Here is a 56,411-nt window from a genome sequence, read left to right as displayed (position 1 = left end):
ATAAAATCAATTGTAGAATATCTTCTTCCATGGTCAAATTAAATTAAAAATATATGCTTTATCACAACTTTGTAAATAGATATTGAATATGTTAAAACGTTAAAAGTATCTTTATTAATAATCTTTATATTAATTATATATTCATTTTATATTTTTCTATAAATTGTTAATATTAAGTCATCTGCAAAGTGAAATAATAATTAATGAAATAATAAATTAAATGAATTAATTTAAAATAATTAAAATTAAAAAATTCATTACATCAATGACACTGCATCTTATTATTTAAAATTCATTGTAATACTAACACATTTATAGCATATTCGAGTCGAGTTCAAACACATGGAATATGTTGCAATGTAAAATATTAGTATTTAACTCGAAATTATTAATAGAATATTGAAATTTTATCAATAAAACTACTATTTTTGAAAAATTAATTACTTATTTATTTTAGGAATGAAAAAGGAAGAAAAAACGTAAAAAATGACCGCTGTTTAGAGGTGGTCGTTATTGAAAATGGCCGATATTAGATGTACTGTACGTCTATATTTTTCAAAATGATTACTTACTATCAATAAAAGGATGTTAAACGAATACAAAGTATGCAAAGCATATGTTAATTTTGTAATTATTTATGGGAAATGGTCATTAAGTCATAGACCACCTTGGGTGCAACGAATTAAACACGATATGTAATTTACTCAGTACAACAACTTATTGTTACATTTTACTGCATAACATTATAAAAATTATATTTATTATCTGCGAATGTATACTCCGGTGAAAACTTTTGTTATAATCTTCAAAAGATATAAGCAAATCGAAAAATCATTAGCATAATTTCCATATTATGTATGCTCACGTGAGACAAATTTAACATTATTATCATTAACAAAAGACTTTTCTCAAGAGCGTATTGTGAATACGTAAAATTTCTGTTTACGACGAGGTCAAAAATATGAAGTATCGTGCTTCATATCTCATCGTAGAGGGAAGGTTATTGCTATTTGAGAGTAAAATATATCTTTAAACATTACTAAAGTAAAATAGAAGCAATCGGAATCAAATATATAAAATGAATAATTTTACAACTTTTTTTTGCATGCTTTATCTTTTAAATAATAAATCTAATTTTGCCTGTAGGACTATCCATAAGTTACGTAACGCAGATATGGGTGGGTGGGTATGCAGGTAATCGTTACGATGCGTTACAAAGGGGTTGGGGGTGTTTACAAAATAGTTACGTAATGCTAGGGTTACAACCCTTGGAAAACAGAATCAATCATTTTTTGTTTCCGAAGGGTTGCATAGCGAACTGTACTGTTTGTTTAACTACTTTGTACAGTACGTTATACACGTAATTAATAAAATAATGTAACGTTCTGTACCTCGTGCTGTTTATTATTCTTTAATATAATTAAGAGATCGATCAGGGCATGCATTACGTAATTTTGGAGGGGTATGTGCGACAACGTTATGAAGTAGATGGTGGAATGATAGTTTAAAAAGTATAAAAACAGCGTTATGTAATTTATGGATCCTATTTGCTTGAGGAAAAGTGTCATAAAGTTCCTTATGCTACATAAAACACTTGAAATCAAATGTAACACCTTACAAACTTATGTACCATATTTGCCGGCGTTTGAGACGCATCCCATTTTTAAATAGTATTTTTCGGAAAATAATGCCCGAAAATGCCAACAAATACGGTTATTTGTTGAAAATCTGTAGACTTATACATTACCACTGTCGCCGTCTGTCCGTCCGTCTCTCTATCCTTAATCTCGAGAACGGTGTTAATTCAAGACAAGATATGAAAAGCTTGAGGGCATAATGCCCCGATTAACTATATATGAAATTCCGATGCAAATAAGAAATTACGTTATTTCAATTCAAAACTTTTCCCCTGAAAGCAGTTAATAGATGACCGGCACGACTCCATTGTTAAAGGAAAAGGATGATATACAGGACAAGCCTCTACTAATTTGAGGTGGAGAGCATACTCGTATGTTTTAAACTAAATAAATTAAAATATGATTAAAAATTGCAGCTCGGCATTGTGACGTTGTCACAATAAATAATTGCTCGTTGCATTTAAATTAGTATTTCTTCCTCTGATGTTTACGTTAAGCACGAAAGTAACATTTTTACTGCATAAATTTCAAATGCTGTATTCTATTCAAAAGAAAGAAAACTGAAATAAACTGAATATTAATAAGTTTTTATTGGAAAGTAATTAAAATAGTATAGATACTTGTTTATCAAATTCAATTTCATTTAAAATAATGAGTATTCAAAGACACATCGCATTTATCAAACATATTCGTGAAATATTTAGTCATTAGTTTTCTACAAACAGCAATTATAAAGTTAATTTTTTATTGTTTGAATATGTGTAATATAAAATAATAATCATGTTTTGTATCCTATAATAAAATTAAATATTTTTAACTTGATGTATAAAATTTTATTACAATTTTTCATCAAAAATAATTTAAAATTTTGAAATTTTGGATTTATTATCTAATAAACTTTGTTTTTATAAAATAATTAGCTATATTCGTGACCAATAATGACCTAATATAGCTTAGGTTTGAATTAAAAATCTAGTTTTAAGCAACATCATAACATCTTTAAAAAATGCCTGCAGACATCTATTATTTTTCGTGTAAATTTTAAAATTTTAAATGATTTTTATCGAAGTAGGCGTTATCAAAAAAATCAATTTAGGACAAACAAAACAACGATGACCAATTAAGGAGTCAATGTACCGCTCTGGGAATCCGGGTTCGAATCCGGACAGTCAAGAAAACCTTAGGAATACGTCGGATCTTAGCCCTCACCACCCAATCGCGCCTGGTAGAACCCGCAAAGAGTGTGGGAAAAATGTCCTTTTTGATGACCACAGAGCAGAAAGAGTTTTAAAAAACATGCCGTTAGTTTATATTCAAACAAATTTTACAATAATTCCTTTCTTTTTATTTAAATTTATAATTTTAAATTATAAAAGAAATATAAATTGAAAACTTTTTAAAATAAAAAAAAAATGTTTAATATAATTTTAATTCTTGTTCTAAGCATTATCATGTTATACAATTTTAATAAAAAACGAAACATTTTAAACAATCGAGAATTGTTATTTCTTTTTTAATAAAACATTTATTAGAAAAAAAGTAAAAATATTTACTACAATTTAATGAGACTTTTATATAAGAAATACAAATGTCATTCCAAACAACTTTGTGAAGTAAATTTATTTAGGATTAATTTGTTAAATACGAAAAAGTTACAGAGAAACTAAACAATAATCATGTTTTTTTAAAGTTTTTAATTAATTACACTCTTGTAAAATTAAAAATTAAATTTTATTTTTAATGATAATAATAGATATTGTTTAAACGTCATTAACTGTGTCACTTGTCACTGTATCACATTGTAAAAATAGCATAACATTAAATAGGTATATTAGTTTTAAGTATAAATACCAAAAATATCTTTAAATAATCTTAAACAATCCATACATATATAGGATCTACAGATTTATCTTAGATGTAGATCAAAGAATTTCTCTAACGTTTCAGAAATCTTGATGTAAAAACAAAAAAAAAAAATCGATACAATTGCAGGATACTTTATGCTATTATAGAATATTTTATGATCGTGGAAAACACTCAAACTTCTGAACAGCAGACACTGTCGGAAGTATAAAAGATGGCCATTGTTTAAAGGTTGTTTTGTATGCATTTTCGTTTAAAAAAAGAAAAATATATATTCCTGAAAAAATGAAGTCTGTTTAGATATGACCGCTTTTGGGAGGAGACCGTTATTATTACAATATTTCATAAAATATTCGTATACTTTATATGTAATTACATTGCTGAGAAAAGAAGATGGGTGTTAATGGAAAGCCGAGTGAACTCATTTAATATTTCAATAGTGAACACAATCGCCAACAGATGGCGACACGATAAATTTTAAATTTACAGATTTACATATACAGTATACTTTTTCCTCCACGATAAAATTCTTAGTTATTTAAAATAAATAAAATGTTTTTATGTTTTTACATTTATTATTGAAATTTTTAAAATAATTTAATTTTATTTATAAAAATATATTACATAGCTATGTTCTTTTTATAAAGAGATAAAATAAAACATTAAAATATAAAAATATATTTTATATTTATTAATACTGAGAATATAAAAATATAGAAATATATTTTTATATTCTATATAAAAATATAGAAGCATATTTTTATATTTTATTCTTTTAGCAATTTTTAATAAATTTTATGACAAATAATAAAAAAATACGACACAATTCATAAGTTCTGTGTCTTTGAGGTAGTAATTTTATAGTAAGAAATTAACTTTAAAAATAAGTAAATTAATAAATAAATTTTAAATTGGATCTATTAAACAAAAAATTCGGCTTGGATAATTAAAATTGATTTGTTAAATAAAAATAAGTGATTGAATAATATATAAGAATTGCAATTTTTGATGGTCTTATGCTGAAATTTTTCGCAAAAATTTTATAATTAAGTGAAATTTGTGATGCATATCGGATGTAAAACATTTTGTTGTGACCTTATAATTTAAGAAATATTTAAAAAAAATTATAGCCTAATTGTAGTACAAAAATTTCTTCAATGTAAATATCATGCTTGAAAAATCATGAAATATTGACCATGACAAATATTTTATTTGCTATAATAATTGCAGTAAATCTTTAAATTATGTTTATTTCGTATTTTTAAAAAGCTGTAATAATTATTTAATTAAAAAAAAACCAAAATAATACTTCATCAGTTAAAGTATCTTTTTTTTAGTTTTTGTATCCGAAAATTAGTCATCAGATTTCTTTCTTTTTGAAACAAAATAGCGGTTATTTATACAATTATGTGACTTATGGCAATGTTACGTTTCTATTAACACGTAAAATATATTGTGTTAATATGAAAATAGCGTATTCCTAGAGTGTAATTTCATATAAGTATTTTTATATCATAATGTTGTTAATATATTATTTTTAAACTAAAGGAGATGTGAAACATTTCTAATATCTGATTAAATATACTTCAAGAACATGTTTATATTAGGGCCCTCCATTAATCATATGTACAATTTAAAGTAGAAGAGTGGCGAAAAGTACGGTACATCATTGTACACGATGGGTGGATTGGGTCAAGGCATTGTCTACGTGAATGTTTTAGTAGTATAAATTATCTGTGAGAGAAAATATTTGAAGAACTTTTTATTTAAAGTCAGGGGATCCATGAACTATTATACACGTAATTAAAGAGGGAGAAGATTTGCCAAAAGTACATCATTGTACAAAACAGGAAGGGAGTTTTGTGGCTCAAAATTGTACACGTAATTAATGGACATCGTCTTAGAAAATATTATATATATATATTATACGTTAAAATTAAAATTATATATACTCTGATGTTAAATTATATACATCAATAATTATAATAGTTCTAAGAATACGTTCAAAATTATGATTTCTTCAGAAACAACCGCGATGCAAAATGTAATATAAAATTATTTTCTTACTAAAAATTTAAAAAACATGTATGTAATAAATATATATCATCTGTGATTTAAAGTAAGCTATGTATAATCTTATAATGATTTTTAAAATTTAAATTAGAGGCCGCATTTGAGTGATTATACTAAGAAGACTATTTGAAATAGCTAAATTCAAATAACAAAAAATTAGAAATTGTGTAAAAACAAAACGGAATATATTTTTATATTAAGCTTAATTATATATTAAAAAATATACCGTGCCTAACATATGTAATACCGGCCTAAAACTCTCTTTTCCGTAGCGAGTTTTAGACATGACATAAATGTTCAAATGGAATTTGCTAACAAAGAATAACTTATTTATAAAATATAACCAAGTAAGTCATAATTGAATATGCATTATCATAAAAGTGGACCCATTATAGAGAAAGAAGGATATTAAGCAATCTTGATAAGAGATATTTATAAGGAGCAATTGTTTTAGAAACAACTAGAGAAAGATTGAAGAACAATTTGGATGTAATATCTATTAATGAGAATGAAGTATCGCTTCTTTTGAATGAATAGTAGCTTGTTTGTATAACATTCTATTGTAATATTTTTCATTATCGTACGTGAACCAGAATAAGAAAGAATCCTGTTTATTTAAGAATCGTATAAACTTTTATGAAAATTTAAGTATTATAAATGTTATCAAAGAGCTTAAAGCTAAGTTTGTATCGTTCGTACAATATTCTATATCATTACAAATTCCTATTTTGAGATATACGTTTTTTAAATTATTAAAAAAAGCATTTTCTTGATAATTAAGCTAAATCAAAATAAATGTAGAGTATATGTTTCTAATCTTTATGTAAACTTATACATTTTATTTTTATTGTTATTTTTATAGATTTGAATCGGATGCTTTTATTGTTAATATGAGGGTCTTATTTTGTTCATTGGGTATTGTCATGTATCTTTTGTATAAAGAATAACCAAAAATTCAAAAACAAAGATTTAAAATTCACTGTATATTTAGAACGGCTTAAAATAAGTTAAAACAATGTAACATATATTTTATAAATTCTCTAAAGTAACCAATTTTAAATTAAAAAATATATATCACACTCCATTAATTTTGGTTCACAATACCGGATTTTGTTCATTATTTTATATAAATAATCTATTTTCTCTATACAATACCTTTATATGTTGAATCCCGCAATAAAAAGTATTAGATAATAAGGAAATCACTTTAAGTAATTTTAAGTTACTTAATTAATGTTAATAAAAGTAGATCATTAACTCAACTACAAGTAAATCCACAAATTAATAACTGAATAAAAGAAATAACGGCGTTGATTACATCAGAAAAATAAACTATAATCATTTTTCTCCTGCATCGTATGGACTATGATCACTCTTCTCAGCATGCTAATGAGTTTCGTGTTACTAAATATAGATTGAAAGGTTTTCCCCCCTCTTGTATGAAATATTTAAATTAGAGTTAAATTAAGATTTTAAATTAAATTTTTAATGAAATTTTATTATTTTCAGAATGAACAAAGCCGCAATATTTGATAAAGTTAACTAATAAGCATTTTGCAATATAAAATACGACTAAATAACAGAAATATAAATAACTTGCGGTAATCTCCATTGATTATATTATGTGTCGAATGCTAAATACATTTTAAAAATTTTAAATAAATATAATTATTTTATCTTTTAATCAGTGAAACAATATTTAATTCGTTATATTTTATCTTCAAAATGTTGTTAAACAATCTTTTGTTTAACAGAATTTGTACGAGAAATGTCTATTATATAACTTAATTCTGTTAATTATTATTTTATGTGTTTAAAGTACATTAATAAGTCTTTTATTTTAAAATTCCATGATTAAATGATATAACGTGATAATAACTATTTATTTTTTATTTTATGCTGCTTGAATTAGATGCTTCAAATATACATATATACGCATAAATTATAGAAATTTTTTAATTTTTTTTAAACAATTAAATCATCAACTGTTTGTTATTGCAACATGTATACAACAATTGACAAGATCTGAAACAAGTGAGACTCGATTTAACTATGCTAATTTTTGAAAGACGAACTCGCTTGACTTAAATCATTGATAAACGGAATGTTGCTATTTTATGTTGAGAAATAAATGGGAAATCGGGCCGAAACAATAATCGACCTTGTTATCAATTCAAAACAGAATATTTAAATATTGTTCCATTTACCGCATTCGATGTACTTTTTAACAGGTTCTTATCTCATCAATCACCACGTCATCGATTTCAATCAAAGATGAGTTTAATAAAGTCATGCGTAGGACCCCAATTATTGATATTATAAACCTTTCCTATTTTTTCTTTTTATACAGAGATGTGCATTATGTTAATTAAAACATTAATAAAAATTGTTTTCATTGTTCCAAAAAATCGTACATTGTTATAAACATTTCATTTAGAAAATGCGACTTTCTAAAATAAATTTGTAGGTCGAAATGCAGAAAAAAACTAATAATAAATCGATAATTACTTAATAATTTTCAGTTTTATATCTTTAATAAAAATTCATTTTTTAATGGATATCTATAAATTTATTTCTAGAAGATTATTCAATATTTTTTGTGTTTTAATCCTAAATTTAAAATATAAAAATTCAAATTATAAAAAGAATTTTGTACATAAAATAAATTAGCTTGAATGTAGAATATTTTTTTGAAAATATCCCTACATCATCATTTCAATTTAAAGAAAGTTGTCCATATATCTTTAATGACAATTTTTAAAATTTTAATTTTAAATCTATTTTCCTTTAATAACGTATTAAAAATCTTTAGCACAATTTATATTTCAAATTAGAAAAGTCTAAAGTCTAACAAAGCTATAATATGTTTTGTTTTTTTTTTAATGTGTAATATAATATTGTTTTGTCAGATAAAATATCAATGATATTACCAAATTATTACCGACAATTTCTTATCTTCATGTGTAAACACTTCAAATTGAGTTTTACAATAATAAATATCATGCAATCTCTTTGTAAGAATCTAACTGATTATGTTCTTCTTACAATATATACATTATTATTTTTTATCTATTTGATTTGTTCGGCAAACACACCGATATTGTTTTTAAGCAATGCTTACTTCTGAATTTTTAGAAATTTTAGTTTTAAAATAAATAAAACCCCTGGAAGACAAACAATACCTTGATAATTTATCGTATAAATTACACTGAAAAGTGATATTGCGAGATATTGCAATGTGGAATTTTTAAATAATCATTTCTTTTTTTAATGCGAATATGAATTTTGAAAACACGAGCATTTTTTTTAAAAATATTAATATTCATTTTCAAGAAATGAGAAATATTTAAATTAATAACAAAAAATTTTAGGTGGCGCTGTGAACACGCCTGACTCATTACGTACGTTTGCAGCGCTACCTGAAATCTCTAAAGACTAAAAATTGGGCATCTCATCGCATTGAGCATTTCTCCCGATCTAGGTTAAATAATAATACGTATAATATAACACGATAGCTAGACGTACAATTTATAATTATAGATTAAATAACAAGTTACGGTATAAAAAAGTTATAGATCTATAACTAATATGGCAATATATACAATTCCAAGAATTATTCTTATAAGACATATTTTAATACTAAGTGTTAAAATATTTATATAGAACATTTTACACCCTTTAGGCTTTGTTTAATTATTATATTTTATATATCCTATTTCATACATTTTTCAGTTATTAATACAACTATAAAATTACAATCCTAATAAGCGGAATTTTTTTCTCTCGGGTTCATTTTATTTTAATTTTAAATAGATAATAAAATTTTAAATCTCGCAAAAACACTACTACAATTATAATTCAAGAGAAATCGAAAGTTGGAACGAAAATATCGGGATGAGTAATAAATTAAACAAAATGTAATCTTCTTCTTCCCTTCTGGGAACGTGAAATGTACCTTTTGGTTGCAGGATCTTTTATGCAGGATTCTTAGAAAACTTACCGGATCAGAAATGCGCAAGCGTCCGAGCTGACGTCATTATAACTTCTTTTATAAGACAAGCTTGACTGGTAGTGTAGGTCACAAAAGTTGTACAGTTAAGATTGAATAGTGTGGGACAAAACCAGCTGTTCTTGTCTCCTTGAGATTTTAAACCATCCACCGAGTGGACAACCTTCGTTGAGGGTTTGTTTCTCCACATATACATATGACTGATGACAATGTTATTTTATTTATTACCATATACTGTCCGTTTGGTGTTCATTATATATGTGATTCCGCTAGTCTTCGGTGCTAAAGGTAATATTACTTAAATAATTGTTATGTATTTCAGTATATTTTACCCGATTTTTACGGTGTTAACGATCTTCTGGGTCACCTGATCACCTACGTGATTGTTTTTGTCACGTCTGTACTTGAAGAACTGTATTTTTCGAGGATAACTGTTCGTTTTCCGTTGCTTATTCTAATGAAATTTTCTTTTTTTGTGTGTATGTATCACGTCTGTATTGTTTATTTATAGATTAATTTTTACTCTATTAGCTTCGTTACAGTTAATTACGTTGAGTTTAATGTCTACATTCTGTATATTTAAATACTAAAACAAAATTGATACTCTGGTTTTGTGAAATTTATTCTAAGATCAATGTTGTGATAAGTAACTTGAAATTTTATTTAACTTAAATTTTAATGAGATAATTGGAATACTTTAATAATTAATTTGATTTAAAAATATGTGTTAAGTGCAGTTATCAAGTATATTTATTGTCAAAGTAAACAATAGCTTTAAATGTAAGAGTCATTCAAACCAATCAGCGCTTCTAATACTTATCACGAAATCGTGAAAATTATACGTTTTTAATGAATGCCGGCTTTATAACTAGAATATTTTATGTTTCTTATTCTGCGGCTTTTAAAAGAACTTTAATCGGTTTCTATTTTCGTTATGTAAAGGAGGTTGTCATGATTTTTATATATTTTCTCTAAATATGAGCAAAATTTGGCTAGAACTGGTGCAGTTTTCCTTTGTATGATTCAGGCTACTTCTCATGATTCTTATCTACTTTTTATAACGTTTTCATTTAATAAATTATATAGAAATTTATAGCACTTTAATATATGTATTTTCATAACTTATACACGTATAAAACATGAATTTTTAACTTTTCTTGTATACAAACTTGGGTGTGTCGATATTAATTAGTTATGCAACTGTTATTAATGACGAGTTAATTTAATTGCACAATTTGTAGTCTGCACCTGTCTGAAACGGTTGATTCGATCTAGCATTTAGCAAAAGAATATCGAGCATGTTTTCGAACCTGGTATCACCAGCAAACATGAATCTCTTTTATTGCTTTTAACATTTTCTATTTAAGCGTTATACCGTTTTACACATGCATATAAGTTATAAGACTATCGGTTATGTAATATATTAATAACCTAGATTGCCGTAAGCTATAATTTATTACAAAATAACCGATAATTGATTTGCTAAATTTAGCATTTCAAATAAATTGTCGTTTCAAAATTTTATAACACTTTGGCCGCTTCGTTTTTTAATACTTTTTTATTTAAATTTGTTCAGAAATTTATTGTTTTTCTCTTCGATTGTCTCAGAAATTTTCTTCAAAATTTCACTATCTGTCAATTGTTATCGCATGAACTATATTTATATATATATATAAATTACACTTAGACAAATATACTGATTATCAAGTTGTGACAAATAAATTGTCACACGAATTGCCATTCGTGAAGGCATTGTATGTTTCCGTATGAACGATCATGTAGGACAGCATACCGAATTTAAAACTGATAGCACATCCGCATTGAACAGTTACGTAGGGACATTGCACAAAACTATTAGTGACAGAATGTAAGACAGGTCCAACGATGAGAAAATGTAATGATCATTTTTTATGGTACATGTTGAATTATGTGTAATTTTGTATCATTCTATTCTTTTGTCCATTAAATTTCTCTTGAAAAATTGGTGGATATGTCTATTTATATAGTGTATAATTCTATATGTAAATGGTGATACATATAATATTATGTATACATATATTCAAGAGCATTAAAATAGAGTTATATTTAGAAAGAGAGAAAGAGAGGGGAGGAAAATGAAGAGCTATACATTTAAATAAGAACAGCTTAACGTGTAATGCCGAATATATGTTCAGTATTAACGCTGTTTTGCATTAATATGAGGCTATGTCTATGAGCTATGCATATTCTATGTTAACAAACATATAACAACATAACCATAAATTATCATTAACACAATTAACATAAAACAAAATTTAACACGACATTACTACATAACACGTTTTAAAATCTTCTTACAATTTTTCTTTATATTTTATATGCTTTTTTTTTATTTATCCTATATTTTATATACATAAAATTTAGTCGATTTGTGCAATATTTTACTTTGCATAATGTTACGTAATTGCTCGATCATCGAACAAAATCAATAGTTATTAACTTTAAAATTATATGAAAAATTAAATAAGTGCTTTAGGAAAATGTTTTCGATTTACATGTATGCTCAGTTCGTAAATAGCATTAAAGTGACGCTCGAATGACTTTAATGAAATTAATATTAGCAAAGGGATAAAACTGTTTTGCTGAAGACATTCTCGATATAGGACAAATGGAGGTTAGTGACCCAGAGAAAGTTTTGCCGGAATGCTTACGTCACAGTAAGAAATTATGTTCTAGGTATATCTAGGTAATTACTCAAGTTTATGTCTACAATTTACAGAGTTTTTCTGTCAAAAAATTTTAAACATTCGTTGAAATACAAATTATTTAAAGTTGTCTTTGTATAATTTACTTTTCGACCAGTTTTATTTTAACAAAATATTTCTTTAATTCCTGTTTGTTTTTTATTATATCAGTCGAATTTTAATGAAGTTGTTTGGAATTTTAGTTTTGAACATTTCAAACTGTTAAAATTTCGAATGGAATTTATTTAAATACATGGAAATAAAAGTTAAAAGATAAAATTTCAATTTAAAGTTAAATTTTTTAAATATAATTTCTACACTAAGTATAAAATAAACGTCAAATCAAAGATTTTCAGCTTCAATTTCATTACATTTGAGTTTCCTTTTTCTTTTCTTCTTCGAAATGAAAGTGAAACCGAATTGTAAGTAAAATCTATAAGAATTTACTTACTTTTTATTTTAATTATTTATTTATTGTTTTGTAATTTCACTTTCGTGGAACTTTTAAAATATTAAAAAGTAATGAAGATAAAAATAATTATGTCAACTCAGAGTTTTGTTGCATGCTGATTAGTAAGCATTTTATGTAATTCATATTTTTACAATAATATAAAGTCATATTATATTGAATTAAAAATCCTTATATAAAAAACAATAAAAATTAAAAATTAAAACTAATTTAATTCATATTTTTTATTTAATAAAAAGTAAATATTTAGATAATCTCACTTTTGTTTAGAAAACATCCTCCCTTTTTTGAAGTAAATTTGTGCTTATATAATTAATGTCACAGAAATAATTGTTCTTGGATCTATGGCATAATCATGTCCTGAAATTTGATAATTCTTTCTTTCATTGATAAAAGTGAAATAAAAAGTAAATAAATGAATAAAAAAATCATCTCTTTCTCGAATTGCTAGAAAGACAATTAGCCTTGAGTTTGAAACAATTGAATTTTCTTTTCACGATTTTCTCTTCTTTCATTCTTCTATAATACTTAAAACGTGTTTCGTCATTTTAAAATCATCTTTAGAATCTTTCTCTTAATAATATATACATTATATTTTTTAAGCTTCTCTATAAACTTATTTAATAAATTTAAATTTTAATAGATTTTTATAGTAGATGCATAGTTTCTTTTCTCACTAGCAATGCAGCATAACGGGGACAGGAGTGAAATTAAAGCAAATAACAGCGTATTAACTGAAGAATAAGGCAATTGTGGATAGTAGAGTAGAGAGATTCGGGCCAAGATATATTGTTTCTATTGTTTTTTGTACGTATCCAGTCGACCGAAAGTGCGAAATCTGCCAGGATCTAGGCCTAATGCCAATCCCCCTTTTTTACTAGACAGTTCTTTCCTAAGACGCCTACTCTAATTATCTAGGATTTTCTTAGAAAAATAATTAGCAAAATGCATATATCCAGTACAGTATGACAGATAAAATAATATTAAGTTTTAAGCTTTTATGTTCAACATTCTATATTTCAACTTTTAAAACATTGACCCTGAATTTAATCTCACAAACAGTTTTAGAATTATAAATATTTTATATTTTTATATCTAGTTATTTTAAGTTTTTACAGGTCCTATAGCTGTATATTACCTGTTAAAATTTTATATTTAACATCTCTTCACTTTAGGTCCTACAGTTTTATGGCCCAATTTTGAATATATGCTAATTATGCTCTATGTAAGTCCTATTTTTTAAGGCTTTATGCAAAATTCTCTATTTTTATATCCTTGTGCATATATATATGCATGACTATTTACTACTATCACTTTGTTTTTAATTTATAAGAAAGTTACTTTATATTCCTTTATTTATTAAATATTATATAGCCTATATAAATTACAGGGCATAATATAAAATATTATAATTTAAAATATAATATATTCAATTCAGTTGCCCTTTAACATTACCAAGCAAATATTTGGAGAAAGCTATCTAAATTACCTATCCAATCAAAACCCCTAGGGCAAAGATGGTCTACATCTGGACACGGGTTACTGGAACACTAAAAATGGGCCAAATGACGTTCTGCATGTTTAATATCACCTATGTCTTATAATAAATTTTTTCCTCCTGTAAAAAAAAATATATCCGCGCTCTCATTGTTCTAATGTTTTAAATATAGAAATCAACCTAACTAGTGTATCACTTATCTCTAATTCCGGATTATTAATAATCAATATAAAATTCGGCTATTGTTCAATTAACTGGTTGTGCTGCTAGAAAGAAACTTGAATCATAAAATATTTGAATCATTTTAAAAATCCGGTAGTGTTAATAATGAGAAAAAACCTTGAAATCTTTTTTATCTTTTATTTTTATAAGCTTGAACAAAAGCTTATATGAAAGAACTGATGTCACCTACTTCTGTGTATGTCATATGAAATTCACATGACAGTTGTTAGACTTATTAGGTTACGTTCATGCTTTATTAAAGAATATAATTGTGTAAACAAACCGGTAACGTTGATGCTACTTAGTATATTAACAGTTAGTTACCGTCTTGTTGATGATATTTATGAATTCATACCTGTATGGATGGTTGGTAAACGTCAGTTATCAATAGGTTAAGTTTAAAATTTGCATTTTAAAGTCTAATACAAGGTAAACTATCGTTTCAGTTGCTGAAGCTGCTTAATTGGACGAAAACTTACTTCATAACACAACTTAGATAATGTGGATTCGAATAATAGATATATTTAAACTATATCAATACATCATCAGTACGGTAATCGTCACGATCATAAATTATTTGAAATTGCTTTTGATGATTATTCCGTTGCCAACAGCCCAAATTTTTCTGTTTTTACTTCATTTTCTCACCTTCATCGTGATTTTTCCTTTCATTTTTCGACCTAAAAGATTATTTATGGCTATGATATTCTCGATTGTATTCAAGATGGAGATAAGGATTCCATTAAAACTAGACCGCATACAATTAGTTCATGAGAACCAAAATAGTCTCATAATCATCATCTCTATCGAAAACTAGGCTAATAAGATAAATACAGGAAAATATTTTCTATTTTGTTCGGAAAATTCACCACTAAATTAGCATTTTACATTTAATTTAACTTACAATCTTTAATTTTGTTAACATTATCTAATCTCTTTGGAAAAAAACCCTGAATTTAATAATATAATTAATATCATAAAGTTTAAAATTTCGAAAATTATGATTAATTGACAATTGAAGAAATTTTCGAATAACTTAAGTATTTTGACCTTCTATATTAATAGCGAAGTCATTTACATTATTGACGTTGCTAACTGTACAGAGAAAGATAGAGAAAAGTTGTTTGACCATGAATGTTTGTCAATATTCTAAATTAGTTACAGTTAACACTTTAGCAAACATCTAGAAATTATTCCAGTCCATGTCTATTTTTATAAGTATTGCTTATTAAAAGCTTAAATACGTTAAAATTCTCCATAAAACGAATCCTTTCTGTTTTCTCTGTTAACTTGAGTCACTATTCAATATTTTAAAGAGTTTAAAATATAATTATATATTCTTATTTGTTCGTCAGTCGAACCTCCAATAACGTCCACCTGCAAATGGTGGCCATTTTTTTTCAGGAAATTGTTTGTTTTTAACAAAGATACATTAAAAAATAACCTCCAAACAACGGACATTTTTAATGTACTCCTCAATGGCCGTTTTTTACTTGTTTGGCTCGACTGTATTTGAATAAATTAAAAATTAGTTTTAAAATAAAATAATTAATTATTATTTATATTCCGTATAAAACGAGAATTTCTTTTATTTTCATTTCAATTTTTATATTTTCTGACATTAAAAAAATGTTAATGAAAATAGATTAAAGTATCTTAATGTATAAAAACTGTTTGTGAAAGTTTATAATCTGTAAATACTGATAATTTTTGTAGTTCAAATACGAGAATTAAAAAAAAACTAGTAGACGTTTTTACATATATTTAAATTGAATAAAACGAGTTTATCAAGGTTCACAACTCGAGAGTCGTGAACATAACTCTGTATATTAGCATTCTTGATTTATTGAATTCTAACATAAAACGATAGAAATTTTTAACTTTATTTAATATATATTTATGTTTTTTATTTATTTCAATTATTCTTTATCGATGCGTTTCAAAAGAATATCACTTAACAGTTACATGATCATTACTTACACTTGCGAGACACGTCTTCCTTTCTCTTACCTCAAGGTCAGTTCTGCTTTAATGATATAAGTTTCGTTCGTTGTAGACGTTTATAATTATAAATTTTCGATCTATATCAATAAAAAAAGAGTTCGAATTTTTCGAATTTTACATATTGTATGAATATTGATCATTTCATTTTTTCGCCATTAAATTTCATTGTGAAGTATATTTTATATTGTCTTTCTCGTTTCGGTTATTCGTGAGTTAAATATCATAAAATGTTTCATACAGAATTATGCGAGAAATTTTCACTACGTTATTTTAAAATGTGTGTGTGTGTGTAAAATTAATTATAAAATATTTTTTATTTATATAAATTTATAACTTATATGTATGTGTATGTAAAATATATAAAAATGTATTGTATGTAATTGAATTTATATTTTATAAAATATTTTTAGTTTTTCAGTTTTTTTTCTTTCTTATTAAAAATTATAAAACTTTCTTCGATTTTATTTATCAATTTTTTTTTAGTTTAGTGTAAAATATTCTTTATTTCTAATTTATTTTTGCCTGTTTTATTACTTCTAGTTTATAACTTATAAATTAATTTATAACGAAAAATAGAAAATAAAATTATATTTTTTCTTTATTTTTCATCATCAGTTAATATTAATAATGACAAATATTTGATAATGAATATTTTAAAATTAAAAAAAAACAGCAAAAATATTAATTTTTTTAGAACAAAAAAGAGTAAAAATTTATATTTTTCTGACTTTTTTTATTAAAAAATATAATATTTTTGTCATTTTTATATTAAATTTTTAATTATTAATTATTATTTCAAACTTTTTCTATATTTTCCATAAATTATTCCTACTATATTTAACATTTGTGTAAAATAAATTTTAAAAATGTTCCATATAAAAAAATATACATTTAATTATTTTTAATTCTAAGGAATGTAATGTTTAAAGTATTAAATTTATATCATATAGAAAAAAGTAATAATATTTATATATTTGATTGATAAAATTTCCAAATATTGACTAAAATTATAAATTAAAATGACATAAAAAATCATTGAAAAGTAGTCAATAATTGTTGTACCAATCAAATTGTCATTAATTTTTTAAATTCAAGTAATTATTATTCATTTAATTATGATAAAGCGATAAATATTATCATACTTTTTTAAAAAATAATCTTTAAAATTTATAAAATAATTATTGATAATTGATGAAAATTCTAATTTATTTATTTATATTTTTTTAATAAAAATTTTAATGGACAATAATTAGTACTTTATTAATTAAGTAGCTAATTAATAACAATTTTCGAATTAATTTAATAATATTTAAATTAAAATGTAAAAAAATAAATAAATTACGAAATATATTTTAATTCACAATAAAGTTTAATTAAATTTGATAAGAATAAACATTGTTCTTTTAAAATTTCTCTGTAATTAAATTAAAAATTTGAAAAAAAATAAATTAATAAAATTAGAAAAGTATTAATTATGTTTTATTTTAATTTAAAACTTAAAGAGAGGAAAATAAATTACCCAAAATTTTCAAAATATATGTAACACAAGGCAATTTCATAGATTTTTTACCTCAATGTGTAACGATTTGATATATAAGGAAAATAATTTAACAAATTTATTATCACCGTGCGCTTTAGTTCTTTTTTAGGGGGGATAGAGTTGTTTATTGTGTCGTAAGATTACATTTTACTTAAGAATAAGAAATTCTATCAATCTACTTTATGCATGCTGTTTAAACTAGGTTGATGGTTTAACATAAGGTCAAGCAATCACCGTGGGCAAGGACATTTTGTATGAATCCCTCTATAAATAAGACCTTCACCCAGAAACTTTCGATCTACAATTGAGGTTAGTGAGGTATTCCGTGCCCTAAAAGAAACAAATCAATTGATTTGCTAATCTCCAAGATTTTTTCCCCTAAAGAAAACACAAATATTTTACGTTTTATAAATGATAATTTATGTTTAATCTTTTTAAATGTATGCATAATTTATATACGATTTTAAAATAATAATAATAATTATTATTATTATCATTAATTTTTAAAAAAAAATGGTATTAAAATATTTAAAATAATTCATATTTTAAAAAGAATTAAATATAAATTTATTAGAAATGTTTGCAAATTTTTTGATTAAATTGTACATGATTTGTATATAAAATTTATACGGAAAACTTAAAATTACTTATAATTTTAAAATGATTTTTTTAAAAAAATGCGTTATTTATGTATAATTTTTAAAAATAATAATTATTTCTTAACAAAAATTAGTGTAGTTTATATTTAATTGACTTTTGAAAATCGGAATATTTTCGTGATATTTCGGCGAAATTTTTTTACGTTTAACCGTTTAAAATTATTAAATATCTTAGCATGAATTACGCATTATTTAGCCTATATTTAAAGTGAAAATTTAAATTTTACATTAAAAACAATTACATTTTATCTAAAAAATACTTTCAAATTGTATATAAATAATTTTGCATTACCCATAAATTAACCGAAAAAAAACGAGTATTTCTTAATGTTCGCTTGTCAAATTTCTATTTTTATCATTATTTATTGTCACAATAAATAATATAATAAAAAATATAATTTTATATTAAATACAAACTTATGTATAGGTTAATAATAATAGAGATGATTTATATACCTATTATTGTGTTACCTATATAAAGATGTAATAATAGAATATGTGAGTTTAGTGGATTGAATGAATGCATAAAGTAGACAAATGTTCAAACTGTCCTTGATATATAAGCAACATGCAGCAAGTTTGAAAACGTTCGAGAGATTTCATAATATACGATTTAGTCCAGAATATAAGTCACGCTCATCATGAAATTACAACACGAAATAACAACATATCTATCTCCTTTCTCATTTATTTATACATTGTACAATGTTTTCCACTTTTCGTGATTTACTTTTTCTTTAATTATTTTAAAGAATATATTTAAAATGGACGATATTTATTCGAATTTTAATTTTTATTGTATTTAGATTAATATCTGTCTAATTGTCTTAATGTCATACAGTTAATTAAATGTAGCCTACATGTTTAGCCAACGGTGAGTTAAATATAATATAAAAACAGTTATGATTTATATTAACCTCGATAATTATGATTTAAATAAATCGTAATTATTTCATTTTCAGTTTTATTTTGTAAAGAAATTCTCTATTTTTCTCCTGAATTTTGTCATGAGTCGTTTTTCATAGGAATAATTTATATATATATATATATATATATATATAGTTAAATATTAAAAATAATCCCAGGAGTTAATAATTATGGAAATTAAAATTTTAAAAACTGTAATCATTTTAATAAATAAATAAATAAAATTTTTAATACTTCGATAAATGTTAGATTTGTAAATTTCATTGTTAAATAAATTCATTTATAATAGTTTGCTGTTAATTAAAGTGAAAATTGAAGCATTTTTCAATGGTGGTCTTTCCAGCATTTCAATGCAGTTCTTATACTTTCCATCTTGTAAATAAATAAATATTAATTAATTAATGTCGTGATATATTTAGCCAATGAAAAGAAGTTACAGACAAGTAAGAAACAAAAAAGAAACTAAATAGAATAGCTTAATAAAATGGACACAGTGAATTGCAAACAAAAGATCCAGTTTGAAAGAGATGATTCTTTTGTATTTTATTATAATAGGCTTTTATGTTATATGATGACTTTTGAAACGCAGTGAAGATAATCATAAATTATTGGGGTTTGCATGAGATGAGGTTTAGTGCTTTCAAGTATTTTTTTATTTTTATATTTTACAATTGTTTACGTTTTTTACACTTAAAAGAATAAAGAGTAATGTTTACAAGCATCACATAGACTACAGTTGTACAATTGCGAAATCTAATGTAACGGAAAGTGATGAAAGATTAACAGAAACAGTTTAGATATGAAATTGAACGATATGACAACATAGAATTTTTTTTTTTAATTGTTAGCGTTTATTATAAATATTTCTTATTTAACAAATATATAAATTAATAAAAGAAGAGATTTTCAATATTGTAAGGATTACATGTAGAAATTTATAATGAAAAGAATTTAAAATAATTTTAATTTTTATGTTGGACACTTGAGAAATCAAAAATATAAAAAATATTTGAAGGAATATCAATGACTGAATAGGATGTATTGAAGAATATTGAAGATATCTGATTATATCTTTTATAAAATTTCGAAAATTTATGAAGAATTCTGATGAGTAGATTTTACATATAATTCAAAAATAGTTTTTCTGGTTTAAATCTAGTTGTTAGACTCAAAAATTGTCTTAATTGAAGTATATATATGTCGATAGTTGAAATCCATGCAAATGTATTTATTGTGTACAATTTACTCTCCAGAATGATTGAGAGTAGATACTGTTATTGAATTTTAACATTAGATTTTATATTGAATTGATGATAATCATATTTTAATATAATTTGTTTTAATTTTTTTATCGTTGCATTGATTCTTTATCGGTTCCTTATCGATACATTGATTTTTGAAGGTGGCAAAAACAGAAAATTTGATGCCATTTGTTACATCTACCATATTTAACCGATTTTTATATTGGATTGCTGTTATAAAAATTAATAACTTTGCTTTTCCTATATTCAATAAAAAATTAATTTGATTGGTGTGGTTAAAGTTATTATTAAGTTTTTTGTCAGTGTAGTTTTGCGTAGGAGCTAATAAAATGGGTGTATGATTGAATTTAATTAAACATAGAACCAAAATTCAATTAACAATATTTTCTCTCAACACATATAGGCTATATTTATTAAATATCAGGCGTTTAATTCTAAAGAATCAGATTTATATAGTCTTTTTACGATATTCTTTGACTTTATCAAAGAAAATATTTATCTTTCCTGTTTATATTATACTTATAATTTAAAAAAAAACAATTATAGACTTTTAAAAAAAATTAATAAACGAAATACAATCGTGCCATTACATTTATTATCTTTTATGTATTTTATATTGGATTAAAGTTTTTGTATATTATACTTGCTGAAAGAATTTTAATTGATATTGAAAACAGATAGAAAATATCGCAGATTTTATTTGTTGTTAAGTTATTTTCTAATAAAATTCAATGTAAATTTTTCAAAAGTTGTAGTGCTCAGACGACTTTCTAAATTAAAGTTTTAATGATCAGCCAGCTTCATATTAACATTTATCACGTTATACTTTATTGTTAGCCTGAGAAAGTTTAAATCAATTCTTAAAACTAAAATTAAAAGTTGAAATAATTACTACAAGTCATAGAAAATATACAATTTAGTTATAACTTCGTAGAAATTAGTTAAATTTGTCTTTATTGTTATTTTTCTTTATTCATTGAGTAAATATGAACAAAATGTCATACAATCGTACTCTTATAATGTACAAATTTTCAGGTACTTTACAATTAACAAGATGTAAAGAACATTCAAAAATAATGTTTTTTAATGATTTTTAGAAATGTAAATATCAAGTTTGTTCGTTTTTATGAGGGTTTTATCTTCGAGATTTTTAAATTTTGTACAAAAATTTAAAATTATTGATTTGTGTAACTATGCTCACAAACACCTATCGTATTCTTCCTAATCATTTTTGCTAATCATTACAGGTTTTGTGGGAAATGTATAATGGCTATAATTTGAAGGAAAAAAAAACACTGAAATGCTACTTATTGTAACAAATATCAGTCAAAATATTTGGCATGTCTCCATTTATCTGATCCATTTGGCATATTCATTTATCTGATGAAGGCTTGTATACAAAAACATGTAATGGAGTTTGAATAAATGTTGTTGAATTATTGTGAGTTTTCAATCAATAAGGTTGAAATATAGAAAATAATATATAGCTTTTTACATATGAAAGAAATAGATTGAATTTGGTTAGATTGATGAGATAAGGTAACGTAACACCTGGGCAATCTGCCAAGGGGAGGACTTTCTATGGGAAACCGCCCCTACTTAGATGTTAGATACATGAAGAAACTCCGGAAAATTCCACGTGACTTGCCCGTTGGTGAGGCGCGTACCTGCCATTATCGTTTAATGGTTTTATCCACGCGGCATAAAATTTTCTTGTAATAAATAATTACAAGAAAATCCAGAAGAATATATTTTGTATATTTGTCTTATTAATCATTTAAATATAATATAACATAAACATTACATCAAATACTCGTACATTTTAATAACATGTATAATGTTTGAACATAAATACATTATATGATGATAAAATAGCAAACGAACTTCCTAAAACTGTATAAAAATCAATTTAAAATTTATACGTAACTCATAAAATTTGCAGTTATTATCTTATATTAAATATTAATTATAAATTCCACGATATAATTTTTAAAAACTTTGCGATCAAATTAATTAAATCGATTCCTATCTTTCAAAGAAAATATTGACTCCAAATAAAAAACAAAAATGCATTAGTTAAATTCTTTCGGATAAAGGTTATTAAACTCGACTTAAAAATAAAAATTTTAATATAATCTTTTTTGCTCTATTGGCTTTCCCATCTACAATCCTTTTTACCATTAATGGAATAAAAACAATAAATCCATACACTAACATTTCAGGAATAAGGTCAGTGGACACTCTCCCTGTTTCTTCATACGGAGGATATAACAAGCATTCAGTATATAAATTTACAATACAAATAAGAATTTTAATATTATAATATAATTAATATAGGAATTTTAATATAATGGTAAAAATTAAAATATAAAAATAATTTTAGCGTTTTTTATTTTGAACATTTTAAGGCCTCTAAACTTATCTTTATGTGTTTATCTCGAGTAGTTATTTTGAACAAATATATCTACGAATTAAATTTGGACTATTGTTTTTATTAAATTTACATTTACCTATATTTGTTAATTGCTTAGTATTAATTTTTTGTATTTTAGTATTATATTAACATGTTTTTAACGACAAATGATAAACTACTAATTTCAGTTTTTTAAATATTTCAATTAAAAATATATCTTTCTTTATTCAACAATTGAAAAATATTTTTTCCACTTTTATAAAATAGATATTAGGATTGTTTTGCTTGTTAAATATAAAAATTGAGTTGTTATTGACTTTATTGACAGCTTGAATAAAATTATAATTTTAATATTAAAAAAAAATGCAAATTAGCATTTTTGTAGATGCATATCGGGAACTTGTCTTAAGAAAATTCATGAGAGTTGATTAAACTTCTTATAACTTATAAATGAATAAAAAATAAAAAAAGAAAACAATCGGGGTTCTTAGTTAAATTAAGTTCTTATTTACAAGAAATTATAACTGAAGAATATTTATATATAGGGTTACAATTTTCTTTCTTATAATTTTCTTACAATTCTTTTAATGCAATCTCGCGGACAGAATTCTTCTTATCAACTAATTTTCTGCATACATCTAATTTTGGGTTCGAATCTCACTTAAAAAACAATTTAAAAAATTCTTGACAGATTTTTACGTTTAATTTTTAATATGAATTATTATTTTTGAAATGTTTGATACTAACCATTAATCATTAGATAAACTTTAAAAACTTTATGATTTTTAAGTAATTTGCTTACTGAAATACAAATTCAAATTTGTTGACTCAAAAAGAGAGCACACAAAACATTATTACAATAGTAAATAAATATATTAAATGGCATAGTATAAAACACTTCGAATTAATTTGAGCTGTTTTTAAAATATAATACAGTTGTAATTTAATATGATTAGTAAATAAATTAGCAAAGTAAACTATCAAAGTATTTCTCGGAAGTGTACACTGAAATACAAATGTTAAAATTTAAATTATTATTCATAATTTTAAATTACTAGAACCGATTCGATTAGGAATAGACCTGTTACTTAAAATCACTAGGGTAAATTATTCAGTATTATAGTAAATCATCACGCCAAATCGTTCCAAAAATCAATCTAATGTTTCATTTCTTATTTTCACGACACCATTTAGCTTTATGCTTACATCAGATGACTTGCATTCATCTGATGTAAGCAATTGTAATTATGGAACAACATACTAGATTTCAATCACTTGATAAGTATCTTCTATGATATTGATACTTAAATAAAGGTAATTGTTGAAACAAATTTCTAATAGATTAAAATACGTATTTCGTGGAATATTTATGCTGCAATAATGATTATATTATGATCGATTTGCTAACAAAATAGGAATATATTACCAAATAAAACAGAATAATGAATCAAAAAAGGAATGCTATTTAGATACCTTGACCTTTAATTATGGTTGAATAAATTCTTAGAAAATAATTGGGTTTTTTTCATGTCATACGAAGCGAATCTGGGTTAATTTTAGGTTTTCCATTAGCATTTTCTTAATAGATGTGATGTAGTCAATATTTTTAAAATAATTTTTTAAATAAAGAAGTTTTTATATTGCTGAACAATTGATAACAAAAGATGTGTATTGTTATTTTAAGAACAGGAAATTTCGATGATAGTGTATATTCTGAATACTAATATTTAGGAAGCAACACAAAACTATTACTTTCTTCAAGAATCGGATTTTAGCCCCGAGATATAGGTCAACTCGTTTTAAACAGTTAAACGGTGAGATCATCGTCTGAGGGTTCCGTTTGAAAGAGTTTAACAGAAAAATCAATTGTACAATCGGGCTAAAAAGTTACATATTCTAATTAAATGTAATTTATTAGAAAGTATTTAAAATTGAAATATTTTAAATTGATTTATTCTCATTTTAATTGCAGAAAATAATCCAAAAATATATTCTTATAAAGAGAAACAGAGGTACGATGGATGGTATAACAATCTTGCTCATCCCGATTGGGGTTCGGTTGGTAAGTCAAAATTTCATTTTCTATATACAGTTATTTATATTTTACATATTTGTATTAATTTATTTTTTGAGTTATACGATTTTTGTCTTGTTTAAAGAACGGCGAGTCATCAAAATGATCAATGGATCGCTCCTTACTAAATAACTCCCCGGTTGTTCGGCACAAGGACAAATAATAATTTTATCGCCACCGTAACTCAACCGAATTACCGAAAAGATAACTTATTACACGGGTAAAAATATAATTTATGTTTTAAAATGGAATTTTATTTCGACATTTTTATGTGGGATCTTCGTTAAAGAAGTAGATAATCTTGTCATTTTATTAATAAATACTATATTTGAAGTGATAAAGAATTTACAGTACCTGGCTGTTATTGTTGTCAAGGTCGAGAACAACCGGGAAGTAATGAAGGTCTTATTATCTCACAAGTTGCTCTAGAGAAAAGCTGTCTGGATAAACCTTGAATGAAACGATACATACAATAACATCTTCGCTCAGATAGGACGGTTCTTCTGTTCTGCCGTCTTAACGACTACTTTTTTCATTTATTGTTACAACAACAAAAGAATTTTGTTTCGTTTTAAACATCCCGTAAAACACGTAAAACATAATTGTTATTTATTTTTATAATTAGATTCTCATTCATTTGGGATAAATATAGATTACCCTTGATAGAAATCTGTTTTACATTGTGAATTTTTTTAACGGAATGAATGAATGGCGTTCAGTTTTTTGAGGAAAATTTAAATAAATTTACAGGAAACGAGATGTCGAAAGTTAAAGTGTTATTTTAGCAATGCAAAAAATCATATATTTATTGAAATAAAAATGCGGTTGGAAAATTTCGAAGCGATCCTTAAACTTCACTTACATTTTATATGTGATATTACTTTCAATTTTCTGATATTGTTTCTAATGTTTTATAAATTTGAAAAGTTTATCCGTCTCGGATAACATGAATCATGATTTTTTCGACATTTATCTCATCTAATTTGTTTGCTCAGTAAATATTTTCACGGGTTAGAAAGATACATTTCTGACATATGCGTCTTGAAACTATACACTGTCATTCGCCGAGTATGTTATGTTTTGCTGATAGCTTTACAGAATACATATCATGTGTCTAATAAATAATTTGGATTCCAAAGCCAAAATTTATGTAAACTAAATTTAAAAACTTCAGAAATTCTTTTATTTTGTTTCAAAAGTTAGAAGATCTTAGTAGAAATACAGGTCTACCTTTAAAAGTATTTTGCATTTTCTATTCTGTCACTTGCCTTTAAAGAGATCAAATTATACAAAAATTAAGTTCTAAATAATACAATAGAAATATTGAAGTAGAAATAGTGAAACAGTAAGCTTTGATTATATTTTATATAGAATTTTATAATAAATAGGAATTACAGTACAATTTTTTGAAAAATTCACAGCGAAAAATCAATTTGTTTCTAAATTTCCATAGATAAAAAAGCTAAAACATATAATAATAATAAATATTCTTCATGAGCCTTTCGAAGTTTACCATTTATAGGGCCTATAAAAAATATTTGTATCTTATTTTAAAAGGTAATTCTAAATATTACAATAATAAATAATCTATAACAACGTTTTATACAATTTTTATGGATTTAAAATTATTATAAAGTTTAACAATTATTATAGGTTTGCAAATTTTTAAAAATTATTTATGCTGTTTTTATTTACCTATTTCTTTAGAAAGTAAGATGTATCATTTAGAGATTGCACGAGTTCATTGTAACAAGTTAGTTTTTAAAATCTGATTTGTTAATATACAAGACCACAAAATAGGACTTCCAAATTATATATTTTCACTGCAAACCTGTATTTTTCATACAAGATATATTAGATAAAAGCAGAATACACGAAAATATTGTTTCGCAACGCTAATTTTTAAAATGTTAACAAACAAAATCAAGCAGTTTCTCTGTAAAAATTTGTTAAAATAGGTTAAAAACACCCTTTTAAGTAATATTAATACGTCAATAATTCGGGTCCTACGCTGGTTTCTAATAACGCCCGAAGAGTCATGGGGCGTCAATCAAAACTTTTGTATGATCTCGATACTTTGTCTATGTTACCCATTTTATTATCTATAATATGCTAATATTTTCGTTAAATTACTATATATAGACAGAATATATTAGAAATACATTTATTTAAATTAAATAATTTAAAAAAATAAAATATATTCACTTTTAAATATTAACACTATTAGTTTTTATGAATAGTCCTATTTTTTAGTTGTTGTGCTGAGTAAAAACTTTCTTTAAATATAGATAGTCCTTTGTCATATTTCTAAGAGAAAGCATAAAAAATATTGTAAAATTTTGAAACTGATTGGCCAATATTCAAAGTAGGCGGAGACACACTTCCTCTTCTTTAAACGTTTGTTATTAAAATTATAAATATCTTTCAGATTTTTTTTCCTCATTAATTTCAAAAAGACCGCCCCTATTCGTGACTTTATTTTAATATATTAATTTAATAATTTTCCTTATAATTATAAAACGTTGTAAATTGATATTTTTAAAATACTCAGTGGTTACGCATTTATCTTTATTTAAAAATTAACAATATATACAGTAGTTCATATTTATTTGTGAATTATAGAAATGACAAAAAAATAATGTAGACAACGAAATTTTAAATCGTTGTTTTGTGTACGTCATTTGATTCATTGAATTAATTTATATTTTAAATTATAAAAATAACGAAGCTAAATGTTAAATTGAAAATATTGTTTTATATTTATTTAAACTCTTTCGCGAATTATTTATAATCGAATTATACCAGATTCGGTTCAGTAATATCAAGTATATATGTTGCAAACAAGACTTTTATATAGAAATCAATCATACCTGCACCATAATTTGAATGTGAAGCAATTACTGTATATATCTTTAAAATTTGGGTTATCACAATTTAGAGTAAATATTTCATGACTTCATATTTATTGGATTTTCTATCTATTTTCTATTTCTGTTTCACAATATTTTCTGTGCTTCTTCAGCAGAAGATCTTTCAAATATGTTTTTAACTTTCTTAACTTATTCTTTCCTTGCTTGTGATGAAGTAAATGAAAATATAAACAAGTTGTTTGTATTGATTGCATATTTTTGCATATTTACATAATAGTTGTATAGAAAAGTGACTGAGATAAAGACTTGTTTTGCATCCTACACGAAGATATATTGACTCCATTCTGATTTTTTAAACTTATTTTTCTCCCTATTTCTTAACTTTTGACTTATATAATGTTATAACACAGAAATTTCTTTTATGTATTTTATAGTTATAAAAAGTCGACCTCTCAAGTCTTCAGAATGTATTACTTTAACCTCTCAACTTTCAATAAAATGTTATAAGTAGGTTATATACTTAATAGACCTATATTAGATTTATTAACTATTAAAAATATACAAGATTTCAAGAAAACTTTTTCCATTGTGCATGTATTTTGTACAGTTGAAGATATTACAAATTTAAACATCATTATAAATATTTATGCATGATATAATTAGTCAATGTATTCTGGCATGTAAAATCTCATTGCATGTGCAAATTATATTAAAGATTTATAAGTAAAAATAATCCAAAATAAAAAATATTATACACAAATATTATGTATTATATTTTTAGATAAAAATTACCTATTTTCTCATAATAATAGTTTATAACATAAAAAATTGTTTAAAATAATATATTTTTGATATTTTTATACAAGAATTCTTATCCCGAACCATTCATACATTCTATAAGAGCTATAAATGAAAGAAACTAAAGCTTAAATGAGTGGGATACAAAACTGAAAGACATGGATTCGGCTCATATCAGAATCAAAAATATTATGAATTTTTCGTTTTTCCTAATTTTTCGGTGATTTTTTTTTTTATTGATGAAAGAAACATTTAATTATTCTCTATTCTTAAATGTATAAATCTTATTAATGCTTTTGGAATTTTACTTTAATTTTGTTTCAAGTTTGCTTATGATTATGTGATTTACTGATTATTATAAATTTAATATATTCATATCCTGGTATATTTAATATCATTGATATTAATTATTATGAACTTTTTTTCGCTTCACTGTACAAGAATATCAATTTGAATACTTACAACAGATGTTGATATGTATAAGTATTTATTAGACTAATTATGAAGTACGAATGGATAATTTATGAAAAAATCAATTAAATTAGATAATATTTTAATGTTATAAATAAAAAAATGTCAATATACAAAGATTAGCTTTATTCTAATTGTTGTTGTGTTGTCGTCTATTGTTAAACAACGAAAAGTAGGTATATTAAATAAAATACTAATTGCAAGTCTGTGTAATTGCGAAGTATTTAATGTTGAAAATGATGAATTAATCGTACGATAAGATAACTATTGAGGCATTTTATCAAGATTTATGTTACGACGAAGTGTATGCAATTGCGTCAGAAAATGTTTTCAAAGAGAATCTCGAATTCGATTTCTTTCACATCCAATCAGGGGCAGGAGGGTTCAGCTGTGCCCTGGACCCTCCTGCCCTGATTGAATACCCTGATTGGAGAGCCAGATATTTCAAGTAATAAAAAAGGCAAATTGTTTCTTTTCTGTATCTCCTCTAAAGATTTATGGCTCCCTATTGTATCCAATCAATCAACTCTTTTTTCAGTATTACTGATAATGTTCTAACACGTAAATTGAAATGTAAACGTTTCATTTTAAACAAAAATGAATATTAAAAATGTAATTTTTAGTATTCGAATAACTTAACGGATTCATTTGAAGAACAATATATAGTAACTATATAGCATAATATTTCGAGAATTTTTCAATTCTATAATAACTTCTCATATAATAATTTTGTAAAAAAACATTGTTTAGAAATTGTAAATCAGAATTCTTAAAGGAATATTAATTAAAAGTTCTATTTTATCAATATTCTACAATATTAATTAAGAATTTTTCATTTAATTGCTTAATATGGATTCTAGAAAAATAATATAAAATTCAAGTTATTTAATAATGCTACAGAGAAATAACGAAACTTTCATAACTGTATTGTAAATTCTTCACAGAGTGACTAAATGTAATCCGAACAAGATTCCATTTATATATTTTCAGTTAAAATTTTAATTAAAACTTCAAATTCAATCATTTATATAATTTTAGAATTATATAGAATTTTATATTTTTATATAAGCTCACGCTCTGCTACAAATTTATAGGTTATACCTTTTAAAAAAGCAATGTAAATTTTTGACTTCAAGAATTTTATTGCAAGAAAAGAAATAAAAAATATGCTTAATGTGTAATGACTCGATGTAATTTATATTATTGTGATTTGAGATAAGTTTGATTTTTAAGCTTTAATATTTAAAAATTTCCGATATATATCCAATAATATAATGAATATTTATGAGAAAAAATGACTATTTTAAAAGATACTGCCGAGAATAAGAGGCCAAAAATTAAAATAGCGTTTTAAATAAGACAAGTATAAAATTAATTTTAAACAATATATTGGAAGAGATCAATGAATTTTAAAAATACTATTTCGTATTTAAATGCATTATTTAATTTTTTTTTTGTTAATTTAATTATTTAAATTATATTATAGATGTTTTTAAAAGTATTATATAAATGTTAAAAATTATATAACGTTAAAAAAATATAATTTAAGAATTTTTATTGAGAGAATCCGAATTTTCTTAAAAAAGAACTGAAATATTCTTAAGACTTAAGAATATTTATGTTCATTTCTTGATAAATGTAATTTCTTTCTTTCATTTTCTAAATACTCTTGTAGTAGGAAGTATTTCATTAAAAGACGTGCTGGAAACCAAATTAACCTGACCCTAAGATTGCTTAATACTTTACAATCGGCGAATCGGGTCAATTTTGCATTTAAATTTGTTTATAAAATCCGCTTATGGTATATAAATGTAATTAAATTATTATATTCTTATATTAAAATTTGAAAAAGTTTTCTTTCTCACGTCACGTTTTGCTAGTTTAACGTTTGAAATATGTAATCCTTGAAAGCTAATTTTAATAAAAATGTTTTATTTGTATAATGAGATCGTTGATAACTGACAAATTATACTTTTATCTTTGTTCATTTTTAAAATTTTAATGAGATTAAAATTATGATGTACTGTACCTTTTGTAATTTAGCCTCAAAAGTTCGTTGTTTTTGATTATTTTTATTTTTCTACTTGTAGTATAATTAAATTTTAAAAAATTCATAAAATAATTTTCTTACGAATTTCTCCATGTAATTCCTGCTTATCACTCTATTATGACACTCCATACGACAGAAAAATTAAATCCCGATGACGTTATCGTCACACACTTTCACGTGTGTTGTAAATGGAATACAAAATACCGATTCACGCTGATACAACATTCAAACTTTCCTGATTCACGCGATCATTTGACCTCTCTCTCACCTATAAATGTGAAGAGTCACATAACAGTGTGGATCAGAAATGCGTGAATATAATGTTAATCCATGTTTTTCGTGTTTCCTATTAAAACCTCCATTAAATATTTTCGACAAAAATGCAAATTTATGGCTCAGTGTTTACTTTAAAAATATATATAAACACATTTTGAAAACTTATTCTGCTCATGTGAAAGATTTTGTAAACAATTATGTAGAATAAGAGCAATCCATTGAGACAACGCGCATTATTTTCATGATTTAAATTATAAGGGAAATTAATATATTAAATGTACAGTACAGTACGTATAAAATTAAATATTTATATGCAGTAGCAGATCCATACAGAGGGTCAGAAAGGAAACGATGTGAGCACTTTACTCGGGAAAACCTACAGAGAGAGGTGCAGCTGCGCCCTGCACACCCCTAAATCCGTCCCTGTTTATATATACTTAATTACTTAATAACATTCTTTTTATTTTTTTATTTTATAGAAAGCCAACTTTCTAGAAGAGCGCCTTCATCGTATTCTGATGGTGTTTACATGATGTCTGGCATTGATCGTCCAAATGCTCGAAAAATCAGTTTACAGATTTTAAACGGTGAAGATGGTCAAGGATCTATTCGTAATCTGACAGCATTGTTTGCTTTCTTTGGTAAAATTAATCTTCGAAATGGAAGATTATTATTTATATTTAAATAAGCAGAACACCTTTTAAGCTACATCATTTATTTTAGGTCAAGTTGTAACCTCAGAAATACTAATGGCGAGTGAACCTGGATGTCCCATAGAAGTGCATCGAGTTAAAATTGATCGTTGTGATGCAACATACGATAGAAATTGCAAAGGAGCTAAATATATGCCATTCCATCGAGCTCTTTACGATTCTAAAACTGGACAATCTCCAAATAATCCCAGAGAACAGGTAAGAAAATATGACAGAAAAATTTTAAAAAGTCAAAAATTTTTACCCAAAACTCCAATTAATTTTAAATAAATATCATAGTATATTAAGAATTTTAAAAATGTATTGTAAAGTAATTTAATTTGTCTAATTTAAAACAAAAAATAAACTCGTGCGTAAACATAACTTTAAATGAAATTATAGTTAATTAAATTCTTGTCTATTCAAGAATTCGTTACCGCTTCTTATTTTCGTTTCAAAATTGTAGATAATGTCGTAAATCGAGTAACTTGATCTTTTGTCGTTTAGTTTTCATTCGTTCACAAGCATAACTTTGTTGCTTGTCTCAATAACAAAATTGAAAACGATTTCCAAGATGTAGATGATACTTCTATTCAGGTTTAAAATAATTTGAATTATTATAAATTTTAATAAAATATTTTTATGAAAAGTTTATTAATTATGCGTTTTTCCATTTATTTGCAAAACGTTTATGATATCGGATAAGTTTAATCATTTTCAGCGCTCTATCATATGACGGGAAAACTGACGATGATATTTTTGTACTGTACTACAGCTTGAATTTAATTAATATGTACAGTACATTGTACGGCTTTATGGCATATAAAATCCATTCTAGTGCAAATGTCACAGCAGATAGCTTTTTTTCTTCTGTTACTATAAAATGGTTTGGCAATCATTTATTAAGCCAATAATTATAATAAAATTGTAAAATATAAAATTCTTAGACAATGTTTAAATTTAATCCTTTCAGTTCTATTGTGTTATCGCGAATAACTTCGTAAGCAGTAAAAACAGAAGCAAACTGTTACGTAAGATATATCACTATGTTACGTCATTCAATGCTTTTGTGGCTCAAGTTACGTTACTCGTACAAGAGGAAAGTTGATTTTTCAAACGTTATTTTTACAATTTTATGAAACAATGAATCGATTTTCTTAGAGAATCTTTTGATTAAAAGATCAGTAAACCGTTTCGGAATTCACAAGTCATCTTTTTGTCCTTCGGAATAATTTATTACCTTGAAGAGAATGGTTTACTTAGCGATGCCGAATTGTTCGTAAAACTAAGGTCCGGTAATTTGAAGCGCAAAACACTTTACCAAAGAAACAGTCCGTAACTATTTATAAAAATCATTTAGCCAACGATAATTGACTTTAATAGACAGTTTTCAACCAGTGAAGAAGCCATTATCTTTAGTTGTCGTGTAACGAAAAATTAGTATTCGTCAATGGTCATAAGTCGCTTTGGGTTAGTTACACGAATTCCGGACACAAGATACGATATAAGGGCGTTGTATTTCGTGAAGAACGTGATATATGCACGGGTAATGATAGCTTAGTGATAATAATGTCTTCTGGGTTGTGATGGGGGCGGTGAAATATTCGCCTCGCCTCGTAATATTCTTTGTTAACGCGTTGATATGAAAAGCACGTTAACGTCGTGTATTGCCTATCTGGATATATATCACATAATACTTCAACGAATTTTATATGCCAGACTTACATCTATGAAATAAATTTCATTTCGTGAAGTTGTTCACATTACAATCTTTTTTCAGTAATAAAATTATAATTATGCTCATTTTATAGTAAACTTAAATAAATGGAGAATTTGAAATATTATTTTTTTTTTTATTTTCGTAAAAAATTCCATGTAACTTTAGGAACTCACAGCTTGAAGTTTCGGAACTGAATTCTGTTCAGTACGTTTTGAAAGCTATGCACAAACTCTGTTAGAAACAATTCTGTTGTAATTCTGATAAAAGTGAAGCATGAAAGTATAATATTTAACGAATTAAATGCATTTTCGATACTCTTGTTATTACAGAAACGGATAAAAATTGATGTTGCATTTACAAAGTGAAAGGAATGAATTAGGGGATGAATTTAGAAATGTATTCATAGTTTTATACATTGTAAGCAGTAATTATATTATTTGTGTAGCTAATCTAAATTACGTGACTTCGAACGATTAATCATTAATTAAATTACATTTTTCTAATCGTGTTTTGATTGTCATATCCACAATAAAACGCTAAATTAATTTTAATGTTTAGATCTATTCATTCGAAACATTAATGAATTGCTACTATTTAAAATGGTTAGAGAGTTAATATTCGTTTAGGCCATTTTTAAAAGATTTTTTGAATGAAGAGATTAAACTTGTCACACTTCTTGAAAAATTTTAATTAAGGTTTTGCAACCTACTTTGCACGTATTTAGCTATTTGCTCTATTTATCATCGCATACCTATCCCGATACAGAATTATTATGAATCACTTTTTTTCAAATTAAAAACTTTTTAAATTTAAATATCTGATTGATGATTTTATGATGTTATATTAACTTATTAACAACCTTTTATGTACAATTTTACTATTTTTTTTTTCTTTTGTTATTTAGATTAACCTGATGACTAGCTGGATAGATGGTAGCTTTGTTTATAGTAGTAGCGAAGCTTGGTTGAACAGCATGAGAAGTTTCAAAAATGGAACCTTGAGAACTGATCACACCGGGCGTTATCCTCCTAAAAATAGAGAAAGAGTCCCATTATTTAATTCTCCTCCTTCTCGATATTTGGGAATGTTAACACCCGAACGGATGTATTGTAAGTAAATTAATGTAATTTTTAAAATTTCGGAATAATTATAATTAATAATAATATGATAATAAAGTCGAGAAACTCGTTTAATTTAAAAAAAAGTATTTAAGATGCAATTTAGTTCCTGAGATCATCGTAGCAAATGAATTTACGATCATAAAGAAGATAAATGAAGAATTCTTTAAATTGGTTTGACAAAATTTTAATTAAAAATGTAAAAAAAAAAAAAAAAAGAAGAAACAAGACGCGATTCTTTGTATAAGAACAATTGCTATCGCCACCGCGAAAGCAAAGGGAATAAATAGTTCTTTACTGCTTAAATTTTGCTTTGATTCTCATGAATCCCTGAAATGCTATAAATTATTAATAACTTCTCACATAGTATTAATGTTTACCTATTAAAATTATATAAAACCCTATTGGAACCCGTTGCAAATTTTTGATTAGTTATTTTTCTTTTATTAACATCGAATAATGAAGTAATGGACTAAAAAAGTGAAAATAAAATAATTTATTTTATTCTACATTTCATATCCTTATCATTCACATTTTAGTATTAGGAGATGCCAGAACGAATCAAAACCCCGCTATTTTGGCTTTTGGTATTTTATTTCATCGATGGCATAATGTTCTAGCTGAAAGAATACAAATCCAAAACCCAGATTGGTCCGACGAAGAAATATTTCAACAAGCGAGAAGATGGGTAATAGCAACACTTCAGGTAAGTGCTGCCAATTCTCTAAATCGTGACGTCACCTTTCGATATACGGACGGTAAGAGCGCTTTCATATTTCACTCATCATCACCTGGCGGGGAGTCACGAAACTATGTAGGACAAAAAATTTCAACTCGACACAAACAAACTCAATTGACGGAATTTGATGAGATACAAAAACTAGGTCTGTTTTAATGCGTTCCATTTTCCGTTGTGTAATAACACCTCACAGAAAATCTACTGCAAAAGCGGTTATGTCAAACAATAACACTAATTGTGTAGAAATTATGCTTGATAATTAAAATATCTCGAGTTTTTTTTTTCCATAGGCAAAATCTCTTTGCATAAATTTCATAAAAATAAAGTAATTGCTTCATTCATGCCATCTAAATAATATTTTATTGTTAAATTATGATTTTTTCGTGACATTAATTTTTTTAATCAAATATGATAACGTTATTTAACGTCATAAAAATATGCCGACTACATATATTTTTAGTAAGGAAAAAATAGATATGGAATGCATTAGTTGTTATCCCTTATCTTAAAAACATAATGAGAATGATAAGTTAAACAGCATATATATAGATCCATTATCCGTTAGATCATAGGAAAACGATAGATAATTAAACACGTAGAGTGAAGTAGTAAGTCGTATCTTACAACAGGCACAGACGAGAAAATTGGGACTTAGTAATGACTTTACGTCTTCCTCTAAATATGAAGAGAATTTTAATTCGTTTTTCTTTTTTACTTTAGTGAAAAGGAACTTCTTTTCAATATGGAGACGGTCTTTTGTGGTATCGTAGAGTTAGTAGAACGCAATTATATAGGATACAAACAAGGAACACCTTCTGTCTGTCATTTTAAAAAAGAAATAAATGATACAATGCTATGGTTGTGCAATTATCGTATTAATCTAAACTATTAAAGGTATATTATATTCGGCCACCATTAGGAAGTATTATCTTTTAAAGTATGTCCCATTTTCATATCAGGCCGCATGCTGATAAATGACATCCCAGTCGAATAATTATAAATAAAGAATCTATCTCTTTCTAATTATCATTTTACAATTTATAAAAGATATAAAAGAGGGGAAGAAATGCTGAATTATCATTATAATATACTGTAATTTCTTTTCTCTTAAATTAAACTTAATAACGCCATTTTTCGGGTTTGTCGGGTTTTTTTCTCTTTAATCTTTCGGGAAACAATCGATTCCTATCTGAAAAATCGATTATTTTTATTTCGATTTTATTGCGAAAGGTCAAAAATTCCACACGATTGTCTTATTCAAGTAAGCAAGATAAGCCAGAACATGGCAGTTGTCAGTAATAACCAGTCAAAATCGTGTCTTAACAAACCTTGTACTGTACATTCGCTAGATTAGTTAAAATTGTCAACGAATCCTTGAAATACTTTAATTTTCATAAATAAGTAAATATAATAATTTTATTCTAAAGTTCGCCGAGTACATTCTTATCCAATTAAAAAACAATAGGAGTTATAAATTATCAAGTTTAATCATGTTTAAGGCATTAATAATGAAACGGAAAACACAGCGCGTATGGTTTTTCCAGATCCTGCTAAAAGTCATCCATTCTCTTCTTAAATGTCATACCTTATTTTATTATTTTTCGCGTTAAAGAAGTAGGAATTAGTAATTTTGACATCATATCCGGTTATTGTTCGTTTTTAATCACACTCGTAAATTAACTGTCAGCTGGTTTTTACGCTGTAGAAAGAAAATTTTGTATATTTTAATATATCTTAAATATATCTTGGCCCCATTCCAAGTTACTTATATAACAATAATTTTAAAACATATATTAACATAACATTATTATTATTATTATTATAATCCCTAATGACATCTTTTCTAAATTACAGAATATCATTCTATACGAATATCTTCCTTTGTTTCTGGGGGAAGCAGTCGAACCTTATAAAGGATATAAACCGGATTTACATCCAGGTATAAGTCACGTGTTTCAGTCTGCAGCTTTTAGATTTGGTCACACCACGGTACCGCCCGGGATATATAGAAGGTAAATGAAGCAAATTAAATATGGAAAACAAACCATTTTAAAAATTGAGAATTCATTAAATTAGAAAAAAAAGGATTTATTAAAAATATTTAAAGATATTTGTCCTTGATTTTAAAAAATTAGGTCGTTTGCTGTAAACTATACAAGTTTTGTTTGAGTTCAGCACATTTTCTGATAAAGTAGAACTATTCTTTTGTTGATAAATGGGATGATTTGACATTCATCCTTGTAACTACATTTCGCTATTTCGCCAGAAATTTTATAATCATTGTAAATTAATTAATTAATTAATTTTTACCGGTTAGAGGTTGTTAAAAGGCTTTTACATCATTTATATAAAAGATGCCCTTGTAATAAATTAGGAATTTATAAATATATCTTTATTTTTTTTTTTTTTAGAAACGGACAGTGTAATTTCCGAACAACGACTACAGGTTTTCCAGCAATACGTTTATGCTCTACTTGGTGGGATTCGGAGGTAAATATCTCGTTTAGTATCACTTTAAAATATTTTACTCGCTTAAATTTATTATACCATTAAATAATAAATAAATATATATTTAAAATATTTTCATTATTATATCATTATTCATTCCTGCGTAGTTTATAATCCAATATTCGGGCGTTTAACTAGTTATGAAAATGAAATCGAATTAAAAAGACGACCACCCCTACAATTGACAATGAACTTGTCGATGAAAATTAGCTTACTGCGCACGTTCTGACAATTTAATTAATTCGGACTATGATACGTAATTTCGTACAAAACTAATGGTAATGTGAAAATTCGAGTCGTCATTGTTAGTTTATTTAAATTTTAAAAAAATTAAATGTTTTTAAATTGAAATAATAAAACAATTCATTAAATTAAAAATTTCATTAAAAAATTATTAAGATATTTCGTCGCTTCGACATTAAAGTACAAGTCGTGTTCTAATAAAGAAAGCTTTATAACATTTTTTTCTGAATATTTAATAAATTGAAGTGAATTATTAGAAATAAAATGTAAAATTTGTATTAATTTATTTATACTTTCAAAATTTTTATAAAATAATCTATATGCCTTTCTGATCGTTACAAGATGGCGCTGTCATTTTGTATATTTTAAATTTGACTTAATTATTTTCAAATTAACCAAAGAAGAACTTATTTTATTTCTTTTTTGAAAATATTCCTAGCTTTTGCAATTAATAAATGTCATTTTATTTCTAAAAAAATGTGTTATTCTACACCCAATCATTTACAGCTTTCAAAATATAGGCCTATATACTCTTGATTACGTAATAATACTCTGTAAATAGAAATTTCGGAAAGTTAAAATTATATAAAATATTTAAAAAGTAAAAGCTATTTAAATAAATTTAACGTTCTCTATTGGCTTTACAGGAAATTTTGCACGAAACTGGAGTAGAAGAATTGTTAATGGGAATGGCATCACAAATAGCGGAAAGAGAAGACAATGTCCTTTGTTCTGACGTTCGGAGTAAGTTTATTTTTTTCATTTTTTTACTAACAGGGTATCATTGAATTAGGCTATTCTTCTGTTTAAAATTATTGACTGGAGGCAATAACCGGGATGTAATTATTAAGCGTAGTTGAAAAACCATTATAATATCTTATACTTTGCCGATGGATGGCGCGTGTTTTTACATCATTTTGACGTCATTTACTGATTTTTTACTTCAAGCAGTCGTAGTAGTGACGTCACATTGACGTAATACTAGACTACGGAAACACGGTATTTTAATTAGTGTAAAATTAATCCATATTTTATGAGATTTTTAGAATATGTATATATATATATATATATTCGTTTATTCTGTACGAAGATAGGAAAATTTTCATTCTCCAGAAAATTCCAATAAAAATAAATTTAAGCCTGTTATATGATGAAATAGAAAGGAAAAGAAAGGAAGTGTAAAAATAATAGAAAAATTTAATATCTTTAGTAGAAATATATTGTTATTACACAAGAAAATAGATATTATTTCGAAAATATAAGTTAATAAATTAATTTACATTGTTTAAAAATCTTAAAATGACTTATAAATTTCTTTAAAAAATAATCCTAAAGTTCCTGCGTATCAAGAACTGGTGAAATGTAGGTCAAATGCCGTAAAAGGTCAACAGTTTTGACCTGGCGTACGACTCTTCGTGCTTAGATAGAGATCTTCAATCATGATAAATTTACAGACGCATTCATAAAATTTTTATGTAGTAAAGCAATGTTTTGTTTATGTTACAACATAAGGTTCTTGGTCTCTAGCTTCATTCCATAATTAAATTTTTATATTTTTTATATTTAGACAAGTTATTTGGCCCTATGGATTTTATGAGAAGAGATTTGGGAGCTTTGAATATCATGAGAGGACGTGATAATGGAATCCCTGATTATAATACAGTTCGACAAAGTTTTCAATTACCTCGCCTCACAAAATGGGAAGATATTAATCCAGGTTTAGCAAACGAGAAACCAGATGTATGATATTGGCACTCCTATGATACTTTTCTTGTGTTTCCATCTTATTAATTAAATTATTTAATTTATAGTTGTTTGAACAATTGAAAACTCTATACGAAGATATAAATAAAATCGATTTATTCGTCGGAGGGATGTTAGAAACCGAATTAAGTGGTAGACCTGGTATATTGTTTCGAACCATCATCAAGCAACAATTTGAAAGATTGAGAGATGCGGATAGATTTTGGTTCGAAAATCAGCAAAGTGGGTAGGTCGAAATGCACTTTTTATAGTAATTTTTATGTAAATGTATCTTTATTATATAGTAAAATATTATTTTTAGCGTATTTACTCCGGAAGAGGTAGCGGAAATCAGGCGTATTACTATGTACGACGTTATCATTAACGCTACTTCTATACGTATTGGTCAGATACAGAGGAATGTCTTTTCGTGGCACAGAGGTCAGATTATTTATTTATATATCTTATTATTTTTTCTTAATAAAATATACATTTTTCCGTTTTTTCTTAATAAATTGCATTAGTTAGTAGATTATCATTATACGAATTTTCCGCTTTGAATTTCTCCGCATAGCAAACTAAATGATGACTAAATATTGAAAATTGCTATAATTTTTTCTTGTTGAGAAAAATTACAGTAATTTTTAAAAGTAATTATTAGGAAATAATTTGTATTTCTAAAACTTGTTTTTGATAATTTACGTTTAGTTTTAAGATATACTTTACTCTAACTGTACTCTAACTTACTTTAGCCTGCAGCCAAACCTTTGTAATGATATTTATTGTGTTCTACTTCAATATTGCATGACATACTTCATTAGATTTATTTAAAAAATCGAAGGTTTTATCGATCATTATATAAATTGATTATCTTGTTATATGTAGGTGACCCTTGTCCACAGCCGTCCCAATTATCTTCATCTATGATGGAACCGTGCGCCATATTGGACGGATACGATTACTTTCATGGAAATGAAGTGGCATATATTTATTCTTGCATAGCCTTGACTTTCATTCCTATCAGTAAATATACATTTATTCTATTTATGTACATCAGATTTTTAAGATAAATCAAATAAATAAATAAATAAATGTTTACTTTCGAAGTTTGCGCCGGTTTGGGTTACGGTGTTATTAAGTTGCAGAACAAGAGGAGGAGGAAGATACGATTGAAGCAACACATCAAACTGGAGAAACATTTCGAAAAATTGGGTATTAAATTTATAACTTTTCAGCTTTCAAATATATACATTTCAATTTTAAAAAAGTTTAGTATGCATAAATAAATATGAAGGAATTTCAGATGTTAAGGAATGGCTACATCAGAACCACAAGCGCGAAGTGCAAGTGAAAATAGGTCCAGATGAATCACTTTCGACTATTAATCGTAAAGGTGAGATACTACGCAAAGTGGATTTCAAATCAGTTAATGCTCTAGTCGTAGAAGAAACTCAAGATGTTAATAAGAAACCAATGGTTTTGATCAGATCTCCAAGAGATCACGACTTGGTATGATTACGAATTAATGATCCATTCTTAGCATTTTCTATTAATGTTATTGAAATGTATACGTATGTTACAGGTGCTCCAGTTTGTTAATTCACAAGTACGTCAAAAATTCATTACTAAGTTAGAAAGTTTTCTGTTGAGCAAGAAAAAGACTTTAGAAATTATAAAAACCTATAGAGATGTTATGTTAACAAATGCCGAGACCAAGGAAAAGAGACAAAAAAGATTGGAACATTTCTTCAGAGAAGCTTACGCTTTAGTGAGTTGGAGCAATTTTATTACTTGTTGTCATTATGATTCGACTGTCTGCTATTCGGTATTCAGCCATTAAGATTTCTTTCTTTGCATGGTTAATTCTAAAAAAGAAAACCTCATTGCTAACATCTCAGTTTAATTTTTTATTGCATATTTTTATTTTTTACCTGATTAGTTTTCCATTTTTTTTCACGTTCTTTATTTGACATAACCATCTTATACTGACTACTTAGTAAGCCATATTGTTAATATCCAGCTTACACTTGATATTTCTATTAATATTCAAATATTATTATTGAAAATTATATAGTGATTCTTGTATAATTTCCAAATTTTTATTTAATATATTAATTCACTTTCGATATCTTTATTAAGAGGAATCAAATGGGGCTAGAGGGGCTTAAACCCTCCCCATTGGACATAAAAGAATTAAAATTATTTGTTAGAACTTCAAAACGTTGTTTTTAAAACATTTATTACGGCAAGTAAGATTCTATTGGACCGTTCATAATACAATCGTCGTGCATATGTTAAAATTTATTTATTAATTATTCAAATATTTATAATTTTGAGCTAACTCAAAATTATAAATCCAGAAGAACCGAAAGGGTGGTATCTGGATCCACTGTGTCTTCATTCGGATATAAAAATATCACTGCAGTGATACAAAAATGTAGTAATATCCAGATCACTTCTAACTTGTTCTCTAATTCTAGTTAAATATCTTCATTAATACTCGAATTTGTACTTGAATATACAGGGAGTGCCCATAAGTCTCGACCCACAGGAGTTATGTTGATCTTTGTTTATTCTTTTATAGGTAAAGTATGGCGCCAAGTAAGGAGAAATAAATTTAAGTTATTTTGATGTTGGAAACCCGCAATCAACGTATGGTTTCTGATTAGTTTAACAGATTGCATCCAGAATTCCCACCAATCTAAAGTAGATGCAACCTGTTAAACTCTTCGATGACTTCACGCTGACTGCGGGTTACCACCATCAAAATAACTTAAATTCATTCCTCCTTACTCGGCGCCATACTTTACCTATAAAACAATAAACAAAGATCAACATAAATCTTTATAGTTCCAGACTTATGGGATACTATGTATATTTATTCGGATAGTAATTCCAGATAAATCCCATAGTTTCAGAATCAAACCTATGTTCTTAATGCTTAAATTTACGAATCTACATTTTATATACAACATATCTTACATCGAGATGTAAGATATGTTGTATATAAAAACATCCTCGATGTAATTTCATTAAACTTGTCTATTTTTTTTTCGATATTCCGAACAGCGTAAAGATTTTAGATGATCTACTTGTTTATTTTATCATATTTTTCTAGACTTTTGGTCTGAAACCAGGAGAGAAACGAAAGTTGGAAGACGTGGGTAACGACGTTATTATGGTAATGAGGACATCTTTATCTAAAAAAGAATTCGCTGAAGCTTTAGGCATGAAAGCGGATTCGTTATTCGTTAAGCAAATGTTCAATTGCGTGGATAAAGATAAAGATGGAAGAATAAGTTTTCAAGAATTTCTGGATACCGTCGTTTTATTTTCTAGAGGTGAATCGAATTTTTAAATTAAAATAATTCTCTATAATTAATAAAATGTATGTATTTTAAAATATATAAACTATAAAAATTTGCCATTTATATTTTTGGTTTACTTATTGAAACTGTAAAATTAATGATTATATAATACAAAAGGATTTACTTCAGTTTTCGAAGCAATAATAAAGTTTCAAATTTTTTAATATTGACAATTTTTTTAAAAATCTTGTTATATTCATTAATCTTCAGTTATGAATAAGGTTTATATGTTTGTAGAATAATAGTAAAACATAATTTACAACACCATTATCGATGCCAAAATAGGAAAACAGAGTCGTTGCCCCAAGTCGTAACTTTGATTTGTGTCTGAAAATATTTCAAGAAAACATCACCGTTCTTCACTCCTCAATTATTGTCCATATTCCCGAAACATCAACTCGCAAATAGTCAAAAATCTATCTTGAATGCTGTTTACTACAAACTTCATTGCTTCGGGAGTAAATCTAATAATGGAGTTCTATGTCAATGCACTTTCTATCACACATCGTTAGTGTGATAAGTGAAAAATTCCTCGAATTAAAGCTTTTTTTTTTTTTTTTTTAAAGTTAATAATAGAGAAAAATCTTTCTTCGAGGAATCTTTTAATTTAACGCTTAAGTGATTTTAATTTCGTAGGTAAAACAGAAGATAAATTAAGAATAGTTTTCGATATGTGCGATGATGATGGAAATGGCGTGATAGATAAACAGGAATTGACAAAAATGTTGCGTTCGCTCGTCGATATCGCTAAAACGAATTCCTTGACCGAGAACCAAGTTATGGAATTAATTCAGGGGATGTTTGCAGCTGCTGGTCTAGAAGATAAAGAAGAATTAAATTACGACGATTTTAAAGTTATGATGAAAGAATATAAAGGAGATTTTATAGCTATTGGTTTAGATTGTAAAGGTGAGTCATTTCTTCATATTCATTATATTAAAAATTTATATATACATAAATTTCGTTTCGTGTCGGTGTAATTCTAGATATACATGCAATTCTTATTGAAGTATCAAGAATCAATTCTAAGAAAATTTTTCTGACAAACCAAATACGAATAGATTCTTAAACTTTCATTATTATATTGTAATAGATATAATGAATATGACATGAATATAATTATAATAAGCACTTTAATATATTAAAATTATGCATTATTTTATAGGAGCAAAGCAAAATTTTCTAGATACATCGACTAATGTAGCTAGGTGAGTTGTTATCTTCATCTTACCTAACACATAAGAAAGGATAAGCGACATAATAATCATCATAAAAATTATTTTCAGAATGACAAGTTTTCAAATAAGTCAACCGGCAGAAAGTCAAAAGGGATTAATTCGAAAAAAATGGAATTATTTATCGACATTTTTAGAAGAATATCGTCAACATATTTTTTATTTATTCGTCTTTTACGTTATTACACTTGTACTATTTTTAGAAAGATTTATATGTAAGTTCATTATCTTGTTTGCCATATTTTAAATTAATAATAATAAATACTTTTAAAAAAACACACGCAACTTGTTTCGTGTAAAGACTATACCATAATTGACTTATTTCAATGTAATTTATTTATTTATTTTTTTAAAGTTTTTGTTCCAGTTTATTTACTATTGTTTGGATGTTATTAGGAAAATCCTAGACAAAACACATTGTGTAAGATAGACATCTCCCTGACATACATATCGTAAAATACACGTAAAAACGTATTAAACTTTAAATCGTTGACTTGTTTCAAAGTTAATAAATATCACGAATTTACATAAATTTATTTTAAATATGTTTATAAAATGGTATAATTTAAAACTTTTCGTATAAAAAAAAATACCGAAATAAGCAATTCATACCTAAGGGGATGTTCGTAAATTTGTAAAATACCATCGAAAATTTGGTCAATGGACAAATGGTCCTAGGGGTGTGTCACCCTCCACCCTTTCCCCGACCTAGTAGCCCTGATAAATGACGTCATTATCAGGGCACCATGTAGTGCCAAGGTTGCATGGGTGGGGTCCGTAAACATTCACGCGCTTCAATGAGAAAATTAGGTACAAGGGCTTTTCCGAAACTACTTTCTATTTATGATTCTAAATGTTAAAAAATTCAATAAAAAATAAATAAATTCTAACAAGTTTTAATTAATTAAGATTTTTTGTTCTTTTTTTTACAGTTTATTCATACTTTACGGAACATATGGATCTACGACACGTTATGGGATTAGGTATCGCTTTCACTAGAGGTTCGGCAGCTTCCTTATCTTTCTGCTATTCTTTGTTGCTCTTAACTATGTGCAGGAATCTAATTACTAAGTTACGAGAACTTCCTGTTCATCAGTATATACCGTTAGATTCCCATGTGCAGTTTCATAAGATTGTTGCACTAACGGCTCTAGTATTCACACGTAAGTAACTTGTTAGCATTAACATTCGTCATATTATTAATAAAATAAATCCCGGAAGCAAAACATATTTCTATATTTTTCTCCTAAAATTTTCTACTGCCATAAGTCATTAAATATTTAAAAAAAAAAAAAAATCTAATTTTACTTGCCTTAGAAGCTGTATTTTCAATAATTTATAAAGAAATCCTGTGTTTATTTACTCACAATACATTTTGAGATATAATTTTAATTTCTCTCCCTTAATTAAACAAGTATACAAGAAACATGTGAGGGAAAAAAGCGTAAAACTTTAACATTTTATCAACATTTATATTTTAAATTGTTCAGAATACAATATTTATGTTCGTACGTTGCCTATGACTAATTTAATTTGCTCGTGTCAATTGAAAAACGGATAAATGATTTTAAGGTCAGGAACTCGTTATCAAGCGAAGATATCTAAAGTTTTTTTTAAACAATATAAATCAGAAACAGCTGATGACCGGATGACCGAGAAGGTTAAGGCGTCTGCTACTGCTATGAAGGACTCAGGATCGAATCCGGACGAACAACCCCAAGAATTCTTCTTGGGTGATCTGAATCGGTTATGTGGAGTCCCCGTCTCTCATTATCCGGTCGCCCCAATATAGATCTAGCTGAACCCGCGATAAGTATGGGGGAAAAGGCCTTCTTAGTACCCACAGGACGGAAACGAAAAAGAAATGTAGGATTGATGGGATAAGGCAGCTCAACATAGTGGTGATCTGTCAAGGGGTCTTCTTCCCGGGCGACTAATCTCTATATCGGTTTAGAAACGAAGAAAATTCAGAAAACTCTACGTGGCTAACCCGTTGGTCAGGTGCAAACCCATAACCAACTACCAGTGTTCAGTGGTTTTATCTACTTGACCACTAATGAGGGAAGGAAACCGATATTTTTTATGCTTGTTTTTGTTTGATATATCAGTCGTGTTGAATCTTCTAGGTAGAATGGATGGTCATTGCAAAATGGAAAGATAAAATATTTAATAAACTATCAAAAATACTTACATTTTTTCAAATCTATTTTTTGTTTTTAACTGAAAAAGGGAAATTTTTAAGATAACCTTTCATAACTTTAAATTAATATAGAAAAATGTGAATTTAAAGTACAAAAAAGAAGAAACTATTGCATTTAATTTTGATGTCATTCGAAGCAGTATTTGTATAATATTGTCAAAAAGTTTTGTTTACTGATCAAATTTATAATACAAAAACTACATTCAATAAAAATAAAAAAAAGAAATGGAATTTCCATTTCTAAGTTTAGAAAACATTTGAAGGAGTTTTGTTTTTTGTAATCGATCACCACCCAGAAAATAAAGGATTAAAAAATGAATCATATTTCCAGTTGGAATTTTGCCTCACCTGTTATAACAAGTATTCACGATTAGGGATATCCCTCATCAATGTCAAAAACTTTCGTTTTCTCATTCGCAAATACATTCTGTGATTTATTTTTAGATCGGTAATTTCCCTAAAGGGAATTTTCTTGGTAAGTTCTATCTCGAAAGAATTGCCATAGAATAAACAATTAGTCATTAAAGGTTAATTTATGTTTAAACTTTATTCACTTTGTTATTTAATTGGTAGTAAGATTAATTAATTTTTTTCATTTTTTATCAGTTATTCACGTTATTGGCCATTGTATAAATTTCTATCATGTATCCACTCAACCGCTGGATCATTTAAAATGCCTCACCAAAGAAATGCAATTTGAGTAAATATTCATTATATATTCTTCAAAGTAAATGTTATTTTCATGTTCTAAAAGTTCGTTTTTTTAATTATTTCAGATCAGATTTTAAGCCAACGATAACATTTTGGCTATTTCAAACAATTACGGGTAAGTTCTTTCATGATGTCGACCATTTTCAACTCGCAGACATTACTAATTCAGCGTTTTTCTTGAAGGTATCACGGGGATTATATTATTTGCTATTGTTTGTATCATTTTTATCTTCGCTCACCCACGTATAAGACAGAAAGCTTATAGTTACTTTTGGACAACTCATAGTTTATATATTCTGCTATTTATATTATCTTTAATCCATGGGTTAGCAAAATTAACTGGGGTAAGTTCGGTTAAAATTTAAATTATAATTATTGTATTAATTATTTTTAATCTTTTTTTCTGATTATTTTATAGTCTCCGAGATTTTGGATGTTCTTCATTGGACCCGGTGTTATTTTCACGCTAGATAAGATAATAAGCCTTCAGACAAAATTTGTCGAGTTGGATATTTTGGATACCGAATTATTGCCTTCCGGTATAACTATAAATTTAATGAAATGCCATAATTTAACGTTTACAAAATATATAATTTATTACTCTTCGTTTTATTTACAGATGTGACCAAGGTTAAGTTTGCTCGTCCTCCGAATTTCAAGTATTTATCGGGACAGTGGGTTCGACTCAGCTGCACAGCTTTTCGTCCGAGTGAATATCATTCACTGACATTAACATCGGCTCCTCACGAAAATTATTTATCTGTACACGTCAAGGCTCAAGGACCCTGGACGTGGAAACTCAGAAATTATTTCGATCCAAATAATATGAACAATGCAATTCTTCCCAAGGTCAGTAATCATGCAATATCCTCTTCACTTGCTTAACTCCTTCTCTATCGATCTGTACGTAAATGCTCTTATGAATCAACGACCGATTCATAGGAACTTTTTTTTAAATAAAAATGTAATAAACTTATGTTCAAACTAAGGGATTCTTGCATCAATTTATTACTTTGTTAACAATGACTTTAGGCACCGTTTATCGATGATCAAATACTCTAAAATTCGAACAGTTGCTCAAACTGTAGAAATTTAGGCACTGCAGTGGCGAAATTGCATAAAAGGTTAAAATCGGTAATTACTTCTACGGCACAATTCAATTTATCACAACAGTAATACAGTTTCAGCAATTTCAGAAGGCGCGTGTCTGCTTGTATAGATTGCACAAGTAAATTAATTATTCTAGCTACAATAATGCTCTATATTTTCAGATAAGGTTGGAAGGTCCTTACGGTGGAGGTAATCAGGACTGGTATAAATTCGAAATTGCAGTAATGGTGGGGGGAGGTATCGGTGTGACTCCATATGCTTCAATACTCAACGACTTGGTTTTCGGCACCTCTACTAATAGGTATTCGGGAGTGGCGTGTAAAAAGGTAAGTAACGCCATCTAGCAGTCGAAAGGATAAATGTGGCAATTATCATGACATAAATTACATTTCAGGTATATTTTCTGTGGATATGTCCATCTCATAGACATTTCGAATGGTTCATTGACGTGCTGAGAGACGTAGAAAGGAAAGATGTGACGAACGTTCTAGAAGTTCACATATTTATTACTCAATTTTTCCATAAATTTGACTTGAGGACGACGATGTTGGTCGGTTTCAAAGCGTTCTTTCAAACACGAAAAAGTCACCAACGTTAATTATACTCATTTTAATTTTTATATGTTTATTTACAGTATATATGCGAAAATCACTTCCAAAGAATATCGAATCGAAGCATGTTTACTGGATTAAAAGCAATAAATCATTTTGGTCGTCCAGATATGACATCATTTCTCAAATTTGTCCAGCATCAACATTCTTACGTAAGTTTTTATGATGATTTAAAGAAGATCTTATGATAAATCTTGTTTTTTTCAAGAGAAAACTGGTTCTGCGAGCCAGTTTAACACTTTTTTTTAATTATTTTTCTATAGGTAAGCAAGGTCGGAGTGTTCAGTTGCGGTCCTTCCGCTCTAACTAAGAGTATTAGCACGTCTTGCGAAACAGTCAACAAGACGAGGAAATTGCCATATTTCCTCCACCATTTTGAGAATTTCTAAAAAATTTTCCATTTCTGTGATATATGGTGCCATCGAATTTGATTAAAATGATTTTTTGTAATTTATTATATATATATATATATATGTATACAAACCTAATTTAACATCTAGAAAATTTTTATCCAAAATCGAAATTTTTAAGTCTAAAAACACATTTTAAAATTATTTAAAATTTCTTTTTTAAACAAAATAAATATAATATAAACGATGCCAGTGAACATGCCATTTTTTATGCAAGAATGTTTAGAAAAAATCAATGCCAAAGCGGTGTTAAACGTAAAAAATAAAGAAAAAAATGTAAAGTTGGGGTATTCTTTGGCCAAAATGTAAAAAAAGGCTACTACTTAATTTTATTAATAAATCTCATATTTTATGTTCCTATAAAAATCTTATACCAAATTTTAACAGGTCTTTCTTCGTTTCTTTCTTTTATTCCAAACAAAATCTTAGCTTATAATAACAAGCTTATTTAAATCGATTATTCAATTTGAAGTAGCTGTTTTAAGCTATTTCTGCAATGTAATTATATATTTTATCGACTTCGAGCATGTGCACTCGAAGCAGTATTCATTATTCCTCCCAAACAACGGTAATCGTGCAATGTATTTTTTTTAAAAAACAATAAAATTTTGTATGTAATCTGGATGTATAAAATGTCTGTTTTTTGTACAATAAATTGTTATTTTTATTTTAAAAGTGGTGTGGTTAATGATTTTCGAATAAGCAATGAAAATTAACTATTTCAAAAGTTAAGTTGCGCGTTATACACGATAAGAATGGCTCTTCTGTGAATATCTATTCTATAGAAAAGTAAACCTTATGTAGTGAAGAACAAGAAAGAAATACGAAGAAAAAAATTTTTTATTTATTTATCTTTGATCAAAAATTTCGTACCTGACGTAAGACTGAAGGATATCGAGTATAATCAGGGCCAAATTTGCACATAAGCTAAACAAGCAGTCGCTTAGTGCCTCTAATTTGAGTCTCTAGCTTAGGACCTCACATTTATAAACATTGTTTGATGGAGAGGAAGGTTATAGTTTAGGGCCAAAACAAGTCTAACTTATAAGTCCAACCCTGGGTATATTCTTTCAATAAATCTACATACCTTATTAATTTCTATTGATATTGAGGTAGTAATTGCTATACAAATTTCAAACGTTCTTCAAATATTGAAAAGTGTTTTACTAAATATCATTTATTTGTACAGTATCATTAATTAAAATTACCTCAATTCACTATGATTTGTTTTATATCGAAATAAGTTATTGAATTTCTAGCTTATGCCACTTTGTCTTAGAATTATTAATATTAAAAATTTATTTTTTGTATACCATAAAAATAAGTTCACCTCCAAAAAATATTTTTTATATCTTTCTATTATATCTACAATAATAAAATAATTAAAATAAACAGCAATAAAGCAATGTTTTATTGCTGTACACTATATCAAAAAGTAACGTTGCAAACCGCGTGAGAAATCCTGTATTGTACATTAAATTAAAATCATTCTAGTTAAATAAAATGTTTAATAAATTTAAATTTAAAAAAATTAAACAAAGGCTAATTTTATATTTTACATTAATATAAAAACACTATAATATTACGCGTTAAAATATGTTAAAATTAACTTATAGAAATACGATATTCAATAATTTCGGACGCATTTAGAAATAAATATAAAATTTTATAATATAATAGGATATTTTAAAATTGATTTCGTTAATTCGAGTAACGTACAACACTCATATATGACGTATAACATACGCATACATTCCAACAAATGGACAAAACTCAAGAATAATTGGACTAAATCGAACCAGAAACATAACACAATTCTTATTTCAAGCATAATTATGATGAAATTTTGATATTAAATCGAGAAAAGCAACATAATTAGACATCTGCAATTTATAAAAAGAAATTATATATAAGTATGACTACAATGAAAAAGTATGGGATACATTCCATTGCTTTAGGCCACTTCTTGTCGAGGACCTGAAATTTTTGTAAAATTACAGTATTTATATAATTTTTTTCTTTTTTTAAAAAAAATAAAATTTAAGAGTAAAAATATCTAACTTAGATATGTATCGATAATTCGCCTTAAACTTTAAATACTTGAAAATCTTGAAAATATTTTACTCCTTAGAAAAATAGGAAACGAGTCATTATCAACTGAAGCATCTCGATATTTTCAGACAATTCAAAGAATTCGGAATCGACTTTATCTCTAAAAATCGCCTATCAGCTGTAGAATCTTCAACAATTTGTATGTAAATAACGACTTAAAGAGAATCGTGAAAACGTGAATTTATTTATTTTTTAATCATTGGAAAGAATGTTATATAATTCCCGTATTTATAGAGTTCCCGTGTAATTTAACTAGTCGGATGATAAACTAGATCTTTGTTAGTTTGCTACTGATTAATCTCTTTCATGTAACTTATTTACTGAACTGAGAATCGTTACCTTCTATCAGAAATAACCATCTTGTATACGGGAATAAAGTAATTATACAGCTCTAAATGGTTAATTTTCTATATAAGAACCTATAAAAATTTTACAAAGAACTTTTTTTTTAATCTTGTCTGTTAGCAGAAACTGAATGTGAAAGAAGAAAATTTGGCATGACCATGCACAAACTTTTTCATACGAAAATTGTTGCATAAGAATAATAAATTTTCATTTAGTAATTTTCTGACTTTTATAAACAGATATAATCGGGTAAAAACAGAATTTTTTTGGCAAATTAGTTTCCAGTTATGGTGAAATTCTTTCATAGAAACTAATTTTTGTCAGAGGTATGTCGTGGGATTGGTTTAGGTGTGTCACAAAATGCTATGTTACTAAGTTTATCTCATACAAATAAAAGATAAAAAATAATTATATATATTTTTGTCAATAAAACAAAAATATTTTTCTCTTCATTAACAGAAATTAATTAATATATTTCATTTATATTAATAAAAAAAAACTTTTTAGAGAAGGTATCGTGCCTGAACCTCTCCTCTCGCAGAGCATTAAGAGGTTCCGTAATAAAAGATTTGTAAAAACGCCGTTTTTAATTAGAAGTATGGTGTTTATTTTATAGCTTATTTTAATAAATATAATTCTATAAATTTTCAATTTTGTTGTTAATTAAACTAAACATTGTATATTAAAAAAAGTCTGGCGCAAATCTTGTTTCAATTGTTCACTTGTTGATCCGTTTTTCTATTATATTTCTTTGCTCGAACAATTTAATGGATGAAAGTCGTGTATTAAGTTGTTAAGCTTAAGCTACATATTTTACACAGTAGAAGTCTGTAATCTATGACATACCAGATTTTCTTAATATAAATTTTTAGATTATTTTAGATCATTGGCTTTTCCGCTTTTCGCACCTTGAATTTTTAAAAATTACTCTTAAACTCTCATGAAAAAAAAAAAAAAAATAGTTTTTGTATAAGGAGATAGGCCGTACCATGTTCTCCAGTGTATTTTAGCCTAAGTTTAGATACAACTAAGCAATTGAGAAAGAAAAATTCATCTTTGTCTGTTCTAGATTAGGATATTTAACAGAAAAAAAAAAATACGTAATTGTATATTTCAATTTGATATTAAGATCTTATTTTAAATAAAAGACTGTTCTTGATATCAAAAAAGACAAAAAAGTTTTTAAAAATTCAATCAAAATAAGAAAAAAAACATTTATTTCTAAGAAATGGCGTCTTGCATCCTCGGGGTTCACGCATCCCAGGTGAAGAACTTTTGTTTTAAATGATCTCAGAACACTCGAGACACGTTAAAGTATAAAATTTCGGCATCAGTTTATTCACAAAAATCACAATTCATTAATTAAAATGTTGAAACTAATCTTTAACATAAATGAATTCAATTAAAACTTCAATTATATGAAGCTATTATGTTAATGATAAAATATACAATTATATTCAGTATTTTACATCGAGACAATATTAAATTAACAAAATTTAATTTTCAATATTTTAAAACTTTCAAAAGCAACAACAACCTTAATAATAATAGCTCGAGACAGTTCGTGTAATTTTTAAAGGAAAAAAAAAAGTTTTTGTCGGAGTGTAAACGCGAATCAGTTTATAATGGAGTTGACGAACCGTTAATGGCTTATTCCACGTAACAGAATCATATAACAACACTCAAATACTGATTCCAAACTTGGTATATGGGTCCGGTTTTGTCCAGTCGACCGTTTTCGTACGAGCTTATCCCGTTTTGCATGGGTGTAGTGACCACTAGGTACCATTTATACGTAGCTCCGAGGCCGAAGATTGTCACAATTTGATTTATACGCGTTTAATGATAAGCTTTTCTTTTAAAAATTTAATTTCGTTCCTAATAACTTCATTAAATTAAAGAGTGCAAGTTTTTCTCTATTCGTGTGGGAGGAATTGTGAATTTTAAGATAAAGTCTCAGGAGCGACGTATAGAAATTGTCACTTTCGCTAGAAATCAAGGTCATTAAGAAAACTTTCCCATGTAATATGATTATAAAGGAACGAAGTAATTAAATCCAGATATGATTACAAAGAAAAAAAATTCAAATTTTCGACTGGCAGACTTTCTTTTTGGTCACCGTTTCGCATTGTCAAGCAGTAAAGGTTGACAGAAAAACTGGAAAGCGGATTGGAAATCCCCCATTCTCGATGCAATACTCGTTTTCTTTTTTCTAGTTAATTCTGTTATATTACTTGTTTTCCTGCACAATATAATCCGGTTCATTAAAATTGTCATTTCTATAATTATTTTATGATCTAAATAGATAAATGTATATAAATTTAAAAAACAAGTTTTCTGACAGTTATTACGGTAATTTTTTTAATTTTCACATCATCTTATTCATAATGAAATTTAAAATTCCTTCATACAATTATTATATAAACTTAGAAACAGTTTAGCCGAACAACAGCCATTGACCAGAACGTAAAAAATGATCGTTGTTTGAATGTGGCCGTTATTTGAAGGTTACAAGCATTTGGAGAAATGATATGACCGCCGTTTAGAGGTGGCCGTCATTGGAGGTTCGATTTCATTACATTTTCAGTTCTTATATAAATTAGAGAACCACTTGAAGAAATACTACATTTTACACGTAATTGTTCAGTTAAATAAAGTTAAACTTCAGAATTATATAGATGAAATAGTCCAAAAATACGCCTTATCGACTCCATTAATACTTTATAATTCAAAAATGCTTCAAATTAGTACTTCATAAAGATCTGATATTAACGTAGGCCTATAAACTTAATTTATTCAGCTTATTTACAGAATACAGGAAAAAATCGCATAGAATTTTCCTCTATTGCTCTAAAATATGTACCGAAAACAATGGATATTGTTGAGAATCACGAAAAAATTCATAACAAAGTTACGAAACACTGAAACAATTTTCTATTTGTAGATTCAGGAAGTTGTGAATTGTGTAAGTATTAACAGAAAATAAATTGATTATAAGTTCTTATCAGTTTGTTTACAAAATAAGGAAGATAAACAATATAATGTGGACATTATTTACTTCGCTATAAATATTTGACAAGCTTGGAAATTCTTCGTAGATTTAAGGATGAGGAGGAGTTAAGTAACATTTATTACTCAAATTCCCTATTAAAATTAGTTATAATGTGAATCAAATGGAATTTTAAGGGAAATAATAGATAAACCAATTAAAAATTTATGTAATTCTAATACAAACTAAGCAGAAGTTTCGAATTATGAAAGTTTATTTACGTAAAAGGGGGAATATTTTAAGAAATTATAGGAATTGATGCGTAATACCAGGACATCAGTGGTACCGAAATTTTTTCAGACAATTATATTATATACGGTGTATACCGTATAAATAATATTCATAATGTTAATTTTCACTACCGTTGATTTTATAAGGTCAATGATCAAATTTGCATCCAACACACAAAGGAGTAAAAGGGTAGATAACGTCTCGAGACCTTGAAAAGTTCGGTAACACTCAAATGCGGTACTTTTCGTGCAGGTTATTTATTTATAGCTCGGGGGCTGATGACAACAGACTTGTCTAACATCTACCCCATATCAGTTTTGTCGAAATTACGTACCGTATATCAGCCGGAACTGTGATTTACTTTTATAATGATCAAATTTCTATTGTTGTAAATTTTACTGAGAAATGAAATCGTATCCGGTCGGGTC

At 26.4% G+C, this 56,411-nt stretch overlaps 1 protein-coding gene across 2 annotated transcripts; it reads left to right on the top strand.

The window, feature by feature from the left end:
* Positions 1–9,644: 9,644 nt before the first annotated feature.
* LOC136984174 (dual oxidase-like) lies at positions 9,645–50,921 on the top strand. Of its 2 annotated transcripts, none has more exons than XM_067281109.1 (30): positions 9,645–9,870; positions 25,272–25,361; positions 32,318–32,479; positions 32,562–32,749; positions 35,155–35,359; positions 35,908–36,074; positions 37,962–38,119; positions 38,519–38,597; positions 39,506–39,602; positions 40,426–40,598; positions 40,670–40,848; positions 40,924–41,042; positions 41,487–41,624; positions 41,709–41,813; positions 41,905–42,110; positions 42,184–42,369; positions 43,720–43,942; positions 44,606–44,878; positions 45,135–45,177; positions 45,256–45,419; positions 46,137–46,367; positions 48,011–48,104; positions 48,181–48,230; positions 48,299–48,459; positions 48,534–48,654; positions 48,735–48,964; positions 49,387–49,551; positions 49,620–49,775; positions 49,860–49,988; positions 50,100–50,921. In XM_067281109.1, the coding sequence occupies exons 1-30, from the start codon at positions 9,786–9,788 to the stop codon at positions 50,223–50,225; spliced, it is 4,503 nt and encodes a 1,500-aa protein (XP_067137210.1). In that variant the 5' UTR covers positions 9,645–9,785; the 3' UTR covers positions 50,226–50,921. The 2 variants fall into 2 exon arrangements, with proteins under 2 accessions (XP_067137210.1, XP_067137209.1); XM_067281108.1 differs by having other exon boundaries at positions 41,896–42,110.
* The last annotated feature ends 5,490 nt before the right edge of the window (positions 50,922–56,411 follow it).

This window comes from Centruroides vittatus, unplaced genomic scaffold (genome assembly GCF_030686945.1).
Source record: "Centruroides vittatus isolate TY-2023 unplaced genomic scaffold, ASM3068694v2 contig_905, whole genome shotgun sequence".
NCBI lineage: Eukaryota > Metazoa > Arthropoda > Arachnida > Scorpiones > Buthidae > Centruroides > Centruroides vittatus.
The sequence above is the reverse complement of the archived record's forward strand: the minus strand, read 5'-3'. Positions and strand labels throughout refer to the sequence as shown.

What these genes read in the sequence shown, in the direction of transcription:
- LOC136984174 (XM_067281108.1), top strand. Translation starts at nt 9,786, where the DNA reads ATGACAATGTTATTTTATTTATTACCATATACTGTCCGTTTGGTGTTC. An exon ending in TCAGAGAAGCTTACGCTTTA is followed by an intron (nt 42,370 to 43,719) that starts GTGAGTTGGAGC and finishes ATATTTTTCTAG; the next exon opens with ACTTTTGGTCTGAAACCAGG. An exon ending in TCCAGCATCAACATTCTTAC is followed by an intron (nt 49,989 to 50,099) that starts GTAAGTTTTTAT and finishes ATTTTTCTATAG; the next exon opens with GTAAGCAAGGTCGGAGTGTT.